The sequence below is a fragment of the Gymnodraco acuticeps genome, unplaced genomic scaffold (assembly GCF_902827175.1).
Source record: "Gymnodraco acuticeps unplaced genomic scaffold, fGymAcu1.1, whole genome shotgun sequence".
Taxonomy (NCBI): domain Eukaryota; kingdom Metazoa; phylum Chordata; class Actinopteri; order Perciformes; family Bathydraconidae; genus Gymnodraco; species Gymnodraco acuticeps.
In genome coordinates this window covers 1,358,250-1,430,338 of record NW_022990499.1, presented here as the reverse complement: position 1 = coordinate 1,430,338, position 72,089 = coordinate 1,358,250, and the positions used below count along the sequence as shown (strand labels likewise).

At 42.0% G+C, this 72,089-nt stretch overlaps 1 protein-coding gene across 1 annotated transcript; it reads right to left on the bottom strand.

The window, feature by feature from the left end:
• Positions 1-49,245: 49,245 nt before the first annotated feature.
• On the bottom strand, positions 49,246-51,498 carry LOC117552865. Its single transcript, XM_034226541.1, has 6 exons — positions 51,340-51,498; positions 51,147-51,255; positions 50,542-50,620; positions 50,287-50,428; positions 50,053-50,180; positions 49,246-49,688 (listed from the first exon to the last, which is right to left on the bottom strand). Exons 1-6 carry the CDS (start codon positions 51,422-51,424, stop codon positions 49,374-49,376), a joined length of 858 nt encoding a protein of 285 aa, XP_034082432.1. The 5' UTR covers positions 51,425-51,498; the 3' UTR covers positions 49,246-49,373.
• Positions 51,499-72,089: the final 20,591 nt, after the last annotated feature.

Genomic DNA, 72,089 nt, shown 5'->3' with positions numbered 1-72,089 from the left:
GAAACATGGCTGTAAGGTCCGGTTCTGGAGCCGGAAACATGGCTGTAAGGTCCGGTTCTGAAGCCGGAAACATGGCTGCATGGGCCGGTTCTGGAGCCGAATCCATGGCTGCTGGGGCCAGAACATTGTCTGTAACCATGGCTGCTGGGGGCTGAACTGGTTCTGGAACCATGGCCCTTTGGGCTCGTGCTGCTAACCTGGCCTTGCGACTCCTTTCTTTAGGAGCCGTTTGGAGGCTCCGTGGACTTCCAAAGGCCAGACGAGTACCAGCGAATGGCTCCTGGACTGTAGCAAACACTGGGGCAGAAGCCAGGGTTGACTCCAAACAGACCACACCAATGCGTGTGGTGTCATAACGGGAGTTGGGAGGCCTGGGGCTGTCAGGCAGGGGATAACACACCATGAGGAAATCCAAAATCCCGCCCGGCAAGAATCTCACCAAGCCTGGTTTCTCCATAGTTATCTGGCGCGCCGCTGCCAGAGCAGCCTCTCGCTGCTGAACCCCGGACGCTCCCATCCATTGATCAGAGCAGGTAGCCAAAGAAAAAGTAAAATCCAACAATTCCTGCTCAAAATGATCTGCTGGGCCCATATTTGGTGAGTTCCTTCTGTCAGGGTTGAGTGAGGCAAGCAGGACCCAAATGCAGATGAACAGAAAAAAATACCTTTATTTCAAGGCTACTGGAACAAACTTCGACAAAACAGTACTCTCACCCCGTGAACAACGTCCAAATACGACAAGGAACTCACAAAGACTAACAGAAAACACAGAACCTAAATACACCCAGGACTAATCAAACAAACAAGAGACAGGTGAGGAGGGAGGAGAAAACACAGGGGCACCAGCAGGGTGCGAACTGGAGGGGAGCAGGGGGAGCTATAGCTCCCCTAGTGGTGACATGAGCTCTCCTGGGAACATGGTTTGTGAAATTTGGGGGGAGCTCTCTAAAATACTGATATGATGACCAAATAAATTCCATTTTGGGCATGTTTTTTTTTTTCAAAGGTGTCAAATAAGTGAAATAAAATTATATTTAGAGTTTATGATTCATGAAAAAAGTGTCGCCTGCTTGCACGCTGCCCGCAGCTCCACCCAGTGTTGCCAACTTGGCAATTTTCTCGTTAAATTTGGCGGCTTTCCAAACCCTCCGGCTACTTATTTGTGTCAAAAGCGACTAACGACTAATCTAACGATTTATAATGGTGTTATTAGGGACTTTTCTGGTGTTTGGAGACTCACATTGTTCTGCAGTTAACGAGCCGCGGGTGCTGCCGTGAGCCCCGCCTCCCTCCCATAGTACTCACAGGCGATCAGACTGACAGCGTCGAGACTGCAAATGAATTGCGCATGCGCCAACTGCCAAGCCGTCCTGGTTTTGAGCGGGATTTAAATGTAAAATGTAAATGTTTCTTCACTCACTTTCACACTATAATAAATAACTGCCTTTGCTTTGCTTTGACTCACACAGCCTCAGTCACTCAATCACCTCGTCCACTGTGTGTGTTTCTCTCTGTGACAAGCTGCACATCTCTGTGACAAGCTAAACATCATGATGCTTTCCTGGAGAAGTCCAGAATTTGATCCTTGAAGGGTTGGGAACGTTTTTTGTACTCCCCTCTACCATGCTCTCTCCTACAGCCGCCATTACATGATATGCAAAGTAGGCGATGACGTCATTTAGCGACTTCTGGCGACTTTCCGGACAGCCAATAGCTACTTTCCTTACTATGGAGTTGGCAACACTGGCTCCACCCACTACCCACTCACTCACAAGCTCGTTTAGTTAGCACTGCATGTTTACCAGGCATTGTTGCTGCTGCTGACATGTCGAAAAGAAAAAAACAACTTACCTTGGGCAATTTCTTTAAAAAGACGGCCAAACAACCTGATCAAGAAGACCAACCGAATGTAGCTGGTGGTAGCACATTGTACGTTGTAGGGATGCCAGCGATTATTCGATTAATCATTACAGTCTCCATATTCGAATATTATTTTTAAAAATCGATTTTATTTATATATTTTTTTATTATTATTATTTTTTTTTCTGGCTTAGTTTCAACCAAAATATAGACTAATGCTAATAATAGTAATAGTATTAACAATTGTAAATGGCCATTGGTCACACCACCAGTTTGTTTTACTGTAAACTTGGAGGAAGCCTGCGTGCAGAGCAGACTGCTGCTGCAGCACGCTACACACCGCCCCCGCCCCCACCCTCCCTCACACCGCCCCCGCCCCCACCCTCCCTCACACGTGCGACTAAAGATGAACAAAGCGGCAGGTAAAAAGAGTTCCTCCTCGTGGAACTACTTCGAACTTATAAGTACATGCTGTATGATGTCCTTTTGTTGTTCTGTTGTTTATGTCTTCTTGTGGAACCTACTGCTGCAGGTCTCCCTTGAAAAAGAGATCATTGATCTCAATGGGATTTTACCTGGATAAATAAAGGTTTTGTATTGAATTGACAAAGGAAGTGAAATGCAAGCTCTGCGAAAAGACGTTGGTCTATCATAGCTCAACCTCAGCAATGCGTTCGCATTTGACAGCCTACAGCCTGTATTAATAATAGCATTGCAATAAATAAATTGCTATAATAATATTTATTGCAATGCTGCTATTATTAGTAAGCTGTAGCCTGTATTTAATAATGGCAGCATTGCAATAAATACATTGTGCGCGCATAGCGCATCTCCAAATAAAGGCAATGGCAGGCACTTTAGAAAATAACAAAAAATAAACCAACATCATGTTGATGTTGGTTTATTTTTTTGTCCCGCGGGGGGGGTCGGTCGATTAATCGATTATTATTCGCCAGGGCTGCCGAATAATCGATTTTGATCATGGTCAGTTTCTGGCAACCCTAGTATGTTGTGACTGCTGCTACAACAGAACCGAGAGAGGACGGAGATAACGTCAGTGCTAGTGCTAACTTGACAGCTAACATTAACTTGGGGGCTGAAGAGCTATGTGCATCGTTGTGTTGTGTGTGTGACGTCGCGTCTCTCCAGGCAGTGAGAGGGTTGTGTTGTGCTATAGCTGTATTATTAATATTAATATTGTTCATGGTCGGTGCCGCTGGCTGCTCTTATCGCGTGTGTTCGGCTCTGTGTAGGAAAAACACAGTGAAAAGGACCAGACAATATACCAAGAGGAAAACATGACAGGGAGAACAGCAAAACACCCCAAACAAGATATACAAAACGTGACATAACACAATAATCGTAACACCAGGAGTGGGAGGATGGGCTCCACACTTATGATGACCACGTAATCCTTTCTCTGCACTTGTGCCTGACAATAAGGAATATATTACAGGTGAGGAGATTTAGAACGTAATGTGAAAAATTCAAAGATAGACCTTTGGTTAATTTTAGTTAGCCTCATCTGCCTTCTGTCTCCCAAATTCTTTTTTTCTTTGTAGTCCCAGTGTGTTCTGTCCCAGAGTGAGTTTTGTGTTTGTCCCTCTGTTAAATCAACCATGGGTTTATGAAAGGCGCTATATACATGTTAGTAATTTGTTATTATTAGTTAATCCCCATTTTCTGCCAAAAAGCCATAGTAACTCAAACATCAGTGAAGAAATTGTTGTTATGGCAATAGTGGTCGATCTCAGGTTACAATAATCTAATTAAAATATAGTACTTTAGTAAAGATGATTTATAACATAGAACAAGTAAATTGGCAGAAACAGAAAAATAACTGGAATGGTATGGTATTGATTAGTTAATTTAGCATTAATGTGGGTCACAAACTGATATTTTAAATGTGTATTGACATTTTTACTTTTCTCTCAACAATTTTCCAGACACATACAGAGTTATTGAAATGATTGAGAAAACAGAGAAAGTGTCTTTCCCGAACAAGGAAAGGGTTCTCCATGCCTACAGTGGGGGAAAAAAGTATTTAGTCAGCCACCAATTGTGCAAGTTCTCCCACTTAAAAAGATGAGAGGCCTGTAATTTTCATCCTAGTATACCTCAACTATGAGAGACAGAATGAGAAAAAAAAAATCCAGAAAATCACATTGTCTGATTTTTAAAGAATTTATTTGCAAATTATGGTGGAAAATAAGTATTTGGTCAATAACAAAAGTTGATCTCAATACTTTGTTATATACCCTTTGTTGGCAATGACAGAGGTCAAACGTTTTCTGTAAGTCTTCACTAGGTGTTCACACACTGTTGCTGGTATTTTGGCCCATTCCTCCATGCAGATCTCCTCTAGAGCAGTGATGTTTTGGGGCTGTCGCTGGGCAACACGGACTGTCAACTCCCTCCAAAGATTTTCTATGGGGTTGAGAGCTGGAGACTGGCTAGGCCACTCCAGGACCTTGAAATGCTTCTTACGAAGCCACTCCTTCGTTGCCCGGGCGGTGTGTTTGGGATCATTGTCATGCTGAAAGACCCAGCCACGTTTCATCTTCAATGCCCTTGCTGATGGAAGGAGGTTGTCACTCAAAATCTCACGAAACATGGCCCCATTCATTCTTTCCTTTACACGGATCAGTCGTCCTGGTCCCTTTGCAGAAAAACAGCCCCAAAGCATGATGTTTCCACCCCCATGTTTCACAGTAGGTATGGTGTTCTTTGGATGCAACAAAGCATTCTTTCTCCTCCAAACACGTCTAGTTGAGTTTTTACCAAAAAGTTCTATTTTGGTTTCATCTGACCATATGACATTCTGCCAATCCTCTTCTGGATCATCTAAATGCTCTCTAGCAAACTTCAGACGGGCCTGGACATGTACTGGCTTAAGCAGGGGGACACGTCTGGCACTGCAGGATTTGAGTCCCTGGCGGCGTAGTGTGTGACTGATGGTAGCCTTTGTTACTTTGGTCCCAGCTCTCTGCAGGTCATTGACTAGGTCCCCCCGTGTGGTTCTGGGATTTTTGCTCACCGTTCTTGTGATCATTTTGACCCCACGGGGTGAGATCTTGCGTGGAGCCCCAGATCGAGGGAGATTATCAGTGGTCTTGTATGTCTTCTATTTTCTAATAATTGCTCCCACAGTTGATTTCTTCACACCAAGCTGCTTACCTATTGCAGATTCAGTCTTCCCAGCCTGGTGCAGGTCTACAATTGTGTTTCTGGTGTCCTTTGACAGCTCTTTGGTCTTGGCCTTAGTGGAGTTTGGAGTGTGACTGTTTGAGGTTGTGGACAGGTGTCTTTTATACTGATAACGAGTTCAAACAGGTGCCATTAATACAGTTAACAAGTGGAGGACAGAGGAGGCTCTTAAAGAAGAAGTTACAGGTCTGTGAGAGCCAGACATCTTGTTTGTTTGTAGGTGACCAAATACTTATTTTACCGAGGAATTTACCAATTAATTCATTACAAATCCTACAATGTGATTTCCTGGATTCTTTCCCCCCATTCTGTCTCTCTCTCTAAGATCAATATTATGCAAGTTGTGCCTTGCAATACTATGCTGGGCATATACTGTTATTGTCGGTTAATTTGTTTATGCATGTAACATCATATGATAGCAGGGCATACATGGTTGTCCTAATGTAGTTATCTGAGATAATCACAAATGTTTCATATAACAGTCAGTGAAATTCAGAGACCATCCCAAGACTATGATGGACATGTGGACCTCAAGAAATTCTGGGATGCTGTGGCTGTGGAAATGCTCAGTCAGGGTTTCATTCCATGTAGGTCATGCATAATGAAAAGCCAGCTATTAAGATCCAAATGTTTGTCTGACTTATATGAATGTTTGAAAATTAGAATGGTTTCTGAAACAATGCATTTTACAATTGTTCCTAAAGATGGTAAGAAGAACCCCTTTGTTGTGCCTCTGAGTTACAACAACTGGGCACCATGGATCGGGCCACAAACCAGGCAGTCTGACCTCATCCTGAACACTGAATTTCAAAATATCCCTACAACTACAATGTCAGATGACAGTGAGCACCTGGAGGTCACTGAGGAGCGGCTTTCTGATGAGATCATCAACTTGAAGGTGATTATAATGTGAAATAATTTGGAAAATGCACCATGCATGTAATTAAAGTGTACTTTATTTGCAGAATTGGCTTAATTTCTACAACAGGTGGAGGAAGTAAGGGCACTCTGCAAAAAATGTGGTCTGGACACCAAAGGCTCCAAGACAGACCTTGTCCTCAGACTTAGTAGTCCAGCAGCAAGTCCTCAAAAAAGGCTTTAGTTTTCGAGATACCCCTACCCAAGGTAGAACAAATGACAACAATGATTTTTCTTATCTTTAGGGTCTGCCATTAATGAAATTGATTGTTGTCAAATTTTATTTTGGGGGAAAAAATGTTTTTGTGGTTCTTTAGAACTACCCCAATCCCTGAAAAAGAGCCAAATTAGATCAGGCCGAATGTGGAAATGGTGCCCAAGCGCAGCTTACTTCCGGGTTTTAGGATGCGTCACTGCACCACTATAACACATACACCGCATAAACTTCACAGAAGGCGGAACTTGTCATAAAGTCCGCGAAAATAAAGCCCACCCATTTAGAGGGAAGATATGATTGGTCAATTGTACTGTCATTTGACATTACTCTCTCGTTGAGTTACTATAGCGGGCCCTCTGTGAATCGCAGAGAGGGCCAGACAAGCTTCTTTCATTTAACCGTTCACATTCCAACATAAACTGAACAGGCAGATTCAAAGGATTTATTTCTTTGGTAATGTTATTTTAAATACAATTAAATCAAATTAATTTTGGTAAAACTAATGAAAAATATAACTAAAATATATCTTAGGCCCTCAGAGAGGGCATTCAGGTAGGCTCACCCTGATTGGCCGGTTACGTTTATACAACTTCAGTGTGTGAACGCTCGCATATCATTGATGAGAGTACTACCCATAGAGTCCAGTAGAGGGCTCCGCCTTTGCTTATAGAACTAGGGTTACAATACGTAACCCCCCGCTTTGGGCACCAAACAAGAGGCTGAATAGCATATGTACAGTATGTGTGCTGTCAATCTAAATCAACATGACTGGCAATTGAATAATTTTATCAATTCAGATTGTTGGATCTAATTATCAAACTATCAAAAAATTAAGCAAAGTGAAAAAATCGATACATGTCATCATCTAAAGATTTGGTCAAACAAAATAAAATATGCAAAAAGAACCCAACTGCAGTTAAAAATCTTGGAGCAACCACTGTTTATGTGAGGAAGAGGAGGACATGACATCTTTACTCTGCTCTCTTTCTTTTCACAGAGACGTTTCCTCTCCTGGAGAGAGGTAAAACAGCAGGGAAACATGACGTTCACATTTCACTTATTTATTATTAGCAAGCTTCTCATGCGTGAAACACTCATAAAGTTTTCATTTTTCTACATTTAACAAAAGTTGAAAAAGACGGGCTTGTTCATTATTCATAAGGGCAGAGTTCCCTATTTCAATTGATTCAAAGCAGCAGCACTTCCACATTAGAACACACAGACAAAAGCACTTATACACAGATGCATGCACACGTTCACAATAAATACTTAAATACTTATTACTCACAAATGCACATGCACAGCCCAATGCACACACATAATCACACACTCCTTTTTTACATGTCCATGCTGCCCTAGCAAGGTATTCCTTTTTCCTGGACCTCATCCATTATCACACACCTACAGGAACACAGCAGCTCTTATCCTCTGTCTGCTTCAAGCTATCGCTACAGGACGGCCGGACCCCCTATTGTTTGTCAAAACACACACACACACACACAGTAAACCCTTAAGCTGGTGTGTGGCGCAGTGGATTAGTGCGTTGGTGTTTGGAACAGGGGCTCACAGGTTGAAACCCCACTGAAGTCAGCATGTCGTTGTGTCCCTGAGACACTTCACCCCAAAGTGCTCCTGTGGGGATTGCCCACAGTATTGAGTATGTAAGTCGCTTTGGATAAAAGTGTCTAACATGTCAGGTAAATAACAGTGTCACTGCTGGCGCCACTGCAGAGTAAAACCTTTGCATTTTTTAAATTATTTTAATTGATTTGAAATTTGGGTCTGTCCAGTTTCTTAATGGTTTCAGCATTCTTTCAAGGAATTAGCCCATTCGGACAATTCTGCAGGATGCTTTATGTCCACTCACCAATCAGCCAGTTCAGGAAGTAGTATTTATGGTATTTGGAAATTAAAGATGTAGAGGTTACAGCAGTGAATACAGTGCCAGAGTAGGGCTCCATGAGATACTGACAAGCTATCAGGAGAGGAAAAGAGAGCGCTTCCGCTAATTTCTCCCGTGTTATTAGCCAAAGTTAATGTAAACTTGAATAATTACTTAATTTGAATGTAATAATTATGTTGTTTGTTGTTTGTTTGGAAGCGCATCATTTATTGAAACATTAATCTGAACTTTTCGATCCGTTACGATTATAAACTGAAGCAATATAAAAATGTGCCCCATTAACTGAGTTTAAAGCAACGTTTAAACATCACTTTAAATGGAAGATCCCCATAGCCCCCACCCACCCTATGATCATATTGGTGAATTATGATTCTGGCGATCGCCCCAACAACCCTGATAGGAGCATCCCTAACTTAAACCCATTTAACGTTGCCCTAAAATGACTAGCACGTCCACGGCTTTTCTGAGCGATTTGGTATCCCACATATAAGAAATTAAAATCAATATTGAATGACGTAATTTAGCTTAAACACAAAGTAAGCTTAAAACTGTTTTATTCTGAAAACATTTCCGGTTAAGTTTACTTTGAAAAGCTGTATTGAAAGGCGTTGCCGTTGTCAACAGTGACCACTTCCGGTTTTACGTTAACAACTATTACAGCCGTTAAAATGCATTAAAGGAGACCTATCATGCTATATTTAAATGATATAGTGTATGACCATACCTATATAAGGTATATTTATACATTTTATTTGTCAAAATACCAAACAGATCATTTTTTAGCCATGCCTCGTTTCGCTCATTTTCGCTCTATTCCAAGCCTGTCTTTGAAAATTCTGAGCAGCAGCAGACCACGCCCCCCTGCAGAAGAGCGGGGCATGAGCCGGTGAGAGTCACGTTACCATGCTTGCTGTGATTACGAGTGTGGAATAAACATGTCATCTCAGAGCAATGCATGTGTTCAAGCATATTATCAATTTGATCCAGAGACTGACCCTGAAGCAGCGGAGGTTTTGGTGGAGGTGCAAAGATCTCGGTTGCAGCAGGACGTTTCTGAATGGTTAGTTGACAAGCTGTTGTCCCTATTTATTTTACTCTGTTACGATGCGTGCTACTTATTCCGTTCATATTTTGGCTAATTAGCAGGAATGCAATGTGTACAGTTTATAACTTAGAGTTTGTAACGCAAAAACAGCAATACATATATATATATTTATAAAGGGAGACATTCATATTTTCAGCATATATACACAATGGCCTCATTGCGTTTAGTAGTTTACAGTCCTTTTCTTCCAACATTGTGCAACAACCGTTGGAAAGTTCAATAACTTAGGGTGATAAAAAGTATAACTCCAACAACACCTCAGTTGTCAGCAATGTGTGTAGTTTCATGTGTTTTTAAAAGCTCAGTTATTGACTATTTTCTACAGGTGTACATGTGCAAATTGCGCCACGATGCCTTCTGAACGGAGAATGTGTGCTGCATGGAGATACCACAGGTAACATTTTTGATAGCTTCACTAAGTTGTCTGTTTAGAGAATACATTTTTCACATGTCATTCAATATATGTTTATCCAACACATCCTCACTCCCAGGTCGGCCTATGTTGACGTTATGTCAAGTCCCCTGTCGGCTTTTTCCAACGCAAGGGGGGGGGGCCTTAGCGTCCATTTTCAACGCAAGGGGGGGGCCCCCCCTTAGCGTCCATTTTCAGCTTTACGGGATGTCCATATGCTTCTATGGACGCTCATGGAAGCACAGCATTCGTTTGTGTCGGCTGCCCTTAAAGGCAATGTGAGCGTCCATTCTCATTGGATAACGGAGAATTGTACACCCGGAAGTAAGTATTCCCCTTACTGTCGATTGATTTTACAGTGATATCTGCACTACTCATCGACTAAAAAACACCAGATTATCCTTGTTAATTACACAACATTGATTGGTTTAAATTGTGTGCAATGCTTTTGTATTTTTCCCCTTCGATTCGGAGAAACAAATGTTTTTTCGGAGTAAAGGATGGCAGAAGACACTACACTACCCAGAATCCTCAGCTATCGTTTGGACTACACCATGTGCTCTGTTTGACGTCATGTGATCTTCAAATTTCTCCCTGCAGAAAAAAAAACATGGCCGAACTTCGTTTTATTCTCGATGGAAAATGCCTATTTTAAAGTTAGTTTGGCCATTAAAATGCGTTTTGATGTCATTTGATGCGAGAAATATGAGTTGTTATTTCAGATTATGTGTGCAGTGGATGTACATGATCTTTAGTTTGCTAGTTATTACGAAGATTACTTCAGGAAATTGCGTCCATAACGTTTTCATTGTTACCAAGGTGGTTGCTAGGGACGCTGCTATCGATATTATTTATGTTATGTTGTGTAACTGTTTAATGGTGTTATCTTTATTGCTACCACCCCTTCCCCGTCAATGTATAGTGTTTGGTCCACAGCGCAAACATATTAGTTTAACAAAATCCGCATCTAAAGATAGCCTACGTTATTTTCCCCTGTGCAATTCCAGTCTCACATCTCACAGCACATCGTCATTAACAAATACCGGAAACAGACCGAAAACATTTAAAAAAAAATACAATAATACTTTATTCCGAGTGTGCTTGCTTTTCTCTTTGGAATTCATCACATAACGGCATTGTAATACACGGTTCGGCTGCATTAAATATTACATATCTGCCGTAGTTCTGTATTTATAGAGCCCTGATGAGAAGACTTCTAGACAAACATGAGGAACTGAAAACGTGACGTGGATCATAAATATATCAGCCATTAAACAACATCTTACATTTCTTTTCACACAATACGTCTCCTTGCAGTATCAACACTAATTCGGCTGACTTTTATATTTTATCCAATTGGTAGATAGGCTGTATTTACACCATAAAGGTGCACAGCTGATATAAAGGGACACCTAGTGGTTAAAGCATGTTATTGAATTTCATTATTTGTATTATTAGATATTAATAGGATCCCTATAAAGTATATTAATTACTCGTTATTCTCTACTAATAGTTAATTGACAAACCCCGTGATAGTCCTCAAGCTCTGTGATTGGAGAGTGTGCTCCGAGGGTTACGCCGAGCCTCGAACAGCACTTGAAATGGGATGGAATCACGGCAGACTGTCCAAAACTGGATTTGAACGGGTCCACCGCGTCCCCCCTCCCCCACCCTGTCCCCAGAACTACAAATGCTGGCTATTCTGTTTCGCAACATGTTCTGTATCTATGGCACATCTCTACTGGGAGTTGTAGTTTTAAAAGACGTTTTCATATTTCCCATAATAAGAAGTTGCCAGTATTAAACTGTGTACATCCCTGGAGGTTTAGGGGATAGGAAACACTCACATTTAAAACATATAATTAATAAATGGGTGAAAATTGCTTGTGCCCATAATGGGCAGCATTAATATATATATACACACATGCCAGCTAAAGTCAGAAGAGCTTTATTTAACAGCTGGTCTTATGTTTGTGACCCCTGTTGTTAATTGATAAGCCTGAAACATGCACTTGTCAAGATTCAGAGGCACATTTTGCAAATATGGCAGTAGCCATCGATCAGCTTAAGATAAGATATACTTTATTGATCTCAAGTTGGAACATTTGCGTTACATCAGCATGTGTAACAGTTAAATATGCAGTGGTGTTTATTTGTAAATCATTTAGTATAATCACACAAATTCTGTGTTTTATATTTAACAATTCTGTGTTCTTTATTTATTGATTGTTCAATACCTGACAAGGTCGGAGATGAAATATCGACATACATCTTATAAGAGTATAATACATTATGTATAATATCAGTTAAAATAAGTGCTTCAACATAGTTAACATTGCTGGAGGTACGCACAAATATTGATAGATGTCTTGTAATGCACTATTGAGGAACCTGCGACCCAAGTTTTTCATTCAATGCATAACTACACCATAGTTGTGTAGGCCTATATGATATGTCAATTAACCTTAGAAAATCTTGAAATCTTGAAAGGGATGTGCAAAATAGTCATTATATACAGTCTTTAATTAACTATTAGTAGAGAATAACGAGTAATTAATATACTTTATAGGGATCCTATTAATATCTAATAATAAAAATAATGAAATTCAATAACATGCTTTAACCACTAGGTGTCCCTTTATATCAGCTGTGCACCTTTATGGTGTAAATACAGCCTATCTACCAATTGGATAAAATATAAAAGTCAGCCGAATTAGTGTTGATACTGCAAGGAGACGTATTGTGTGAAAAGAAATGTAAGATGTTGTTTAATGGCTGATATATTTATGATCCACGTCACGTTTTCAGTTCCTCATGTTTGTCTAGAAGTCTTCTCATCAGGGCTCTATAAATACAGAACTACGGCAGATATGTAATATTTAATGCAGCCGAACCGTGTATTACAATGCCGTTATGTGATGAATTCCAAAGAGAAAAGCAAGCACACTCGGAATAAAGTATTATTGTATTTTTTTTTAAATGTTTTCGGTCTGTTTCCGGTATTTGTTAATGACGATGTGCTGTGAGATGTGAGACTGGAATTGCACAGGGGAAAATAACGTAGGCTATCTTTAGATGCGGATTTTGTTAAACTAATATGTTTGCGCTGTGGACCAACACTATACATTGACGGGGAAGGGGGTAGCAATAAAGATAACACCATTAAACAGTTACACAACATAACATAAATAATATCGATAGCAGCGTCCCTAGCAACCACCTTGGTAACAATGAAAACGTTATGGATGCAATTTCCTGAAGTAATCTTCGTAATAACTAGCAAACTAAAGATCATGTACATCCACTGCACACATAATCTGAAATAACAACTCATATTTCTCGCATCAAATGACATCAAAATGCATTTTAATGGCCAAACTAACTTTAAAATAGGCATTTTCCATCGAGAATAAAACGAAGTTCGGCCATGTTTTTTTTTTCTGCAGGGAGAAATTTGAAGATCACATGACGTCAAACAGAGCACATGGTGTAGTCCAAACGATAGCTGGGGATTCTGGGTAGTGTAGTGTCTTCTGCCATCCTTTACTCCGAAAACATATTTGTTTCTCCGAATCGAAGGGGGAAAATACAAAAGCATTGCACACAATTTAAACCAATCAATGTTGTGTAATTAACAAGGATAATCTGGTGTTTTTTAGTCGATGAGTAGTGCAGATATCACTGTAAAATCAATCGACAGTAAGGGGAATACTTACTTCCGGGTGTACAATTCTCCGTTATCCAATGAGAATGGACGCTCACATTGCCTTTAAGGGCAGCCGACACAAACGAATGCCGTGCTTCCATCAGCATCCATAGAAGCATATGGACATCCCGGAAAGCTGAAAATGGACGCTAAGGGCCCCCCCCCTTGCGTTGAAAATGGACGCTAAGGCCCCCCCCTTTGCGTTGGAAAAAGCCGACAGGGGACTTGACATAACGTCAACATAGGCCGACCTGGGAGTGAGGATGTGTTGGTTTATCACACTAGGTGTCAAGACGGATGCAGGAACTTGAGGACTCTGTAACCTGTATGGTGGACCATCCTGGATTGGAGCCTGTGTGCCTGAATGTGTTCTCCCTGCAGAATGCATTGAATATTTACAGAGCTGAACATGGTGGACTACAGTTAAGGCAAATAGAGCAGTGAGTGGTTTGTTTGTTTTGACTGAAATTGTAAAACGAATGCCAATATTGTTCATGGAAATAAATACTGGTGTATATGGCTTTATGCAATCTTTCATTCTGTCATTGTACATGTACTATTATATACTACACAGCAATGGCATAACACACCCATGTGTACGACAACAAAAGTCCACACACAACCTTATGCTTTTGAAATCAGAATATTCTTTACCCATCCAAACATGAATAATCACGACACATTTGATATCAACTCGGAAATTTATTGTCAAAATCAACGGTTCTTTGAACCCATAAAAAAATAACTAAATGTACTTGTATTTTGTATAAATTACACTAAATATTTTTTTTAATGATTTCAGGCGTCACAGGTATCTAGCCTACAGAAGCTTTGTGAGCTGGTGCTGGGGCTTCCTTGGACACAGGATCAGAGTGGTGATTCCGGCCTGTGTTGTCCTCAAGGAGGCAGGAGTTTCCTGATCCGCAAAATGTCGATGTTGGGTTCAGACAGCAGCCAAATTGAACCGTGTAGCATACCCGGCGATGACCTCGTCTCTGTCTGGTCGCTCATAATGGTGCAGGGTCCACAAAGACTTGGTCGAAGATGAGGTCCATCAAGTTGGCCATGTAGCCTGTGCAATGTTAAAAAAAAGCACAACAAAAAATGTGGTTTAGATTAGTATATGCATGTAAAAAACTGAAAGTTCTTTCTAATTTTATATTTGTAAATAGTTGTATAATAAATATTTTAAACACTTACGGAATGTGGGGTCAGTCTTTACTGGTTTTGCTCTGCATTCTCCCTTCCTGGCCTTTGGGAACTGCAGTTTATATAGAGGGTTTCCAGTGGATGTAGTGGCTTGTGCACGCTCAGCGTTTTCATTGTAGTGCAGGGCTGCCAGGTACAGTCTTTCATTTCCGCCATGAGGAAAATAATTCAAAAACCAGATTGGACCTTTAGAAAATACAATAATCCTTCCCTACAAACTCCAACTGATTTAGCAAAATGAACTATTTTCTAGTTCCAACTGTGACAAGAAGTATGCTTTGTTCTTCACAAGATGGAGATCAGAAAAATGACTTAGCCTCAAATTTATTAGAACAAAGAAAGGCGTACTTTGAATTTGCATTTCACAAAATGGCAACTGCCATGTGTTTGTTGGTCAACATGAGGTCAAAACAAGATTGCAACTGAGTATTTCAAACTCTGACCTGCAGACAAAGAGTTTTGAAAGTACACCATGTGGCTCTCACAGAGGAGTTTAAATAATGGCGGGGTGATCTTTAAACGAACCGTAACATAGGGAACCACAGGTGTGGTGAAGTTATAGTATAGAAAGTACAAGACAAAACAACACTTTAGTTTATCTAGTTTACTATGAAAAATGGGCTTTATCCTAAAGATATCCTCTCTCTCAAAATTAGGAACCCTTACGTATAAGCTATAAACCTACCTACGTAATATTTGACTATAAAAGTCACTATGATTATCTGTTGCTATTTAAACACGGCATGTTGGCACCAATATAGAAACTAGCAAGCCACCATTAAGGACCGTCGCTATGCCTCGTTGATCTTCAATTACTCAGCCCTAAGCTGACTCGCTATGCCTCATAGATCTTAACAGCTTTAAACCGTTAAATGGGCATCTATAGGCCTACCCTTACGTTATAGGCAAAACTAAAAACGTAACAAGAGACACCTACATGAAAACGCAACAAGACACCTACATGAAGTAAAATTACTACACACATTAACATTTAAAATATAAAACACAAATTAATAGCATGCCGGGTCGGTGTAAGAACAAAAAAAAAAAATGTGAACTCACCCTGCCTGCGACAAAACAACGCCACGAGTTATAGGATGCCTATGTTTATAAATGTAGGTTGTTTTAACATTAAATACACAGCTATTTTCAGGATCCGATGGCCGCCATCAAACACACAAATTGAATATGTCCTACATAAACTATAGAAGAATTTGATATAACAGGCTTCTGGATCCACGTGGATTTGAGCTCTTTTGTGTGTCAAACAGTTGCCCTCGTCTCCGGTGAATAGCTAGCGTTGTCTCTCCCGGTCCAGCAAAATCATGTCGGCGAAAACACCAATTATTAGGGTATTCGTTATTCTCGCGCCCAGGAGAGAAGCTTTAAAAGTAAGAGACCAATGGAGTCTCTGGCATAAGGTTAAAATGGGTACTTTAATTAAAATGGCGCGGTAATGTTACAGGCAGTGTAGGAGCCGCATTTAAGTTTATTTTGTTTTGATTTATTTGGAACCTTTATTAATGCATTTTTCTGTTTCAGTGAGAGGTGTGCTTTGCTCAGGTGAAGGGGGCGGGGCTAAGGCTTTAAATTGCAGGTGCGGTGTGTGACGGGGGAGCAGCAGGCAGCAGCAATACCGTCATTGACACGCAGACGCAACCTTATGCTTAGTAGAAGACAGATTATTAGGATCTGCTGTTTAAGTTTATGTTAAATATTGTTTTCCTATTTTGTTTTATGTTTTGCTGGAAATAAACGTTGAAAAGCAACTGAAACGTCCAGTTGATTGTGTACTGTGAGTCTGACACTGCTTCCGAGGCCCAAGCTCTACATGTGGCCAAGAACAATAACTTCTGAGGTGAAGGTTACAAGACAAACTTTTGGGGATTTTAGCCACTACAATTAGTCAATGACGAGCTGTGATTGGAAACACGAGGACTATTGGAGGATCAAAGGGAGCGTAGGAATCTAAGACAAGGGAAACGCCGGCCCGACTCGTGGCGGAGCCGACGCGTGGCGGACCAAAAAAGAAACACTTCGGAGGAGGTATGCGCTTTCAGATCAAACATCACTGAAGGATTATTCGTTTGGAAGAAATACCTGAAGTGTATAGAAACAGATTTCACCGCTGATATTTGTGTTTATGGACAGTGAATCTTTTATTTGTCAACATTACATTACATTACATTACATTGCATTTAGCTGACGCTTTTATCCAAAGCGACTTACAATAAGTGCGTTCGACCAACAAAATACAAACTTGAAGAAAACAGAATCATATAAGTACATCAGGTTTCATAGAGCAAACACATTTCAAGTGCTACTCAACTGGCTTTAGGTAAGCCAGTCCTTTAGTAGTATATAAGTGCTTTGTTAATAGTTCTATTGCTCGAAGTGGAGTCGAAAGAGATGAGTTTTCAGTCTGCGCCGGAAGGTGTGTAAGCTTTCTGCTGTCCTGATTTCAATGGGGAGCTTATTCCACCATTTTGGAGCCAGGATAGCAAACCCACGTGTTTTTGCTGATGGGAACTTGGGTCCCCTTCGCAGCGAGGGTGCAGCGAGCCGTTTGGTTGATGCAGAGCGGAGTGCACGTGCTGGGGTGTATGGTTTAACCATGGCCTGGATGTAGGAAGGGCCAGATCCATTCGCAGCATGGTACGCAAGTACCATTGTCTTGAAGTGGATTCTAGCAGTTACCGGAAGCCAGTGGAGGGAGGGGAGGAGCGGCGTGGTGTGGGAGAATTTAGGAAGATTGAAGACCAGACGAGCCGCTGCATTCTGGATGAGCTGCAGAGGTCGGATGGCACATGCAGGTAGACCAGCCAGGTGGGAGTTGCAGTAGTCTAGGCGTGAGATGACGAGAGCCTGGACCAGAACCTGCGTCGCTTTCTGGGTCAGCTGGGGACGTATCCTCCTGATGTTGTAAAGTGTGTATCTGCAGCAGCGGGTTGTAGCAGCTATGTTTGCAGTGAAGGACGGGTTCTTATCTAGGATCACACCCAGATTCCTTGCAGTCTGAGTCGGGGAAACAACAGAGGTGCCGATGTTGATTGTTAGGTCAAGAGTGGGACAATCTTTTCCCGGAAGGAAAAGCAGTTCAGTCTTGTCAAGGTTGAGCTTGAGGTGATGAGCAGACATCCACTGAGAGATGTCAGCTAGACAAGCATGAGATGCGTGCGACGACCTGGGTCTCTGAGCGGGGAAAGGACAGAATTAGTTGGGTGTCGTCAGCGTAGCAGTGGTATGAAAAACCATGCGGGCTAATGACAGATCCGAGCGAGTTTGTGTACAAGGAGAAGAGGAGGGGACCAAGAACAGAGCCCTGAGGGACCCCTGTAGTTAATTGACAAGGGTCGGACTCCGACCCTCTCCAAGTAACCCTGTAGGTGCGGTCTTTGAGGTATGAGGTGATGAGGGAAAGTGCAGAGCCTGAAACTCCAAGTTCTTGGAGAGTGTGAAGGAGGATCTGATGGTGACCAGACTGGTGCGGATCCAGAAGGTTGTTCTGATGGAGATAACAGGAGAGTTGTTTAAAGACAGCGCGTTCAAGTGTTTTAGACAGGAACGGGAGGAGAGAGACAGGCCTGTAGTTTATAACATCTGACGGGTTGAGAGTGGGTTTCTTTAGGAGAGGGTTTACTCTTGCCTCCTTGAGACTGTTTGGAAAGTGACCAGAAGTTAGAGAAGTGTTGATGAAATGGGAGAGAAATGGTAGAATATCAGGAGCGATAGTCTGAAGGAGGTTTGAAGGGATAGGGTCCAGAGGACAGGTGGTAGGACGGGCAGAGGTAATGAGGGTAAAAACCTCACTTGGAGAGAGAGGGGAAAAGGAGGTCAGTGTGTGGGTGAAAGGAGGGTCTGGTGACCCAGCGGTGAGTAAAGGTGAGTCAGAAAAAGAAGAGCGAATATCATCAACCTTTTTTTCAAAGTGGGTAACAAAGTCGCTTGACAGAAGTGAGGAGGGGGGAGGGGCTTTTGGAGGGTCCAAGAGGGTGGAGAAGATGGAAAATAGTTGTTTGGGATTGGAATAGGAAGAATGGATCTTATCTTGAAAGAAAGTGCTTTTTGCCTGAGAGATCGAAGCAGAGAAAGAGGAGAGGAGAGCCTGATAGGTTAGGAGGTCGTCACGGTGTTTGGATTTCCACCGTTTCCGCTCTGCTGCCCGAAGGACGGTTCTATTAGCACGCAGTGCGTCATTTAGCCAGGGAGCAGGAGGGGACTGACGAGCCTACCGAGATGTGAGAGGACAGAGAGAGTCCAGAGAGGATGAGAGAGTAGAGAGGAGAGTTTCTGCAGCAGAGTTTGGAGGTAGGAGTTGGAACGAGTCAGAGGAAGGTAGGGCTGAGAGCACCGATGAGGCAAAGGTAGAGGGGGAGAGGGAACGAAGGTTACGGCGGACAGGTGCAGGATGAGAAGAGATTAGTTTGTTATGTTTAGAAAGGGGTAGAGAGAATGAAATGAAGAAGTGATCGGATGTGTGGAGCGGGTTTACAGAGAGGTTAGAAGTAGTGCAGGTCCTTGAGAATATGAGATCAAGGACATTGCCAGCTTTATGAGTTGGTGGGGATGGAGACAGTGGGAAAGCAAAGGCGGTTAACAGAGATGTTAGTTTGTCTATCTTCCCTGTCTGGAGGTTGAAGTCTCAGAGAAGTACAGCGGGAGGGCCAGTTTCAGGGATGTGTGAGAGGAGATGATCTAATTCCTCCAAGAAGTCCCCCAAGGCGCCTGGTGGACGGTAGAGAACAACAATGGTTAATTGTATAGGATGGGTTACTGTGACAGCATGGAATTCAAAGGTGGAAGGAGTGAAGTTAGGTAGCTTGAAGAGGGAAAAGCTCCATTTGGGAGAGAGCAGGAGACCAGTGCCACCTCCTCTGCCAGTGGGTCCGGGTGTATGGGAGAAGGAATATGCTGTGGAGAGAGCTGCTGGGGTGGATGTGTTGGATGGAGTAATCCACGTCTCAGTGAGAGCAAGGAAATCCAGAGACTGCAGGGAGGCGTAGCCAGAGATGAAGTCAGCCTTAGGAACAGCTTACTGGCAGTTCCACAGGCCACCTGAAACTAGATGTTGGATATCAGTGGAGCATGTGGGATAGACGAGAGCAGGCCGGTTATATCGATTACGAGATACACGGGGCCAGTGATAATTGCGAGAAGACACATGAACAGGAATGGAGAAAATACACATGATTATAGCATGAGGGGCTAAACAACCAAATAAAATAAAACACCAGCGATACTTAGTTCAATCAAAGTAGGATTTGTCTCCTCTTTGCCACCCTCGTGACTCCAGCAGGACTCTATTGTCTTTGTCAGTCTTACTCCAGCAGGACTCCTTTGTCTTTGTCAGTCTTAGCCTGTCTGAAGCTGACGCTCCAGGAAAGTGCTACCTAAAAATGGACACCTGATTGCTGAGTTCTCACAGCTGTGGGGCCATGTCCCTTTAATTAGTTAACTCTCTGCAGCTGGTGGCCCTCAAAAGGAAATCTAGACTGGCTCCCTCCTGAGTTGCTATAGTATCTTTTCAGTGGCCCAATGGTTTTACAATTACATTAAACCCTAAGTTATAAAGTTATGAGTTTAACCCTTAATACAGTTACACCTACTCAATAAAGCTCTTAGTATTCTACAAATGTTTAAATCAAAGTTAACCCTAGCAGTCAGTTAGTTCAGTTTTAAGGTTTCAGTCAAATTACTTGTCCCAAGTTTCTGCCTGACAGATACTGTAGCGGTTTTTGAGATTTAAAATCACAATTTCAGTCAGATCAACTACAGAGCATTTATACAGAGTACACACACTGAAACAAAGAAGTCTAAAGACAGAATGTTACTCACACAATTCTAGAAGTCACCAGGTGTTATCCTGTCAAAATCGAGTTGCACACCTTTCTGTGACGAAGAAAAAGAGAGCAGCGGTGAAATACAGCCTCTTATGAATGAACTTATGAAGTAACCTGAGTTAAGTTTTGAAAATACAAGGATAGCGGAGCCACAAGAACTGTTTCTAAACATTTTGAAGACTTTTTGGAAGTTTATATTGGATTAAAATGGCGAGTTCTGATGAGGCGGACTTGCCACCTGTTAAAGACATAGATGAGGCTGCGGCGCAGCTGCGCTCATCAAGATCAGGAAAAGCTTCGCATTTAACACGGAGAATGAACATTGTGAACAACCTAATGACCGATAAGGAATATCTGGATGAAGTCAAAGGGAACATGTTGAAGTTTAACGAACTTTCGGTTGATTTTAAAGCCTTGCATGTATCATATGCGCAAATGTTGGATGAGAGCGCAAGAAAAGAGGACAATGAGAAATGGTATCAGCCGAGATGTACGCACATAAACTCATTCCTTGCCAAAGTTACGAAATGGATAACTGACATAGAAAATGCTGATTCACTCAACTTGACTCAAGTGGAAGGTATGCCAGCTGAAGAAGGTGCATACAGTATGCAAATGAAGGCAGCCGTCTGAGCGAGGTGGATACACACTCAACGAGGTCTATAACATCCAGCCACTCTTCCTCCTCCTCATTACGCATCACTGCTGAGGCAGAGAGAGCAGCCTTATTGGCCAAAGCTTCTATGTTACAAGAAAAACATGCCATTGAAGAACAGGAACACATGTTACAGAAAAGAAGAGTAACACTAGAATTACACACAGAAATAGCAGCCAACACAGCCAAAATTAATTATCTTAAAGACAATGAATTAGCTAGGCTTAGCCCTGTACAGGCTGAAGCAGCAGCTACCACACTGATGGATACAACGCCAGATATTTCAGTTCATCCTTGTGACAGAGGTGCTCCAGTTGTTAGGAGCAAGGCAGGCGCCCCACTTCACTTTCCCTTTTTGAATGTCCGTGAAGATAACACACACAGTTGGCCTGATATTCATCATGAAGACAGCATTAATGATCAGCATCAGCCACAACCAACCTCAGTGCACAATAGTCCACCTGTCTTACCCCAAAACACACAGCCAACTCTGCCACAAGGGCAAAGCCCCCCTATGCCCAGCACAGCAAAGGATGACCACATGATTCAAATACTGGAGAATCAAAGCAGCTTGACGAGGATACTTGTGAAACAACAACTTCTCTCGACGCTGCCGCAAGGAAATATTCCACCCTTTCATGGACACATCATGGAGTACAAGTCCTTTATCCACTCCTTTGAACATTGTATTGAAAACAAAACAGACAACAACAGAGACAGGTTGCAGTTCCTTATACAGTTCACCAGAGGCCAAGCTCAGCGGCTAGTCAAAAGCTGTGAATGCATGTCTCCAGACAGAGGCTATCAGAAAGCAAAACGTTTACTGAAGGAGAACTTTGGGAATGAATACAAACTCTCTTGTGCTTACCTGGAAAAAGCTCTATCCTGGCCCCTAGTTAAATCTGAAGATTCAAGGTCGCTGCAGGATTACGCCATGTTTCTAAGGAGTTGCTGCAACGCTATGGAGGAAATGGAGTACTTGGAGGAACTAGACACAGTGTCCAACATGAGAAGCATTGTGCTTAAGCTTCCATACAAGCTCAGGGAGAGATGGCGCAGCAAAGCTTACGCACTGCAAGAGGAGCGCAGTCGTAGAGTAAGGATTTTAGACCTTGTCTATTTCATTGAAATGCAAGCTCGCATAGCAGCAGACCCAGTTTTTGGTGACCTTCAAGACCACTCAGCTGCCAAAGGAAAGGTGGCTGTAAAGACTAGATGTCCTGTTAAGTCGCAGATCTCAAAGGCGTATGACAGCAGTTTTGCCACAGGTGTCACTATTTCCCCAAAAGAAACAGAGCCTGGACCCTCCTGTCCCTTCTGTAGGTGCAAGCACACATTGGAACTGTGCAAACGGTTCTTTGAAGAAACACATAGGAACAAGCTGAACTTTGTAAAGATCAAGGGCATATGCTTTGGCTGTCTCTCTATAGGCTACATTAGTAGAGACTGTAAACAACGCCTCACCTGTAGAGTTTACAAGCAAGCCCACCCAAGTGCCCTGCACATCTATGTTAAAGATGGTCCGACTAAACAGACTGAAAGGCCCTCTGGTGTAGCAGGCAGAACATCAGCAGAGTTATGTGGCATCTGTAAAGGAATATTTTAGTCTTGTTAAAGTATATAGAGTTTAGTGACTTGTCCTCGGGAATCTGTTTAATGGTTAAAGTGTATTCCTGCCTGTAATGTGATCCATAGCTTCTCAGGAAGACACAGGTCAAGAGGTCATCTGATGTCTTGTGGGGGGAGAAGCTTGGCTCATGTGGGTTTGCAATACAACGAGTCTTTGTCTCGACATCTGGCATGCATTAAAGGAAAACCCGCGTGTTTTAGGGCCCTCCTCTTCTTACATATAGATGGGTTCTTGGCGCTTTTGTCTTCAGAGTTGGCTGGTATCTTACATGAGAACTGTAGTATACTGTGATCTCTCCGGCCGTACGAATTCTTAATAAATATCAGTGTATTGACAGGCGAATCCAGTTTCCCTCATTTGATGATTGGCTCAACATTGCTGCAAAGAAGTTTTTACTTCACAGCCACATAGGGGCCGGAGAACAAAATAATGTGTTGTTCATTGTCCCAGTGCAAGTTAAGGCAGCAAAAGGCAGTCAAGTCTTTCAAGTCTATGCCCTCCTGGACCCTGGTTCCACCGCTACCTTCTGCTCCGAAGCACTGATGTCTAAACTCAATCTGAAAGGCAGAAAAACACATATTCTGTTAAGCACAATGAATCAGAAAAAACTGGTGCCATCTCATGTCATACCTGGAATTGAAGTTTCAGCACTGAACAGCGACAACTTCTTCCTGACGTTTTCACCCAGAGAGAAATGCCAGTCACCTCCAGTAGCATTCCCAACCAGAATGACTTAACGCAGTGGGCGTACCTGAATAAAGTCCAACTTCCTAGTATCAGTGCTAAAGTGGAATTATTAGTTGGCACGAATGCCCCAAAGCTGTTAGAGCCATGGGAGGTTATTAATAGCCAAGGTGAGGGCCCCTACGCAGTAAAAACTATATTGGGGTGGGTTGTAAATGGGCCACTCAGAAATGGCAGTGAGGGCAGTACGGCGAGAGTGACTGTGAATAGGATATCTGCCACAAATTTGGAAGAGCTTCTCATGTCACAGTACAACCAGGACTTCAACGAAGTGTCATCTGAGGAAAAGCCAGAGATGTCAGTTGAGGACAAAATGTTTTTGAAAGTAGCCAGTGAGGCTACCCTGCAAAACGGACACTACAGTCTAAAGTTGCCTTTCAGGAAAGCCAATGTCAGCATGCCTAACAACCGCCAAATTGCAGAACAGCGCCTGCAGGGCTTAAAAAGGAAGATGAAGAGGGACCAGCACTACAAGCAGGAATACGTTGCATTCCTCAACGACATCTTGGAGAACAACTATGCAGAGGAGGTCCCACAGGAAGATCTGACACAGTCACCCGGACACAAATGGTACATACCACACCATGGGGTGTACCACCCCAAAAATAAAAAGCTTAGAGTGGTTTTTGACTGTGCAGCCTCTTACCAAGGCATGTCCCTGAACACAGAGCTACTGCAGGGACCTGATCTGAATAATTCTCTTGTGGGAGTCATTTTGAGATTTCGCAAAGAGCCAATTGGATTTATGGCCGACATAAAATCAATGTTCCATCAGGTCAGAATGGATAAATCTCATGTGGACTACTTGCGGTTTCTGTGGTGGCCACAAGGTGATACCAGTAAGCCCCCAAAAGAATACCGCATGCTGGTGCACATTTTTGGTGCTGTGTCCTCCCCAAGCTGTGCAATGTTTGCGCTACAAAAAACGGCTGAAGACAATGAACATGGGTTCCCACCTCAAGTAGCTGAAACTGTCCGAAGCAACTTTTATGTTGACGACTGTGTAAAGTCAGTCTCAAAAGAAACTGAAGCCATCCAGCTAGTAAAGGACCTCACTGCATTATGCAGAAGAGGCGGGTTTCAACTGACCCAGTGGGTTAGCAACAGCAGAGCAGTTCTGGCCTCCATCCCCACAGAGCAAAGGGCAAAGGATGTTAGGACTTTGGATCTCGACAAAGACAGTCTCCCCATTGAAAGAACATTGGGTTTGCAATGGGGTGTGGACTCTGACAATTTCCAGTTTAAAATCCATCTCAACCAGAAGCCACATACACGAAGAGGAATACTTTCAGTTGTAAGTTCAATCTTTGATCCATTTCTGGCTCCTCTGATTCTCCCAGCCAAGCAGTTGCTACAGGAGCTCTGCCAGAGAGGCTTCGGGTGGGACGAACCTGTGCCCCAGACTATATCAGATAAATGGATCGAATGGATAGCAAGTCTGGAGAGGATAAAACACTTCCAAGTGCCTCGCTGTCTGAAGCCAAAGAGCTATGGAACACAAAAGTTTGCACAGCTGCATTACTTCTCAGACGCCAGTGAGAATGGCTATAAGCTACATTAGGCAGGTTAACATTCAGGATGTTGTTCATGTTGCCTTTGTCCTAGGAAAATCCAGAGTCCTTCCTTTAAAGCACATCACAGTACCGCGGCTGGAGTTGGCAGCTGCAACACTGTTGGTGAAGGTGGACAAAATGCTGAGGAAAGAACTACACATGGACTTAAACCCCTCAGTCTTCTGGACGGATAGCCAAACAGTACTCAAGTACATTGGTAATGACTACACTAGGTTTAAGACCTATGTTGCCAACAAAGTGTCACTGATTCGTGACAATAGTGAACGGTCTCAATGGAGATATGTAAGCAGCAAGGAAAATCCTGCTGATGACGCCTCGAGAGGAATGAGTGCAGTCAAATTCATGCAGCAAAAAAGAGCTTTCCTCAGGTCCCATCACCACCCGCTCGAGCAGCCAAAAGGTGAGCACTGAGCTAAGTGCGTTCAGGTCCACACTTGGTGGACAGCTCCTCACAGTGGAAGACCTCTCACAGGCAGAGAGGTCAGTCATCACCTATGTTCAAAAGCAATCCTTCCCAGTGGAAATGGCAGCGCTGGAAACCGCTCCATTTAGAGTGCAGAATAGTAAGATCTGTAGGCTCGATCCTATACTGGATGAAGGCATCATGAGAGTAGGCGGCCGCCTACATAGATCTGCAATGCCTGATGAGACCAAGCACCCTTATATTCTGCCCAAAGATGCTCACACTTCAGTTATCCTACTACGACACATCCACGAACGCTCTGGACACAGCGGGAGAAACTACATGCTTTCAGAGCTCCGTAAAAAGTACTGGGTTTTAAAGGGAAACTCAGCAGCAAGGAAAATAGTCTCAAAGTGTGTTGTGTGTCGGCGTGTGAGAGGCAAGACAGGTGAGCAGAAAAGGGCCGATTTGCCACAAGAAATAATCCTACCTGACCTCCCTCCTTTCACCAACGTCGGATTGGACTATTTTGGACCGCTTAAAGTGAAGCGAGGAAGGAGTATGGTTAAACGGTATGGAGCCCTGTTTACCTGCAAGAGTAGCAGAGCTGTACATCTGGAGGTGGCTTACTCGTTAGACACAGACTCATGTATTCATGCTCTGAGAAGATTTGTTTGCAGGAGAGGTCAAGTTAAGCATATCAGATCGGACAACGGTACAAACCTGGTCGGGGCCCAAACTGAGCTCAGAAAGGCCATGAGTTCACTAAACGAAGGGAAAATCCAAGGCACTTTGCACCCTGAAGGAATCCAGTGGAGTTTCAATCCACCGGCGGCCTCACATTATGGTGGAGTCTGGGAAAGACTCATAAGATCTGTCCGTCAGGTGCTGACCTCCAGCAAACCCTCGACGATGAAGGCCTACAAACCATCTTCTGCGAGGTAGAGTCCATCCTCAATAACCGTCCTCTCTCTCCACCGTGTCCTCCGATCCACACGACCTGGAACCACTGACTCCCAATCACATCCTCCTGCTAAAAACGCAACCTATCCTACCTCCGGGAACGTTTCAGAGATCTGACCTCTATGCCAGGCGCCGCTGGAAGCAGGTCCAGTACATGGCGGATCTGTTCTGGCAGAGATGGACACAGGAATACCTTCTGCTGCTCCAAGAGAGACAGAAATGGAACACAGTGAGGAAAAACGTTAGCGTTGGAGATGTCGTCCTGGTAGTTGACCCAACTGCTCCACGGGGGTCGTGGCCATTAGGCAGAGTACTGGAGACCAAGCCTGATGCAAGAGGTCTGACCCGTACAGTGAAGCTCCAGACGAAAACCTCCATTATCGATAGGCCCATAGCTAAGCTGTGCCGCCTCCTGGAGACGGAAGAATAATAGGTCTTCTTAAACATCAATAAGGGATGTAATGTATATACTTTATTTTTCTAAATTCATTATTTGTTGGTCGTTTTACGGCTCCCTTTTGTTTAATTTGAGTAATTGATTCTGAGAGAACAATTAGGGGCTGGTGTGTAGGAGCCGCATTTAAGTTTATTTTGTTTTGATTTATTTGGAACCTTTATTAATGCATTTTTCTGTTTCAGTGAGAGGTGTGCTTTGCTCAGGTGAAGGGGGCGGGGCTAAGGCTTTAAATTGGAGTGACGGGGGAGCAGCAGGCAGCAGCAATACCGTCATTGACACGCAGACGCAACCTTATGCTTAGTAGAAGACAAATTATTAGGATCTGCTGTTTAAGTTTATGTTTAATATTGTTTTCGTATTTTGTTTTATGTTTTGCTGGAAATAAACGTTGAAAAGCAACTGAAACGTCCAGTTGATTGTGTACTGTGAGTCTGACACTGCTTCCGAGGCCCAAGCTCTACATGTGGCCAAGAACAATAACTTTTGAGGTGAAGGTTACAAGACAAACTTTTGGGGATTTTGGCCACTCCAGGCAGAAGATGGTTCAAAGAGAAAACAGCTGTGTTCTCAGGGTCTCGAGAGCGAAGGGGCGAGCCAAACATGCACGTCAGCTCCTTAAGTATCCTCCGTTGGCCCCTCCTCGTGTGCCGGTTGGCGTAGTAGGAGTCCGCCCGCCTCTGATCTTCAATGTCCGTTGTTGCGCATAACAGAGGATTCAGACATTTAGTTGGGTCTAGAACCTCAATTCCGTGACCATTCTTCTGCTAAGATGTTTTGACACTTGATTTGACATCATTGGACCTTTTATAAAAAATATAGACCCAAGGTCCCTCCCAAAAATCCCGGCAATTTTTGCTAGAGGGCCAAATCCAAGATGGCTGCTCGCGCCATCTTAAAAAAATAACTTTTGAACCAGAGCGCCTAGAGTCATGTGTAAATGCACTTTTTGGGGTAAGTCGACCACAAGTATTCCATTTCTGACATCAGTTTGGCGCTATGACATCGTTCGGACCCACAAATCCAAGATGGCCGCCACCCGGTCGAGAAATTACACACGTTTTGAGTACTGATCGATTTATAAGCAAATAATCTGCATATTAATATTTTACCATGAAAAAGAATGTATGACAAGATATACAACTACTTAACCTTCAAATAAAATACTTTTATTAGCTGTAACTTGACTAGTTAGCAAATGAGAACACTTCAAACAACATGTAATAACGCAAAAATGCTGCCTCGAGAAATGGCAAGTTTTGAACAATAACACAAATGAAACACAATTCTGCTTTTTTTTAAATGTATCAATATGACACTGAGAGTCCGTATCAGTCTGAATCAGAGCACCCTGCCTCGCTACATTCTGAATCCTCCGATTCCGATGAATCGCCTCTCTGGACAGCAGCAACTCGATTTTCGTCATCATCATCGCTCTCATCTTCCTCATCTTCCTGTCCCTCTTCAGTTGGCCTTGGTGCAGGTAGATGCATCGGGAGTGCGGGTCGCGTGTGACGTACAGGGCGACAGCAACCACCAACCAGCTCCCAACCATGTCCGATTGGTGAGGGATGGTGCTTTAGCGATGGATGGCGCACCAGATACGCCAGGTAGTTGGCACGGAGGCAATGTTGACGCAAGCTGTCGGCATCCGGAGGGAGACGGATGAAGGATTTCTTTTTGATGGTCCTCCATTTAGCAGCACGGGCCTCAGCCATGGTTTTGCTCTTGTTGTCACCGTAGATGATGCTACGTGTGAAGGCAAAGAGCTGCTCCAGCACCTCCTCTGTCAGGGCAAGGTTATCTCCACATCGCGAGAGCTGTTGTCGGGCAACAGGGCTCTTCGCCACCTGGTCATACACAGACTTCTTACCTTTGCCGTAAAAGCCTGAGTTTGCATCACAGCCTGTCATACAATGCAGCTGCACAATACAGTCGGCCATCATGTCAGTTGCCATGTCACAGCAGCGTATCGTTTCCTGCTTCCTCTTGATACAGAGCATACCTGGCAGCTGCTGTGAGATAAGTGCTGCCGCAACATATACATCAGTATCAGTGGCATCGATGACAACTGGACCACTGTAGCCTGACTCGCGCAAAACTACATAGGTGGAGAACAGGACAGTGTCAGCCTCAGACTGGTCAAAGCTGTAGTTCTGCATCGGTTGTTGGGTTGATAAGTTGGTACAGTGGGAGCCGACAGAGTAGACAATCTCCACATCAACACTCTGTGCAAGATCGGTCAGGTAGCTGCATATCATTTTCTGCAGCCGCCCCTTGTTGCTGGAGCTACACAGCAGCGTCTTGAACATTCTGGCAGTGGGGAATGCGTCACCCAATTTCATGTAGGTGTTGGGCACATGTGTGTTTCCCTGTACCCTCAGGTCTCGCTCGTCATCCTTCGTCGAGTATGCTGTGTCGTACGGGTCGTTCACACATATGATACGGTGAGCATTATGATGGCGTGCAAGGATAATAGATGATAGCTTGTGGACATAGTCCGACCACTTGTATGGGTTGCCATCTTGCGTCCGCCGATCCTCTGCTGATGGAGTTGCCATCCTCCAGATCATGCCCATGTCCACAAGAGCGATGTATGATTCCTGCAGATCTACAGATTCCAGAGAGAGCTTCTGCACGAGCATGCTCTTCTGTGTCTTTCTGAAGGTGCCGTTGGAGTTAAATAAAGATAACTGTTCTGATGTTATCAAAGAAAATTGTCTGAGCTTCACGGAGAGTGACATTGTGCATGTGGGGAAGTTTGTCATCTTCACTCATTCTCTGGTAGTTACGAACATATTTAAACCAGCATTTGTGATGATATCTGATCTCAAGTGCATACGGCTGATCAGCTGCATAATTGATCAGACAGTTGATTCTGTCGCGCATTAGTTCATCTTCCAGAGCCACCGTATGGCTCTTGAACGCTGCCCATGCATGATCGTACGAAATCAGGACCAACTTTGATTCTGGATGTTTTGCCGACTCCGTCTTACAACACCACACACATTTATTTTTATCGTGTATCAGCCCTAGACTAGATCGCAGCCGCTTGAAAGATGGAGTTGCAGCTGTGGAACTAATGTCAGACGTAGACGAAGACTGAGCTTGGAATTCATCGACAACTCGTTTTTTCTGTCTGTTGTTGGCCTGTTCCAGTTTTGTGGCATTGCATAAGGTCAACCTACATGTATCATGGACACAGTGTCCGACGGGACCTGTATCCCAGTCGATGGATGTATGGACGTCTCCGAACTTGTCAAGACCGCTCCATAACTCTGTATTGTTCTTTAGAGTGTCCCATTTTTCAATTGAGGTAATGGCATCGGTGGCTTTGCTGCAAACCCTTCCACACTGCAGGATACACGGAATGTTGGACATTGTCACAAGCTATGATCCATATCGTGCGGCATACTCATGAATCCCTATAAGAAACACAAGTAGGCCTACGTATTAGATATTGATATGGGGGCAGATAAGAAATTAAGAATAATTTCCATTTGTTAAATGTAGCTATTATTTAGTTAGTAAGCATTTGGACAGCCTGACAGGTCTGATTCAACTAAAGAGCTATGACTATCTTATTAGAACAGTTGAATCAGGTGTGTTAGTTCTGGGTTGGAACGAAAACATTCAACAGGACTGGAGTTGAGAACCACTGAGCTAGTTAGCTAACGTTAGCGCACATTATGACAGGGTTGAATTTGGCAAATTTTTGACTCGGATAGTCAATCTGCTTTCTGAGGTAAACTTAACGTGTAGCTCGCTACACCAAAACTAACATTGTTATTATTACTAATATTTCTATTTCATGACACAACAAAAATAGCCTTATGACAGTTTCTACTGAATGGTAATAACAAACGCTGGCTAGCTAACGTTGGCTTGGCTAACTAGCAAGATTACATGATCCATTCGCTAATGTTGACAATACAATCAAAATGGCATAGCCTACCTTTCAACTTGGCACGTTTCTCTTCTTCTTCTTTTCTTCTGTTTTTATACTGCGCCCCGATGGCTTTTGCCTCTTCACAGTTCTCTAACGTTAGTCTTTCTTTCCTCAACGCTCAATTTTAAAAACACTTGACAGATACCCATCAATGCACAGCGCTCTAGCATGTTCTGACTGTGAACACTTAAAGCTGAGGCTCTTAGACCGACCGACCATTTTAGATTTTTGGCTCATTTTCCCTTATGTTAGATTATTTTTATTTTTTTTTAAATAATGGTTGCAGATATAGAGCCAAAACTGCGCCCAGCAAACGTTTTTATTTATTTATTTTTTTATTTGTGGCGCCCCCCTCTGGGTGGCGCTCTAGGCAAACGCCTATATCGCCTGTAGGAAGCTCCGCCCCCATATATAGTACATATACATACTTCAGTTTATAACAGTGAGTGCTTGTTCTACTGCCGTGACCGGTACCTCGTGATCCTGCATGTTCCCGTTCAAAACGTGTATATTTTCTCGACCGGATGGTGGCCATCTTGGATTTGTGGGTCCGAACGATGTCATCGCACCAAACTGATGTCAGAAATTGAATCCTTGTGGCCGACTTACCTCAAAAAGTGCATTTACACATGACTCTAGGCGCTCTGGTTCAAAAGTTAATTTTTTAAGATGGCGCGAGCAGCCATCTTGGATTTGGCCCTCTAGCAAAAATTGCCGGGATTTTTGGGAGGGACCTTGGGTCTATATTTTTTATAAAAGGTCCAATGATGTCAAATCAAGTGTCAAAACATCTTAGCAGAAGAATGGTCACGGAATTGAGGTTCTAGACCCAACTAATTGTACATTCATTACAAACTAAACACATATTTTCTCCTCATATTCTCTTTCATGACTTTTCATTTATTGCATTTTAACGGCTGTAATCGATACTTTAATAATACTGGAAATACTTTACGGCAGTTAACATTTACGGTAGCCCCGGAATTCGTCATATCCTACCCACATCTGTAAACAAAATATATTAAAATAAACTGTACCTTCATTTAATATTCAGCAATAATAATATCCCAACGTCTGTAGATGTAGTGTTAAAATCAGTAGGTTTCGGTGTGCAACACTCCGTGTCATTTCACTTCTATATTCACATCTCTAGGAAAAGGAATATTAGCCATTATGCTAACCGGAGATGAAGGATTTTCAGAATAAAAGCTTGGCATTAAGATTGTGCGAGAACTTCTGGTTCTTTCAGAATAAAACAGCTTTTAAGCTGACGGTATGTTTTAAACTAAATTATGCCATAAAACATTGATTTTAATTTCTAACAGCTTCCATTCCCCATAAAACTGTGTTAGGGGACATGCAAGCAGCTGTGGAGCCGCAGCTAAGAAGATGTGGTACTCTCTGGTGGCCCACTCCGCCGCCAAACCTTCCATAAAAGGAAGTTTGGCCCATGGGCACAGAAAGGGCAGATTTTCTACTGAGGCCCTTGAAAGCACTGCGGCACGCTCTCGCGGGGCTGCGCATATGGAGTCAGATTTGGGTCAATATTCTAGCGCGTAAAACAAGCTAATCACGAGCGGAAAATGTGCTTTTACACGTGCATAAAATGACCCTCGCGCGCAGATTAAACCCCCGCGAGCGGCTCTGCGTCCGCGAGCGAGCGCAGAGCCGCTCGCGGGCGCAGAGAGACAGCCCTCTTGCTTGCTCGCGGGAGTGTCTACACGCGCGTGAAACGTTTCTGGCACTTTGGGGCGGAGCCACTGGACTTTGATTGACAGCTGCCAGGAAATCCGGGGTTGCCAGGTTTGATAAATGCCTGAACTACCAAGAGCCGAGCAGTGACGGCAGCAAAATCTAGGTGCGTACAGCAGACAGTAGCTAGCAGTTTTCGACGGACACAGCCCACTGAAAAATATATTGTTTTATATCAAATTAATGTATATTACATTACATTACATTGCATTTAGCTGACGCTTGTATCCAAAGCGACTTACAATAAGTACATTCGACCAGGAAGACACAACCTTGAAGAAAACAGAATCATATATATATATATATATATATTAGCTGTACACGAATATAATGGTTTTTTATGGACAACTTTACCATTCAATCTCGTCCAACTGATTTTGCTGCCGTCACTGCTCGGCTCTTGGCAGTTCAGGCATTTATCAAACCTGGCAACCCCGGGTTTCCTGCCAACTTTCAATCAAAGTCCAGTGGCTCCGCCCCAAAGTGCCAGAAACTTTTCACGCGCGCGTAGACAGACTCCGCGAGGCTGACACTCCCGCGAGCAAGCAAGAGGGCTGTCTCTGGGTTTAATCTGCGCGCGAGGGTCATTTTATGCGCGTGTAAAAGCACATTTTCCGCTCGTGAGTAGCTTGTTTTACGCGCGAGAATATTGACCCAAATCTGACTCCATATGCGCACCTTCGTATTAACGCTGTTTCACATTAACGGTGAAATGCATTAATCGGAGCTATTATAACAGGCGAGGTGTGTTTTCTGACAACAACATGACTCCACACTCTGCCAGATATCTGGCAACGGGGGCGAAATGAAGGCTGGCTTGCGCCGGGCGGGACCGGGCCGTAGAACCCCTGGTGGAGGCGGCTCACCGGTTTCGGCGGCAGTGGTGGGGGTGGTGGTTTAGGCTAGGTTGCAACTCCACCCTGTGGACGTATTGTGCCTGTGTTATATATATATATCTGCCTCATGTGAATATACCTCAATTGTATGATTACCTGCTCAATGTGAATACACGGCGTTGAGACACAGCCTGACTTGCCTTGTTTATGAATGCACATACATCTACAAACAGTAGCCCTACACACTCTGCCGCCATGGTCATCACCAGGGGGAAGTCCTGGCGGACAGACCTGGTCGGTGGACTTCCATGGACGCCGGACCCGGAAGTGCCCGCCAACGAGAAGTCCTCGTCATCCTCCTCCCCGGCAAACGGAGCCATCCGCCCCGCTGGAATGGCGAACTTGAATGGCACCGCCTCGGCTGTAACATGAAAGCATAGGTAAATCTCCATGTTCCAATTTTAAGTATGCACTGCACCTGCACAAACATTGTATTCACCACGATCTCAATGAAGCCGCTCACTTTCTCCACCTGGTCCAGGAAAATGACTACAGCACACATTCAATGCATCTGTGTCAGGCGTTTTCTCTCAGAGCCATATCCATATCCAAACACTCCACGGGAAAGCTGGCTGATATTGTTTTACCATGCTTTCTAGTAAGTTTGGTAAAATGCCCATTTACCAATGCATTGGCAAGAGGAACCACACTAAAAACCCAACTCGCCCACCAAAAAACACCAAAAGTAAACTATCACCACATACACTTACCTTAATTAACCCTCACACATCACAATCGCTCAGCATGCAGAAGAAAGACACACACACTTGACTTTAATTAATTGTGTTATGTCCACAGATTTCACATAACTTTATTAGGTAAGTTGTACGTAATATACATGTTAAAGAAACAAATTCTTAGTAAGAACTTTATATTATTGTATTCAACTAGGTAAACACAGTATGTAATAAGAGAGAATACGTTCAGGATGGTTAACAATTTACGCATGGCTGTAACTCACCAGTAAACACAAAATATGTAAATATTTCCAAGCAGTAAAAGTTGCATTAACTCTCAAACCCAGGAGTTTTTTTGGCTCTCATTTTCAGATTTACAGCCTGTGGTAGTCGGGAAGGGGGGGGGTCATGTGTAGATTAATTTATAGGACCTGCGTTCCCCTGATTGTAAAGTTTTCTTCTCCAGTTATGCAGTTATCTATACTGTGTGGGAGTGTGTGCTGATCTGAGGCCAGTATTGAGCGCCACCTCAGCTCCTCTATAGCCTTGATGAAATATAAAGCAGCAGTGTTTTCCCCGAATCAGCACGCTGGTAATTGCATGCGACATAAATTGATTTCCCGTCACTCCTGGGCTGAAGAGAGCTGAGACACTCTGTTTTTTCTCACAACATGTGTCTTGATTTTAGTATTGCAAAAGGTGATAAATTAGCAGACACTTTTATTGGCCATCAAATCAGACATGACAGAATCGATGCGAGTGGGAACTCTGTTGTCTGATGGGTCTTTTGTTTGGGGTTGTATCACATGGTTATCCAGCTACAATGAGCCCAGACACTGTATGTACTGCAACTATTTATGCAAATAAAGTAATCAAAGGGCAATACATGTTTGGGGATTTGATGAGTGCTCATCTAGAATTAGATTGATAGTAGCAGTAGAGAAAGAAGTTAAAATGTTTCACCAGAACAATTTATAATGTTCTATGCTGAAAAAATATGTAATTTTCAAGCGGTGTTATGTTTGTTAAGACAGGGGAGGGGGAAATTAATAGAAGACTTTGAGGAATGAGAACATGTAAGTGATCTCCGCTTGCTTATTTTACGCTGTTCCTCCCCCCCCCCAGCCTTGCGTGAAGGGCTGTTGAGGGTCAGTTAGTGCAGGGGTTTTCAAAGTGGCCGCCAGAGGGGTCGCGAACATTTTGAGGGAAAGGGAAAAAAAGGGGGGTAAATGTAAAAACAAATGTAATATGTTTTTTTAGATGTTATTAATAATTGCATATCTATCAATCTATGTGTCCTTTGATGCCCAATCGTTTAATATATAATTTGTTTTTTAAACAACACGACCGCTCTTCAAGCCAATCAGAATCGAGCTGTCGCTACTGAGAGTGTAACTGAGTTGCTGTGTGAACACGCTAGCTACCTCCTGCTAAAGCAGTGGTTCCCACTAAACGCCCCCCCCACGCCAAAGATCGCGTGGGGGGGGGGGCCAAATATCATCTTTAGACTTTTATTTATTTTTTTTTTTTTTACATTTATTTTTTTTTACATATAATTGTAAGGCAATACATGATTGTCACTAAAAGCCTTGTCTCTACATTACAATAACATACACAAAATAATTGACTAATTAATTGTAATAAAAATGCAAGTTAGTAGCTAATAAAGGCAGAAATAGACAGAAATGTATAATTCTTTCTTTAATAGAAATGTTTCTTCTGCCCGTAAAGTGTCCAAACCAGGCTTGTCTGGATAAGCGCATTTTTAAAACAATAGTCATTGTCCATGCCGGTTTCAGTTGGATTATTTGTCACAGTTGCTCCGATCAGATCGGTCTCCTCCATTTTGTAGATTATTTACGACTTTTGAATCCACATAAACACATCGGCAAAATCCGGCTTACTTTGAGCATGTGTTTAAACAGTTTAATCCCTTTGTGAATTGTTTCCACTTGCGCCGTCCTTTAATTTCTTCATACAGCGGGAATCCAAATGAATGAATCCTGAGTCCAATAACCATCAAAGTCACTCCAATAGTGCTCCTTAATTACGCTTTCATCCTCCTTTAACAAAATACATCATTCATCCAGTTTGTGACAGTAGTTGTAGCATTTTGAGACTTTTAAACTTTAATTACCGCTGTTAATCACCCCACCCCCCCGTGTGTGTGTGTGTGTGGGGGGGGGGGGGGGCGCAACTTCCAACAGGAGTCATTTGGGGGGGCTCTTGGGAAAAAAGGTTGGGAACCCCTGTGCTAAAGGATCAAATGGACAAATATCTTAAAAGAAAAACACCATCTGCAAAAGATTCACAGCCACGGAATACCTGGCTGTCTAAAACTCGGAGGTATGAGCCATCATACATAAAGTTTGGCTTTACCACGGCAAGTAAGAACGGCCGTGATGTACCTAAATGTGTTCTCTGCCTCAAAATCCTCGCCAACGAGTGTCTAAAGCCATCTAAACTTGATCGACATCTCAAACAAAAGCACCCAGCTGAAGCTAATAAATCAATATACTTTTAAAAAAAAAAAGAAGAGCACCTAGTGATGCAATCGGCTACTTTTAAGAAGCAAGCCGGTGTCCCTGAACGGGCCTTGAAGGCATAATTTTTAGCATCATACCACATCGCCCGTGCAAAGAAACCACACACAATAGGAGAGGATTTAATTCTGCCAGCTACCATCGATATTGTTCGGGAAGTGCTAGGTGAGGATGCTGCCAGCAAAATCAATGCAGTACCACTCTCGGATCATTCTGTGAGCCGACGGATTGGTGACATGGCTCAAGACGTATCTGCTCAGCTTTTGGAGCAAGTGAGAGCTAGTGAATGTTTCGCTCTGCAGCTGGATGAGAGCACGGATGTAGCAAATGTCGCAGAATTGCTTGCATACATCAGATTTATTTCAGAAGACAACTTTGTTGAGGAAATATTATTTTGCAAAGCACTGGAAGGTAGGACCACAGGAAGAGACATTTCCAAGTTTTAGATGAGTAGCCTACATCATCTCAAACGGACTTGACTGGTCTCGTTGTGTGGGTGTGTGTTCAGATGGGGCAGCGGCTATGACAGGCAAAAAAAGCGGAGTGACAGCTTTGATAAAGCAGAAGGCCCCAAATGTAGTGGCAATGCACTGCATGCTCCATCGGGAGGCACTTGTTGCTAAACGAATGGATGATCAACTACATCAGATAGGCTACTACAGGAAGTTATACAAGTAGTGAATTTCATAAAAGCTCGGCCCTTAAAACACCGACTGTTCGCTATTTTTTGTAACGAGATGGGCGCAAAGTTTGAGGGGTTACTGCCCCACTCCAACGTGCGCTGGCTTTCCCGTGGGGCGGTGCTGAATCGTGTTTTTGAACTGCGAAGGGATCAGTGAATTCCTCTCTTCTGAAAATCATGAACTGGCTGGCCGTTTTTCAGATGCCTCATGGCTCCGGAAACTTGCATACATGTCGGACATATTCCAACATCTAAATGTCCTGAATAAGAGCATGCAGGGGCGCGAGACGTACATATTACATGTGCAGGACAAAGTACAGGCTTTTACAAAGAAAATCGCCCTGTGGTCGACCAAAGTCAAGGAGGGAGTGACAGAGATGTTCCCACAGCTTCACCAAGCGCTTCTGTCATCCGGTGCTGATCCAGGCACCATTTCACCACTGATCCAGTCGCACCTAGCGCACCTGCAGGGATATTTCAAAGAATATGTCCCTGACCTGGAAGACAACTCAAATCAAAACTGGATAAGAAACCCATTTGCCCCAGGAGTAGGTGAGAGTCTGGATCTTATGTCCCAAGAGAGACTCATAGACATGGCGAATGAATGGGAGTTGAAGGTGAAATTTCAAGCTGTTTCACTCCCACAGTACTGGCTTTATGTCAAAAAAGATTATCCTGCACTGGCTGAGAGAGCTCTTAAATCCCTGCTTCCATTTGCCACCACATACCTCTGCGAGTCTGGCTTTTCTACATTGAAGGTATTGAAAACAAAGCACAGAGCACGTTTGCAAGTGGACAATGACATTCGTCTGGCACTGACAAACCTAAAACCTAGGATTGATAAACTGTGTAGGAGGCACCAGGCCCACCCCTCCCACTAGTGAGGGAACAGGTATACACAGAGGGTGTCGTTTTTTTCTCATACTGATATTCTGAACAATCTGTGCTGTTGTATTTGCTGTAAAGTGTCTCTACTGTAGGCTATTTTTATTATATGTACAGAACTTTGGCTCGAACAAAAATCGTTTATAAATGTGCTATATAAATAAAACTTGATTTGATTTGATAAAGAGACACACATAGTGAAATGACACGGACTGTTTATAACTGAAGACACACTGAATGTAATGAATAAATGGCAAAACTCAAAAAAAATACTGTACATGTTAATATTACTGTTGAATAGTATGTATAATGTTATATATATTATTAAGACCAAAATCACTTTAAAAAAAGCTCTAAATATATGTTTATTGTTCATATTACTGTTGAATATTATATTATTAAGACAGAAATCACTTAAAAAATATGTACTGTTGATATTACTGTTTAATATTTTGTTAAGAATATTTATAGCAGAAGACACAATGAATGTAATGAATGAAAACCAAAAGATAAAAACCAAAAAATGTTTACTGTTAATAGAAGAATATCTGATTATTAATTATGAATACAAATATATATTAAGAATATTTATTAAGAAGCTGTATGTTTAATTTCTTACATTTACCATCATAATGTACACATCATTAAAAAAAAATTGCAAAAGAGGGGTCCCTGCCAGAGGATAATGCTATATGGGGGTCCTTGGCATGGCAACGTTTGGGAACTGTGACTTATTGGTTCTTCCAGAGCAGCTGGGTTGGCATGGATTGGATTGGAATGGTTTCAGGGTTGAGTAAGCCATCAGGATCTCTAATGATCCTCGAGCTGTTAGTTTTCATTTTTCATTTAATTTCAACTGATATCAATTTAAAATATTACTGCAATAATGACGATTGCTGATAATTTAATGTGGCACACATTGTAATATTGCACCAGCAGTATACCCTATACTGTGCATGCAAATGGTGTGATATGAGTGACACAACCACTTCAAAACCACATAGTATTATCCAAATGTATACATTCAGGGCTGTCCCTCCCTACAGGCCGATCATGCAGACTGCGTGGGGCCTCACCTTGCGGAGGGGGCCTCATCTTGCGGAGGGGGCCTCATCTTGCGGAGGGGGCCTCAACTGAGCCGAATGCGGCGCAATTAGTGTGGCGCGGCACGGTGTTGCCGCTACAAGGCTCCACTAGCAAAACAGAGGGCCTCATCATATAACTTTGCGTGGGGCAGATTTGATGTATTTGTGATCATACTGTGTGACCTGCTTGTATGTACTTACACAATAGGTGTACTGTTCTCTCTGTGTTTTACTGTCTCAGTGTGAACACAGATTAACCAGTTAACCTGTTAAGCCCCAAGCCTGTTTTCCAGGTCTCAGGCTCGAAAATGACATTCCCAGAACAAATGACTATAACTTCACTTCTAAAAGGGTTACATTAATAATCTTGTTCCTCAAAGCAATGATAAACCTGTCAGTTGGATGTAGAAAAGTCAGAATCAATATAGATTTTTTTTATTTTAAAGTAAATTCAGATTGAACATGTACATGATAGTGTCCGTCCAAAAATAAACCATTACTTATATTGAAAACCACCCTTGAATGATGGGATAGTAGACTAAAAGCTTTAGAAATACGAGTACCTTGTATCAAGATTGATGCAAAACAAGTGACATTTGACCTTTTTTAGAGAGGTTTTGCAAATATAAAAACACCTCTGGGGTCATTTGGGTGGAAATGGGTGTATTTCCCGTTTCTCTGGAACCCATTGGTCGATTTTGATGATTGACATCTCTTTTGAACCGTTAGAGCCAATAGAATCGAAGACAAACCAAAGACAGATCAAGACAAGACAAAACACAACACAGACAGATCGTGACATGTTGTTGACATATTAGAGTCAAAGGTTTGCACAGAGCGAAATATCTTTGTGTTGCGCCATACATCAGAAAATACTGCATTAAAAAAGTCATTTCCTGCATTTTTCTACTGATAAAGTGTGATATAAATAATGTACAGGCTTTCAGATTGCTGTAGTTCACTAAACAGAGACATTAACGACATGTTGGGTGTTGAAAATGTCAGAAAAAGTGAAAGAATGGGAGATAAATATCCGCATCCATTTATGTCGGCAGCTCTTAAAGGCAATGTGAGCGTCCATTCCCATTGGATAACGGAGAATTGTATACCCGGAAGTAAGTATTCTCCTTACTGTTGATTGATTTGACAGTGATATCTGCACTACTCATCGACTAAAAAACACCAGATTACCTTTGTTAATTAAACGACATTGATAGGTTTAAATTGTGTACAATGCTTTTGTGTTTGTCCCCTTCAATTCTGAGAAACAACTTGTTTTCTCTGAAATGTGGAGCGCCAAAGAGACTACACTACCCACAATCCCTAGCTATTGTTGTGACGACGCCTGTCCGCTTTGACAAACCTTGTGATAAGTCAACAAGCTCTGTGATTGGATGAAACATAAATTCATACATATTTTTTTTGATTTTAGTAATCTATTATTCAAAACCATTCTATTTATTCTAACGTAAATTACATGCCAGTGTTTTATCTTTTTATTACTTATATTTTTATACTTTATTTGCTATTAGTTATATCTGAAGCAAATTATGTTTCTGAAGATGTGTAGTCAATTCCACCCTTCAATGTAGCACAAATGTGAACTCTCATTACAGGAACAATACCGGAAACAGACGTAGGAAAGATCCTCAGCTCGCTGATTGGATGTTTTAGCCGCAATGCACGTTTTTAAAGATATTACTGATTTTCTTTTAATATAAGAATGTAAATACTGAGTTGAGAGAATAGTCAGGGGTTTTGGGTGATGGGAGACACATCTATGGAATCACAATTTCAATAGCTTACCATTAAATGACGGCTATGCCTTTCTGTCTGTGATGTTTTACAAATCAGATATTAATGTGTAGAAGTAAAACAGGAGAAATAGTATAGCAATATCCTGTACAATTATGTGAAAACATGAATAAAACTACATATCTTCAGATGTTATACATACATAAGTGTCCTACACTAATAATACAAAGTTATTATTAGTATGCTGTGTGTACCTTGTGTGCACCGCCTAGTGGTTAAAGCACGTTATTGAATTATTTTTGTTGAATAATATTATTTGATGAAAAAAATATTAAGAGTACATACTTTCATAGGGGGAAAGTAGAAGGTCAATGATAGAAATATAGAATATAAAAAATCAAGAAGATACTGTAAGTGATCTCTACAATAAAACAGTTTAGTGCTGGATGTACAAAGATATTAATATGAGGATGTGCAAAACAGACAAATTAATTAACCTTTATTAACACATTAAAGAATACTTTAGGTTAAGGTCTTCTTTCAAATAAGAAAAATACTTTGGGGGTATCTATCTACAGATAAATATTAAGCCTGACAAAGTACTTAATGTCTAATACATTGCTTTCCTGCAATGTTAACTATGTTCTTTATTACTGCTCCGAAATATGGGGAAACACGTACTCAACAAATCTACAAAAAATAATAACATCTAAAAAAAAAGTATTACGAATAGTCTGTGTTGTTGGTAAATATGAACACACAACTCCCATATTTAAAAAACTCAATCTATTCAAATTTGTTGATATCGTTAAGCTTAAAACAGTACTGATTATGCACAACATTTACCATAACAAAATGCCTACTAACATTCAAAAGCAGTTCCAAACCACAGTCAGGAAATACCCAACCAGGCATCCTAACTGGTTGTGTAGCAAGCCCTGTAGAACAACCATCAAATCACACAGCTTATCCATTATCATAGTTAAAACGTGGAATGGACTTCACCCAGACGTTTCAAGTATTACTAGTCATCAACAATTCAAAACTAAAGTAAAAACAATTCTATTTGCAGATTACTCCAGCTAACACATATTGGATATTCCCAGTATTATTTATATATGCATTTACTTTTTTCTTGCCCTAACTTTTATTTTTATTTCTTTTTCCAGTTTTCATTAGTTTTCTTTATTTCTTTGTTTTTGACTAAATAAATGCCATTATTATATTGATGCTAATGATGATGCACGGGAGGGCTACTCCCCATAAGCTATGCTTCAGCCCTCCCGCTTCTACTAATTTTGTTAATTTGTGTGTATCAATTATACGTTTTTGTTTTGTATGATTTTAGTAGAATAAATAAAAAATAAAAAAATAAATGGCACTTATTTTAAATGATATTATACACATTAATTATACTCTTATGTATGTAGATAGTATAAGAAATGCGCAGAATTTGACAGTTTAATGGTGGAGGTATACACACATATTGATAGATGTCTTGTAATGCACTGTTGAGGAACCTGTGAAGTTTTTCATTCATTGCATAACTACACTGTAGTTGTGTATATGATATGTCAATAAACCTTAGAAAATCTTGAAATCTTGAAAGGGATGTTCAAAATAGCAATTATATACAGTTTTTAATTAACTATTAGTAGAGAATAACGAGTAATGAATATACTTCATAGAGATCTGCAGATAAATGTTTAGTCTTCTCAAGCAGCAACTATCAAATATATTTCCTGATTGTTGGCACTTGACAATCACCTTACCTACATTTTACTCAGGTGTAACTAAAGTCTGCTTTAAGGGTTGTTTATATTTATATCATTAATCAGAATATTCAAAGTAACTCAAATAAATGTAGTGGAGTAAAAATACCAGGTTAACCTCTGAATTGTAGTGGAGTAGAATTACAAAGTAACAATGAGCTGTCATGTGGGTATATATTAATGCTGCCCATTATGGATACAAGCGATTTTCACCCATTTAGTAATTACATGTTTTACATTTGGAAATTTGTTTCCTATCGTCTAAACCTCCAGGGGCCTCATTTATAACGCTGTGCGTAGGATTCATGTGGGAAGGTTGCTTACTTAGTAGAAATCCAAAAAATAGTTACAGAAATGTTCCGACATTTTCCGATTCTCAAAACATTGCGTACCGGCGAGGAAAGTGCGTACGGCACTTCCTACGCCGGTTTCCCTTTATAAATCACGATCAACTCGAAAAGCGGTGCAGCTTTTGCGGGCTTCACGTAACGCCCATATTTGCCTATAAATAGTCAAAGAAACGCCCATTCATTCATTCTGACTGACTTTATGAAGAAGATCGCAGGAAATGACGACAGAACAGCTAAAAAAGACACACCGTGTCAGATTTTGGTTATTTTGGGGAGGTGGAGATAAATCATATTGTTTGGTGGATGCAGTTTGAACCAGAGTAGCAGCATGGAGATCGGATCGTCACCAAAATAAATAAATAAATGGTCCGAAAAAGGTTAATGACAAAAACAATACACATAGCCTTCCTCAGGCAGTGTGTTTGTACCGGGGACAGGAGACCCCCCCTTGATGAGAAACTAAGAAGTGAACGGGGAATCCCTCCGGAGTGGAGTCATGACGACTGGATCTGAATTATTTTTTTGTATTTGGTGGTTTGCGTCCCAGCTGTCGATCAGCTGTGCGCAGTGTCTCCACTGCATCCTGTGCATCTCAACCCCCCCCCCCCCCCCCCCGCAGCAACTCTATATCCACCAGTTAAAGGGAATACAACTAATGTGTTGTGTTATATTAGCTGTACAATTTACCACATGGTGTTCTTAGCTTCCATACCTCCTGTGTTTTACGAGCGACTTATCAAGTCTTGGCAAACGGCATAAAACACGATTAAACATGATAGTATATAAAACCATGCTCGTATCTACAACCTATAGAAATGCAAAACGGCGTCAGTTTAGATGTAATTCTGTCCTACTGCTTACCGCATAATTTATGAGAAAACATGTCATAACATTAACACAACATATTCGAGGTGGTTTTAAATAACATATCCGTATTTATTTATTTCTCCAAGTTATGTTTTTGTGTGCACTGAGGAGTCTCAAACGGGCGTTTGTTTAATCATTTTAAGATTGGCTTTAATCAATGTTTGAAAATGAATTCTTCATATATGATAAATGAGAGGTAACATTTTATTTATGTTATTATTTCCACATATTTCTCTCCATTCTTCCTTCTGCCAACGGTGTCGCAGTTTCTCGTCTCTCCCATTTTTGTGCTTAGTGCGTACGCATGGGTTAGAGTTTGCGTGGAGGACCGCACATTTTCCCGTCAAGTTAGTATTTTATAAATCGCAAACATTGCGTAGAAACTGCTGTACGCTATTTTTTGTGCGTATATCCCTTTTATAAATGAGGCCCCAGGGCTGTACACAGTTTAATACTGTCAACTTCTAATTTTGGGAATAACTACAATTCCCAGTAGAGACGTGCCATAGAGAACATGTTGCGAAACACAATAGCCAGCATGTGTAGTTCTGGGGGGGCGTTGGAGTCCAGTTTTGAATAGTCTGCCGTGGTTTCGTTCCATTTCAAAGAGCTTGACGCTCGGCGTAACCTTGGCGCACTGCCACTCAAACATCCAATCCCAGAGCTTGAAGATTAATCACAGGGTTTGTCGCAAAGCGGACAGGCGTCGTCACAACAATAGCTAGGGATTGTGGGTAGTGTAGTCTCTTTGGCGCTCCACATTTCAGAGAAAACAAGTTGTTTCTCAGAATTGAAGGGGACAAACACAAAAGCATTGTACACAATTTAAACCTATCAATGTCGTTTAATTAACAAAGGTAATCTGGTGTTTTTTAGTCGATGAGTAGTGCAGATATCACTGTCAAATCAATCAACAGTAAGGAGAATACTTACTTCCGGGTGTACAATTCTCCGTTATCCAATGGGAATGGACGCTCACATTGCCTTTAAGAGCTGCCGACATAAATGGATGCGGTGCTTCCATGAGCGTCAAATACCGCCGCCGATGGGAATACATTGCAATCAGTTGAAAGCTCTTTGCGTCCATTTATGAAGCTGAAGGAGCCTCGACGCGTCCCAACTGGACGCCACGGGACCCTGACCAAGCGTCGCTCCTGGACGCTTAGGGAGTGAGAGTGTGTTGATGTAGCAGCCACGTGTTTGTAAACTGCCCCGCCCCCTCGCACACAGACAGGGGGAGAGAGAGATCTCGTCTGGATTGGAAAGATCGAAAATACACCATAGACGCATTTTTTTTCTTCTTTTTGCATATTAGAAACGAGTTGGCGACAATAAGACTGCGATATAATGTTTATGTAGCAATAATACATACAGATGTAGCACTCTAGAAAAGACTCCAGCCAACAGGTTCCTGCCAAACACCCAACTGATCCCAGCGGCTGGGAATGTTAAGCCCTCCCACTATTTTCCAAGAGGGCGTTGCCAGATTTTCAATTTCAGGATTTAACCATTAGATGGCGCTTCATTCACAAATACAGAAAGACAAGTTTCATGGACTTTCAGTACTTCAGTTGTGTTTTGGTGAAGAGCATTTGAACAAATATGTATTATGGTTTTCACAGGCTACTACAGTATAACGAAAAAACATCAATATTTTAGATCAAATAAAGTATATCTAATCTTGTAATTCAATAATATATAGTCTTTATATATTACATAATAATAATAATGTAAATGTTTAAACTTCTTTATTTGTTATGCTCATACTTTTACCTTTACAATAGTTTGCTTTAATATGCAGTATAATTTTTGTAATGTTTTTTTTGGTGTTTGCTTCCTCCTGCTCCCTTTCGGACACATACTGTATGATTTATTATTAATATGAAGATATTATTAAGATAAGATGTTACTTTATTGATTGAACATTTTTGTTTAGAGTTCTCTGCTGTCCCACGGTAATTGAGAAGGCTCACATTCCGACCATTATTTAAAACAATAGGCGCTTTCACACCGTCTACAGCAGGGGTGCCCAACCTTTTTTGAACCGAGAGCTACTTTTAAAGTTGCCGGTCTGCCGAGATCTACCAGTCCAAATAGAGAGGCGTAGCCATTACTGACAGCCTACTACCAGGGAAATACATACTTCTACTTGTATAAAACTGACCTTTGTACGATGAATACTTCATAAAATACTGCAGATCCTTTATCTTACCTCTTTCTAATTTACACAAATATAAGTATTTAACTGAAGTTGCACAACAGTGTTGTTGATACAGAGTTGGAGTTTATTCACAAAAGTATAAATTAGGCTTACTAATAAGAAAACTCAGATCTGAACCTACACAGGAATCTGCTGCCAAAGTGAAATAAAAAATAGATTAATAGAATCAAACCCTTTTTTTGTTGCATTTTAGTAGAGTATAAAAATAAATACCTTTAAAATAGGATGCAAGCAACACTAGTTTCTTAACCTGAATTGATAATAGACTATAATCAATTTAAGTTTGCATTCTTATACCATTTTGTACAATAATTATAATGAATAAGTTCAAACAAACAAAAAATTACAGCTGATTAATAACGGTATCTAACTTGAGTTTTTATTATATCAAAAACCTGTTGAAATGCTACTGTTATTTTTACTGTTTGATTGAATTGATTGAAAAGTGTATTAACAGCTTGTATATTGGGTACAGTACAGCTCAAAACATACAATTGTTAAGGGGATGCAGACCAGAGAAATACTTTCGTCTTGTTTACATCAGGGTCCCCCATTTCCAATTCATCATATCATTTAAGACATATAAGACATATTTGACATACAGATGCTTATTTACAATTTACATACAGGTGGTTTTTTACATACAGATTGCTTATTTACAATTTTCATTTTAGATTTCGTTCTAATACATCCTAACCGGACATTTAAGACATACCAAGTCTACAGATATACAGTTAGTAACAGAGTCTAAAATGCGAGTATATACATAGATGGGGGGGGGGAAGCTGTCCATTGTACGACAGGTTGAGATTTGTACCATTACCGGGGCCAGTTTTGCAATGCTCTCCCCCGAAGGTGCTCTTTAAGAGAGGTTTTGAAGGTAAGTATAGTTTTACTTTCCTTTACAGTTGTGGGAAGAGCGTTCCACCTTGATGTGGCATAATTGCGAAACGTGTATTCCCCCTTTTTTGTGCCAAATCTGGGTTTCACATGATTTGTGGAGCTCCCTCTGGTGTTATGATCATGGTATTCCTTGACCTTTGGGAAGAATTTTGACATGTACATGGGTACCATAGAGGTGTAGTGGATCTTGTAGACCAAGCCCATTGCAAGTAGCTGTACTCTGTCGTCTACTCTAAGCCATCCTAGGTTGTCAAAGTGGGCAGAGGTTAGGTGGGTTCTAGATGAAAGGTCTGACCAGTTTATTTTGCGATGTTTGAAGTTTTATTTTTAGCGCCTTGGAGGTGCTATGGTACCATGACGTGCAAGCATAGTCATAGTACCCTTGAATGAGTGCTCCTGCCAGAGTTTTCAGGGTGTTTTTGTTTACCAGAGAGGAGATCCGGTATAGGAATCTAGTTCTTTGATTGACTTTTTGTATTACATTGGATGCCATTTTGTCACAGGAGAGGTTTGCCTCAAGAATAGATCCTAGGTATGTAATTTCCATCTTACTTGTGACAATAATGTCGCCCACTGCAACTGAGAAGTCGTCGGATTTGCTGAGATTATGTTTCGAACCGAAACTCTGTTTTACCCAGGTGTAATGATAATTTATTATCGGCGAGCCAGGTGCAGATTCTGCCGAGCTCGGAGCTGAGGGTTTTTTCAACCTGCAACCTGTTCCTGCCAGAGACCAGCAGGGCTGAGTCGTCCGCGAACAGGAACAAGTTGCAGTCACATGCTGATGACATGTCATTTACATAAATTAGGAACAGTAACGGACCTAATATGCTTCCTTGTGGAACACCACAGCTCACTGGGAGGGGGGGGGGACAGAGTACCATTTACCTCCACCATCTGTTCTCTCCCTTCCAGGTAGGATTGCATCCAGCTCACCGATAGTTTATCAAAACCAATTGCTTTTAGCTTGTCAATCAGAATGGGGTGATTGACAGTGTCGAAAGCCTTTTGTAGGTCCAGCATCACCATGCCACAGTACTTGCCCTCGTCCACCTCTTGTTTGATGTGGTCGCTCAAATAAAGAGGGCATGTGTCAGTGGAGTGTGATGTTCTAAAGCCAGATTGAAATTCATAGATTAGTTTCTTTTCCGCGAGGTACTTTTCGACCTGTTCATATACTATTTTTTCCATGACTTTCGAGATGGAGGTAAGTACACACTAAAAAATGCTGGGTTAAAAACAACCCAATTTGGGTCGTTTTTTAACCCAACGCCAGGATCAATATTGGACCAACCCAGCAGTAGTTAATTTGACCCAACGAAATGGGTTGCGTATTTTAACCCAGCAGATGGGTTATACATTTAATCCAAATGCTGGGTCAAATTAATTACAGCCCTGGGTTAATTCTACCATGAATTGGGTTAAATATTACACCCAAATGCTGGGTCAAATTAATTACAGCCCTGGGTTAATTCTACCATGAATTGGGTTAAATATTACACCCAAATGCTGGGTCATAATAGCTGCGATGGGTTAATTCTACAAGTTATTATCGTCATGTTTTTAATGCAATACCCATGTCTCTTAAACATTTAAATTACAAACCCTTTTAAAATGCATCCTATATTTGGTCATGCAAATAATATAATATGCAATAAACGTTTTTAAACAATGTTGGAATCTTAGAAAAATATTCATTTTATTGTTATAACAATTGACAGTTCAATAAAGTGCAAACATATTCAGTTCACAATAAAGTGCAAAACTTTCTTTAAACAAAACTTAACATTTATGCATGTACAGTACAGCCTGTAAACAACACACATTAGCAGATCTACAAGCTCTGGTTTGAGAACCACTAATAGCAACATACGTTTTTTCAGAAATGACTGGTTCATATACTGGCTATGTAAACGTTACAAAGAAAATCCTCCAACATGATCACAACAATGTACTGCTCCTTTAGGTGATCCGAACTACAGGAAACTAAGATGTGCAAATAAACATTTTAACAATTTATGCTTCCACCATTTAGCTCTTTTTTTAGCACACAACTTGCTCATAAAATACTTTGAGCATTAGGTAGTATTTTGAACATAACACACACACACACACTTCACAAATCCAGCAATATTTAATTTAACCAGATAGAACCCTACTCTGAGCCAAGCAGCAGAAGAGAGAGAATAGAACAGGAGGACCAGCAGAAGAAAATAAAAGGATCAAGACCACAAGTCTACTTGCAAGCAAGTATTGCTGCACGCAAGGACGTAGCAGGTTTTGACTCCTCTCCTCCCTTGATTTCGTACACTGCATTTTGGAGGAATTTCCATACAGCTTCACACTGCTTTGTGTAGTCGATGTCAAAGATATAGAATACCTTGAAACAGACATCTACTGCCTGAAGCAATGTGTTTTGTTCCAACGCCTCCCCATCAAGAATAACGAACGCCTGAGAGGTGTGCCAAATATCGTTTCCCAGGGACAGGACATATGGGTAAGGTCTTGACACCTTCGCCTCATGGAGGTACTCCACCAAGTTTGTTCCAACCTGAGAAAGAAATAAAGAACAAAAGACAAGATAAATTAAACAAAGTAAAAGATTGTGCAAAAGCAAAGAGTAAGCAAGATTTGGCAGTGGCTGATACAATGCATATTCAGAAACAATGTTTTGAATTATTCTTGAGCCCAGGAATAACAGGCAGTCAGGCACATTCTTAACCACTTAAACTGGACCTGGGTTGGCTCTGTACTTTAGACCACTGTTTTCCATCTTCACCAAATCTCTTCGCCAAAATAGCCGATCTAGCTGCCATGTTTGGCTAATGTCCCCGCCACCCCCCCCAAGAATATGGATGCTGGGTTCAAGTGATTAAAAGAATAACATTTCCCTTTAGATATGCAGAGGGACTTACAGGCTTATGATCGATGAAGGCCAACTTAGACTCCTCGATAGTGTACCGGAACACTTTTCGGCCAACCCTGTAGACAGTTGGTGGAAGCAGTGTTGGTAACTGGCTCAGAGCAAGTTCCCCCAAACAATCTGTAGGAAGACAATTTTATAGGTATCAATATGTGGCATGGCATATCTGTGAATTGGTCATTTAGTAGCAAAATAAAGTCTGCTGTACAATATAACAATGTATTACCGGGTGTTAATCCATCAAGCGACGAGATAAGTTTCCCTTCCCGTCTCGCCAGGTGCAGGATCTTGTCTTTAAACAAAGGTAGCCAGGTTTCGAAGAGCTTAGGCGCAGCCTCTCCATGTAGGATCTGAAAGTCCTGTGCAATCTAAATGAAAAATTGAAAAAGAAAATTCAATGTGGCAGCTGACATACTGATAAAAGATTGTTATAAACAATGCATCCACATCATATGTAAACATATACTCCTTCCTAACTTACCATGCCTGGAGTGAATAGATGTGGGAACTCTTGGCGGATCCCTTGAATGTCCCACCCGTTTTCCCTTAAAGACTTGGCCCTGTTTGATAGTTTGCAGAAAGTACAGCAGTACAAGAATGTTAAAAGGATATCACAAAAAGCCCTGAGGGCAGTTGCAGACAGGTGCTCTTGTATGGCAGTTTTGGAGGGTAAGGAGTTGCACTTTCTTGATGGCTGGTGGTAGGGTGTTCCACATTTTGGTAGCATAATAGTAAAATGCATTCATCCCCATGTTTGTGCCGATTATGGGGGGGGGGGGGGAGAGAGTAATGGCGCTCCCACTGGTGTTGTGCCCTTTATTTTGACAGGTACATGGCACTGGTCCCTTGAAAACCAGGCCCATTGCAAGTTGCTGTACTCTGTCCTCCCCTGAGCCATCCCACTATAGCATCATAATGAGCAGGGGTTAGGTCATAGGTGTGAGAGGTCTAGTAGTAGTTTGTTTTGAGAAGTCTGTAGTTCAGATTTGAATGACTTGAGGTGCTACAGTACCATGAGGTGCATGCATAGGCAAAATGACATTGAATGAGTGCTGCAGCTAGTGTCCTCAGTGCATTCCTACTGACCTGTACACTGCTGTATCCTGCATGTATTGCTCCACCTGGTTGAGGGGCTGCGAATTGTGTTTCAGCCATTCTTTACACTGTATGGCTCTTTCTTCCGATATGGTACATTCTATAAAAGTACACATAAGGATATTAACAATCTCAAATTATATGTCTGTATTGCTTAAACAAATTATTCAGTTCCAACGATTACCTGGTATGAATGTCCTACGAGTGCTAGCTTCACTACTTTGTGGTGGTGTCTGCTGCGTGCTCTGTGACCTGGCCGGTTTTCTCATCCTCTTTCTGACGTTCCGAAGCCTCTCTTCGAGGAATCCAGTGGCTGGGCGGCGGTTCCGTCCTGGGGTGAACCAGTATCACTGTCAAGAAATGAAAGTCTTTGGTGAATAGAGATGAGGCACATTTTGATAGCGTGGCGACAACATGTGGCTGAGCCATCTAGAACAGGGTTTGTCTGTATGTCTGTCTGACAACACCGGGCATCAAACAGCACAGAAGTCCAGTACTCTGGTGCTGGGAGATGAGTTATATTGTGTTCAACTGACTGTTTTAGCATCAATTCCTCAATAAAATGTTAATTACTTACGAAGCCACTGCTTGAGTCCGACTCGTCCTTCAAGGAGGGAAACCCATGAATCAAAGCTGCAGCCAAGGCCTTTTTTGTCTCACTGGTAGGACTGCAAACACAGAAAAACTAAATTACCAGCAGAGTCAAATTAGATCTTAAGTATTTCTAAAACATGTGTTGCACCCCAGTATAATGGCTGTAGCATATTCTGCAGCTAATAGGCATCCTAATAAATTAAAAACACTACTGAACGTGTGTTTTGGTACATGTGTTGTGCATGTTTATGTTGGTGGTCTAGGTAAATGTCAGACTTGAAAGTAGTGTCCCGTCTTATTCTTTTCCCCTGAAAGAAGATTCATATACCTTTTTCAAACTAACATAACATTCACTAAAAACAAGAAAAAAAACCCACTATTTTTAATTACCTCTCTCCAAACTTCTCCATGAGGTGAGACACCAAAATACGGACAAGGCACTTTCTTTGCGAAGGGATGATCACATCCTCATCAAGGCTCCCCAGGATCAGCTTGCCTTCAGTTGAGCCTGTGAGAATCTGGCGGATATCCTGAGAAAATTGCAAGAAGGGACAACATCACAGATATCGTTTATTACTCTTTAGTGTTGATTAAAGAAAAAAGTGAAACCCAAGTCTTAAAAAGTGGAGCTTACAAATTGTGGAATTATATGTAGTGTTTGAGGTATCATCGCTGGTACGACAGGTGCCGTTTGGTCCTCCATGGAGGGTGGAGTTGTGGCAGTTGGTTGGACATCAGGACTTGTAGGTGGCACAGCAGGTTCAATCTAAACAGAATCCAGGTTAATGTAACAAACAGTGACAGCCACCTAGAATTGCCGGATGAGCATCAGTAATGTAAATCAGTGTACCACACCAGCGGACTCAGAAGACTGCACACAGTATGCATGGTGTGAGAGATATGCACCACGCCAAAGTTTTCACCCGAGTGAATGAAAAATGCGACAAGTTTGGACCATGCAGATCTGCGGCAAATTGAAAAAGATATAAAACAAACATGTAACTTCTTAACTGACAGTGACTACTACTGTACATCGTCACCGTCGGGTGGAAACCGTGTATGTCCAAAATTGTTCCTTTTATAATTTTTAACATTTAAAAATTGTGAAATAGCCAATCGACAAGCTCTTGACATTGGGAGCTTGTAGATCTATTTGAACTACTTTTGTACAACACTATGACGAATTAGTACATTTACAAATATAAAAAACATAGTTTAAATATGGAGACACAAGGTTTCTGCCCAACAGCAACGATATGTAGACAGATTAAACAAAAAATACTTACTGTACAATTTATCACATCCATCCCAGTATTTACAGAAACATCCCAGTACTCCATCGCATGATCATCCCTGTAGTCCAAAGGCACCTTTTAAGCAGCATTTATAGCTAACCACTAAACAAATATGGCAGGAAAAAATGGACTTGACGAGTCAAAATGCTATTTACAAAGTGTCATACCTACTGTACACACACTTGGTGGCAGTAAGCTGATTTTCTAAAAAAGTCTATAGCGCAGTGAAATGTATAAACTGTCATCAGTCTCGCTGAATGACTTCACTGCATGTAGGGGATGGTGATCAAGCAGCTCTCTCACATCAACAGCTGCCAAAACTTGAGTGGGAATCACACTGTATGCAAAGAAATGCCTATCAAACCATTGTGTTTCCCACTTCTGTACAACAAGTTTTATTGTTGGTGTGTGTGATGTTTGGTCTAGTACTAAAATGGACTTTATGAGACCAAATTGGGGCTCCCCATCTGGGTCATAAGACAGGAATACAGTCATGCCTGCTCGATATGCAGTTCCCTTAAAGGTAACCAAGGCTGGTTCATACAATTCACTGAAAAGGGGAATGCCTGTTAGACCACTTTCGATGTCTTTAACTCCCTCAATGTTGGCCAGAAAGGTAGTGTGCCCTGGACCAACTTCTGTATTGTGGCTCAACACAGTTCCACACAGCAAATTATAGCACTGCGCTATCTGATGGCGAAAGGCCATGGTTTTGCAAATGTTTCGGAAGTTGCATGTTACATGGCTAACCCGTTTAAAAAAGTTGTGTTTTGCTTCGAATCTCATAGCCCAAAACTGAGTCAAGGGTCCGAGCTTTTGAATGGCTCTTGGGTAATGGAGCATGAAGTGGTGTTTTGGCAGCAAATGGTGAAGAGGATAGAGCTGCAGGAAGAGAGAGTGATGCTCTTCAAGGATTTTAGCTAAGTACAGTGTTGCTTCAACAGTAAGAGAAGGAGAGAAGATGAACTCCATACATAACAGTAACAGTAGGAGAAGTTTCCATTCCTTGCTATGCATGGGGACCAGGTCACCTATCATTGTCGGCAGCAACCTAAGTAGGCACCACATTTGAGCTGCTGATTGATGCATGGCGCCTTTAACCTTTTTTAGATCATCCTTACTAATTACAGAAGGTTTAGACCTCAGATGAGCTAAAAAAAGGGCTACCCGGTTGGTCATGTCATCTTGCCCTAGTTCATCCCATTCATCCTCAACTTCCTCATCTCCCTGTACAGGCTCATTTTCAGCAAGCTGTATGTCAACAGGCTGGGCTGGACCTTCAAGGGGATCATCGAGAGTATCACTTTGGTTTTCATGCTCCTTTAATAGGTGTCTTCTATAAGACCTTATAAAAGAAAATGTTCTACCACAACCAGTTTCACTACATTGGAAATATGTTGATGAATGGTTTACATGATGTACTGCACGTAAATGTTGAAAGAGAGTCTTGGCATCCCCTGGAATTTGCCTTTTGCATTTAAAGCAAATATATGCCATCTGCTCACAAATTTGAACAAATCCTCAGAATGAATATGCGTGTGTGGGGGAGGGGTGTAGCCTCTCACATCTGCAGTGATCTAACTATACTTACAAGTCCTCTACATTTTTTGAGGAACTTAAGCCTGGGGCCAGCTTTTGGAATCAATTGGCTGATGGTCCCCTCGTCTAAAAGAAGAAAACTCTCCTCGTCAATTCCCTCGTCTGAAAAAACAAAAAACAAGGACATCTATTTAAACCATGGAGAACAGCAAAAAATAAGAGGCTAATTACATGGAAGCTATTGGAATAAAAATGCATTTTCAGTAACATAAAATACAATGCAGTCAATGCCATTTCAAATAATTCCTTTACCTAGCTATACAGACCATCTGCTTGCTGTGAACGTAAAAAAAAACATGTTCTTACCTTTAAATCTATCAATAACGTCTGTCAACTGCCACTGTGTCAACGTGTCACACACAAAATCGTCCATTGATCTGAGACAAAAAACACATAAAGAGCTTAATTAAAACAAACATAAAATGTACATTTGCATGACTTCAACCTCACTTCTGGGGCTAATTTATTCAGTTGATGAGGCTACTAAAACTGATAAATGTCTGCTTCTCCTATTTATTTATTTGTATTACCTGTTGTATTTAGCACACATGAGCCCCACTTACTATGGTTATTAGCATTGTATTTTATCTGCAGACTTATGGTTATATCAAAGCCTTTATTTTTATATAGAGTGATACACTTTTGTGACTGCTAGAAACAGGTCAACCCACAATAGAGCAAGATTAGTTAACCAACTACGGACAGCAGCCACAGGAACTTTTGCAGTCACAAATTGCTGTGAAAAATTGAGAGACCAATGAAAGTTAAGTTACAGAGAACCTGCTTTTTTTTACACCAAACCTTATCAGTCCCCTTATCAGACAGAGAGTGCGACTACCGACACTGGCAGAGCGGCATCCGTCACGTAACATTAACTGCAGAGCGAAAACCACAGTGGCAGTCAGCTCCGCATGGCAGCTAGCTCCGCATGGCAGCTAGCTTGGCAGCTAATGTACGTGACGCAGCCGAATAACGGCACAACATTCCTTTGTAAAAGGGGCTGATATTACTGACATATATAAGCGCCTGGGGTAGCACACTTTCCGTTTAACTTTCCCAGGGTAATGCTACCGTCCTTTAGTTTTCAATCCTGATATCCTATATTTGAACCATCTCCCTAACTGGCAGTTACACAGACTAGCTAGTTAACGACGTTAGCTTTAGCATGTTTGTCGGCTCATTCGGCTTTTTAAGTGAGATAAAAAATAACACTAAATAACAAATTAACTATCAACGTTACCACAATATCGCTCATGGACTAGCAGTTGATGACATTTATTAACAGCTTCACAGTTAGATGACAATGTGTTCTGCTTACCTCCTCCAACTTTCGCCAACGGTCTTTCTTGTCTCAATGATCCTCTCTCGCGATGATGATGGTTAAGTTTACGGTTATGCCCAAATATCGCGAGTGCACACAGGATGCAGGGGAAACCCTTTCCCGCCAGATCGCGGTCAAAATCAAACCATGGCAGAGTTCTCTTAATACATCCATGGAAGTGTCCAAGAGCAGTCAATAATGTAGCATGCCTTATTGTTCAAGCCATGTTTGTTGTTTCACATCTTTACAACCGTGAACATTTAAAAGTAGATTGATTTTTGTCTCTGTTTACATTAGTTGGTATCATAGACTGTGGTTGGTATCCAGTTTATTGGTGGTTATACCGCCACCTTCTGCTCTGGAGTGGGAATCAGATATACCCTAATCCCTTTGTCTCAGTTTATCTCAACATGAATGAATCTAATACATGTGAAATGGTTGCGATTCATGCAAACCAATACCCAATACCATAGGCGGCGCCGGCGCGTGAGGCTCAGGTTTGGAAAGGCTTAATCACTTTTTTTACCTGACGCTGCCCGCCTCCGGCATCTATAGAAAAGAGATCAACTCAGTGTGCAGAGTTTAAATCTCTCAAGTCATATTACAGGATAAAGGAAATACAGTTTAAACTGCCGTATGCAGAGAAGACGCCGACGTGTCGCACTTATCATTCATATTACATCATCAATCAGATCATCGATCATATAATATTATAATATATCATATATTTCCTTATCTGAGTCAGCTTCTCCAGCCATATCTGGCCGTGCAACACTTACAGTGTCACATACTGTATGCAGAAGTATTATTTTAAGCAATACATTATGTTCACGAAACACTCGAGTCAAATGTAATTAAAGTCAGATCTGGTGAGAGAAACCCTGGCTTGATTTACCGAGTTGATAACCAGCGTCGTAGGACCGCTTAGCGAGATCTCGTTTGTTTGTTTGTTACTCAAACATATCCAGGGTATGTTGAACTGGCTTCGTAGTACAGGGCTAGCGGGTGGCTAGCAGCGCTAATGTCAAAGACACAGACATTATACATTAGCCTATATTTGTATTTTACCAGGATGCAGTGACACAAATATTTGGGAAGGCTTAGCCTTCCCTAGCCGCTACAGCACCCGCCGCCCCTGCCCAATACCATATAAATAACCCAGAATGAGTTAAACATTTCATAACCAAATGGTTGGGTAGACAAAAATATTTTGACCCAGTACTTGGGTTGCACAAAAATAACCCAATACCATATTAATAACCCAGAATGGGTTAAACATTTCATAACCCCATGGTTGGGTAGATGAAATAACCCACTGTTTTTTAGAGTGTATAGAAACAGGGCGGTAGTTGCCTGGGTACAATTTGCTGCCCTTTTTGTGCAGGGGGGTTACTCTTGCAATTTTGAAGTCTTTGGGTACTTTTCCCTGTTTTATGGAGAGGTTAATTATGTGAGCTATGACTGGTGAGATGGCGGTTGCTGTGTCTCTGAGGAATTTGGAGGGGATATTGTCGTGGCCAGTGGCCTTGTTAGGTTGGAGGGCGCTCAGTTTAATGAGTACCTCTGCTGTTGTTACCCTTGCTAGACTGAAATCATCTTTGCGTACCCCTAGGTTTTTGTAGTAGGTCATGATGTGATCTACCCCAAAAAGCCCTGAGTGGGAGGGTAATTTATTTACAAGAGTTGTGGCTATGTTTGTGAACAAAATGTTCAAGTACTTGGCCACATCCAGTTTGTCTGTGATGAGCCTGTTATCTGTCTTTATGTTTAAGTTAGAAAATCTCGTTTTGAGTTTTTTACTGCAGCCAAGCTGGTTATTGAGTAATTTCCAAAGTTCACGGGGTTTATTTTTGTTTTCCTCAGTTTTGACATTGATGAAATTCTTTTTGGCAGTTTTGATCATGGAGCTTACGTCATTTCTTAGTCTGTTTCTTTCAATTTTTAGTTCAGTCACGTGGGCCTGGAGTTCACTGCTCGTGCTTTTGGAAAGCATTGACTGACTTTTATGAAACTCAGAGCATTTTTTTGTCAAATCATTGAGTATTGCAGAGAATTTGTTTTTGAAACCAAGCCATGTTTCTTCAACTTGTGTACCACTGGGCTCATCTGACCAGTCCAGGCTCTCCAGTTCTAGGTTAAAGGCCTCGCTAGAGTCGTTTTTGAGGTCTCTAGATATGACTGTTTTGTGACAGCCGGCCCTTTGTTTTAGCTTTTTGTGGGTACAGAATATCATATAATGATCACTTAAACCGCATGCTATAACCCCTTTACTGGAGATCCTGGACTTGTCAGAGGTCAGAATGAGATCAATGGTAGTTTGTGTTGTTTCACATACCCGGGTGGGTTGGGTGATTAGCTGGCTGAAGCCGTGCAGATCACAAATCCTACTGAAGGACTTGAAGACGGACGTGTCTTTACGTTGCATATCCGTGTTCCAGTCTCCAATAATAATTGTCTCTACATCCCCCACATCAGCCAAACACCCATCTAATGTATCATAAAAGTCACTCTGTTCCGGTGGTCTATAGATTGTCCCGACTATTACAGATTTAGCATTGTCAAAAAGAATTTCAACCCACACAGATTCAATATTTTCATGATGCAGGTCAGTACGGTTTTTGAAATTGGTGTCTTTATGTATGTACATGCAGACACCACCTCCATTCACGTTCCTGTCCCTTCTCACTACAAGATAATCTTCAATTTCAATCTCTGAATCTGTGATGGAATTGTCCAATTTGGTCTCAGAAAAGCATAATATGCTTGCCTTACCATTCATGAATAGCTGCCTGAGTTCAGCCAGTTTGTGTCTCAGGCTGTTAGTGTTCAGATGAAAAATATGTAGTCCATTTTTGTTGCTTAAATGCACAATGTCGTCAGCTTGCAGATATTTGTCTTTGTCCGTTACAGCAACCGGCTTGCGGCCTGCCGTGGTGTTTGGAGAGGTGGGGTGGTGGTGGGGGGAGGGAGGCTCCGTTGTAGCTTTAGCCGTTGATATGCTAGCAGGGTGGCTAACAACATGGCGGATATTTGTTCCCTCGGGTCTCGGTTCTCTTCCTCTCGTCACTGCCTCATGCGTGTCTGTCTGCCGAGGCGTCCCCGGGGGAATCTCGAAGTCTCCGTTAATTCCTCGGTCCCCCAAAAGCGCGTCGGTAGCCTCCAGGAATGCTTCTTTCTTCGCCGTCTTTGAAAGACTTCATGTGTTTCGCAAGAACGTGACTGACACGATAAGATGCTATGGTAGCAGCCTTGCTCTTGTTGTTGGGCCTGGTGCTGTGCATTTAGCTGTCCTTTCAGGTCCCTCCCCTTTTGGGAGCGTAGGGCAGAATTAGGAGAGAATTCCGTCTCGTAGCGTTTGTGCACTGTTTTGAAATGCCGCTCCTAAATTACGCTTATTCGATAAAGCCACGCTCGCATTGCAGATGAGAGACAGATGGACTTTGAATTGGAATAGATACACAAATAATCATCCTCCCACTCGGAGTGAAAATTATATATTTTGGGCTTTTTTGCTACTGCCATAATTAAGTCTTCTGTGTGTGCGGACTGTTGCTACGGACAATGTCAGCGAACTAGTGCACTGCCCACCAGCCACGCCCCGACACATGGGGTCACGCTGGCCAATCACAAAGCTTTGATGCGTTTAAGTGCATTATTCTGGCACAGGAAGATTGTGTTATAGGACATTAACGATAAAAACAGAATATTGTTGTTCTATTTTTAGACACATCTCACGATCGACTGGTTGGGCACCCCTGGTCTACAGTTTGATTTGTATAAAGGGAGCTGTGGCTGAATGGCCGGCGATTAGGTGTGGCGCCTTTATCATTAGGTGATCAGAGCTGCCTGCCTGCCGTCAGATTTCATTTAAAAAACAGGTCTGATTTTAAGATCCTAAAATAAATACAAATATATATTGTTTCTAATATTGTTGTGGTCACGTGACTTTGTTTAAAATCCAAGGATGTAACTTTGGTTTGAGAAGTGGGACACACACACGAAACAGGGGGTCCTCCACAATTAAAAAAATGTCTGAATTAATTCAATTTCCTGCCTTTCTACAAATATATTAGGGACTATGGTGATAAAAAAATCCAATAAACATGTGTGTTATTTAAGGTAATTATGTAGAGGCCCCTTTTTATCAGTAACGAATTTAGCAGTTGAACATAAAAGTCAACTGAGTGTCACTTGCAATGACAGTGTTGTGTTTTTATTTTATGAACCTTTTACATTAAAAATAGTTTTATAAATATTTGTTATGACATTAGGGTCATGCAGAGTGAGATCGCTACCCCTTTAAGAGAGGGGTGTGGCGCGTGCATGTGATGTGGGTATGGTTGAGCGAGCGGTATACATGTTTTCTGGAAATGAAACGAGGGAGCAGGAAAAAGCATAGGTCTGTGATGTATCTTGTGAAACGGAAGAACTAAATAAATACAACGACCTCCCAAGACGAGCTCGCCTCTCTCCAGTGAATTCATAAAGTGGGTTATTGAATCCGAAGCGTGTTGCTTCTGCCCTGGGAGACGACAGAGAGTCATTATGAAGGTAGATATGGTGCAAAATGCGAGAGCGTGTAAAACCTGATATGAGCACTTGCAGAAAAAAAATGTGAGCTTGTGTGCATACATTTACACTTGTATAACATATCCACGTAACTGTGAACCAAATGTACACTTGTATAACATATCCACGTAACTGTGAACCAAATGTACACTTACGCCAACAGAAGACCACCCTTTGAAGACCACCGTTTTATATCATGCAGTTTAGCGGCAAAATAACGTCAGTTAGCCAGCTAACGCTAGCTTTGTTGAGTTTATGCTAGCTAAACAAGTAGTGGTTGTAGTCTACAGCAGTAATTAATATATTATAGCCTACTGCTTTGGCACTAACGGTTGATAACCGTTTATGAAAAATAAAACCAATTGAACTGTACTGAAATAATGACAAGTTTTATAATTGTCTTGGGCTTCTGCTGTGTTTTTAAAGCCTTTGTAAATTATCCATGCTATTTTCTATTTAGAACGAAGACTTCAGAATCTTAAAATCCCTTCACGTTTGTATGCAATTGTGCTAAATTCAACTCTGAAATCAAGCAAATATTAATATGTTTGCATGACATTAGTTATTTATATTTTGATATCACTTAATTATACGTTTAATACATGTAAGTCAAGCTAAGGTACATGTGATGGTAGCTAGGTAGTACTCTTACCTGTGATGCCTCCTCCAAACAGCATAATAACCAGACTGTATCATTAAAACTACAAGTACCAGTTCTAGATCCTTGACTTTAGACAAACAATTCAAAAGACAAAATGTATTTAAAGACCAATCTTTATTTGAATGTGCCTCTTAACCTGAGATATTAGTTATACAGTAATAGTATTGATAATCTAAAAAAACTGAGTAACTCAACAGTTAACTTTATATTTCTTATTGTCTAAAGCATTTATTATTTTCATTTTTCCCCTCTCATATTCAGTGTGGACGGATTGAGACAGCATGGTGTCCAGAGAGCTGCTGAGACTTCAGGGAGAAACCTCCGTTTGATGGACGTCCTGTCTGTTGGTTTGGAGAGGACTGAGGGTCTTTCATCAGCGAGGAGGACCAGGCCTGATGGAGGAGCTGATACCATAGCTGATACCAACTGCACAGGCCTAGTCTGTCACGTTATTTGACTAAATGTGTTTACTTATACATTTAATAGGTTTACACCTTCTGTCCATATGTGCTTTTTATTTAAAACACGTTTGATTAACTTTTGGTTCACATTTCAATAAATTGTATTTGTATTTGCACTCCTTTTGTCCATTATTCTTACTGAAAGTGTTAGATTACACATTCACATCTGACTGAAGATTGGCCCCATTTATTTGTGATGTTGCAAACTCTGCGGTACAAGGCACAAGTGATGTGAAGCTCATAAAGTGAGGCAAATAGAAATAATCAGCTGATGGAGTGTAGATGTGGAAATAGATTCATCCCATCAGCTGACTGTGTTTTTAGCCACACTTTATAAGCCTGACTATAACCACCCCTTCTCTGAGGTGCAGGCAGCATCACAAACAAATTATGGTCCTGATAGACTACACAAATATTCGGTGTGCAGATCTTTGTTTTCACAATATAACTAGTTTCTTAGTGAATGTCCTGTACTGGTCTTAAAATCTCATAACATCAGCCTTTAATGTTCCTCTTGGATGTTCTTCTTGACCCTCAGAGAAAGAGGAGATGCTGAGTCGTGTCTTTCAGGCATGTCCTTTCCTAACAAAAATGACAGGAAACAAAAAACATTATTGCAGAACAAGTGTGTTATTTATGAAAGAGGTGTGTTTAGGGGCTGTTGATATAATTATTTTTTAATTGTAATCAGATTATGAATGAACAGTATGAAATTCATCAACATTGAAATATATGTTATTATCAAAATAATATTTAACTGTTATCAAAACGTCGTGGAACTGTAGAAGCTTGCTCTGTTGTCTCACTGAAAGAATAACTTTTACCACATTTTTTTACAGACAATATTGAGAGATAAATAGTAGTAGTTCTCACTATGTGTTAAATAGCTTTGCCTTCAATACATTAAATTAGAAAGCTGACAAAGTAATATTGCTTGTTAACATCTAAATGTAACCTTTTGCTTGGAAAAAACCCTCAACTTCACTGATGTGTAGGTGATCTAGTATTTAGTATTGTTTAATGGAATGTATATCAGTGTATTAAAGTTAATACTTCATTTATTTAAACCAATATATTTCTTGATTCTTTGCACAGTATGAAAAAAAGAGTCTTTGTATCTGTGCTGAAGTTCACTGCTGTGAGGAGTCCAGTTCTGTCTCTCACTCTCTGGTCCAGCCTGTCTGCATTACCTGGACACCTTAAAGATCAAATGCAAAGCTTTTTGTATAATTGCCAGTACAATCGAAATCATATAGCTACAACACTATCTAAGATATTGCAGTATTAAAATCGGAGATAATATGAGTCTGGCAATGCGCAATATTAATTTTGTTCAACCCCCAACACCAAGTCCGACGATTTATTTTCTCCGCCGCTCCTCCGCAAGATGGCGGCACGTGACATCAGATGTGCCAAACTTATTTCCACCTGGCTTATCAATCACAGCGGCTTCCGCCGATAGTACAACTAGTTTCGTCTATCATGTCTGATTCTGAGTAGACTATAGACTAAAAGCTTTAGGAATCCAAACTATAACATATAATAAGTACCCTGTATCAAGATTGATGCAAAACAAGTGAAATTTGACCTTTTTAGAGAGGTTTAGAAAAATAAAGTCCAGGCGCTCTGAGTGAGCCTCTGAATTAGCCCCGAGCGAAAAATGCTCGCAGCGGCTCACAGCGGCTTCCGCCGATAGTACAACTTAGTTTCGTCTATCATGTCTGATTCTGAGTCGGAGGCCACCCAATATCTGGAGTATGTTGTCGACATCCAACCATATCTATACGAGCCTCTGATGTCGAAGAGGAAATACAAGGAAACGTCACCTGATATCACCGATGAAAGTGCTGATGGCGATGATTCAAGTTCGCCATCTGAGGAAGAGGCCGAGGGTGCTGAGAATTGGTGTAGATGTGGAAACTGCCAGACCATGCCTACAAGCTGAGAAAACAAGTGCTGCCACAACTATGGGAAAGTGAAGGAAGAGATGGGAGAAGAAGTCTGCATCACCGACTGTAGGACGTTCGACATTTTCCGTTATGAGTGGAGGAGCGATGAATGAGCTGCAGATAAACTACAATGCTAACAGTGAATTAGCCCCGAGCGAAAAATGCTAACCTATCACTCCTAGCGCCCTTATTACTTATCCTAGCTCCACATCCAACACATTGTTTATGATCGTAAAGACACAGAATCTAACGGTGCCCACCTCTATAAGCAATACAACTGCAATTCCGTTATCTGCGTTATCTGCTGTGCTCCGTGCATTTTGAAATCTAATCAAAAGTTGTTTACCTCAATTCTTTGGCGTTTCTGCATCGCCCGGCTCTTTCGTTCTTTCAGTGGTTTCTTGTGCTGAAATATGGAGGGGACGGCTCCGGGTTTCAGCCTCCGACGTGCTATTAATGCTTCTCCACCAACAGACTTCATGATAGCAGGATCAACGTCGTATGCATCACACGCGAAGTGGTCAGAACACAACTTGCTCCATTTTGTCGGTTGCCATCCAACACGATTCACTAAAAAAATCCATTTTTTGCGGATAATTTGGTCTTTGGGAAATGCATGTAAAACTCTCCCAGATCCCGCACCGTTCGTACAACAAAAAGTTCAACAATAACCCATGTTAATTCAGTTTTCTTTTCGAAAAACATGTGACCGAGACTGCCGAGTCGGGATATTTGGTCCAGAGACTGTTTGGCCACTATTACGTCACGCGCGCGGAGGCTGCTGGGAATTACATGTCAGAAATTCAGACGGCTTTGGGTCGAGTTTTGGATCAATAAAAAGCTTTTTTTTGGGTGTATTATCTCGATTTAAATAAAATAAAAAAATACAGGCAGTCTTAAAAACAACATTTCTATAAAAATGTAGCATATTTGGAAGCTTTGCATTTGATCTTTAAACAAACAGATATGTAAAGAACCATGTGTACAAACAATATAACTGATTCTCTTCTGTTGAACATGTTGGATTGTGTATTGTCCGAGTCAGGGTCCTTTTTATTTTACTGTAACTTTGGAAGTTGTGTTACCAATGCTTACTGTTTATTTGATACCCATTTGGTAATACAATTAATAAAAACAACAAGGTTTGGGTTCGTTCTTCAGATGACTGTGACGTTAACATGTAAGCTCAATAATGAACTCCAGCTCAACGAACCATATTGTAATATCTAAGTAATCATCTTGAAATATAACATTAATAATTGTAATATACACACATCTTATTATGAGGTTGATTTCACATACACTACTTCGACGATAGCTAAATACCATGGATAATTTACAAAGGATTTAAAAACACAACAGGAGCCCAAGACAATTATAAAACTTGTCATTATTTCAGTACAGTTCAATTGGTTTTATTTTCATAAACGGTTATCAACCGTTAGTGCCAAAGCAGTAGGCTATAATATATTAATTACTGCTGTAGACTACAACCACTACTTGTTTAGCTAGCATAAACTCAACAAAGCTAGCGTTAGCTGGCTAACTGACGTTATTTTGCCGCTAAACTGCACGATATAAAACGGTGGTCTTCAAAGCGGATTTAATCCTCAATCACAATAATAATATTCAAAGTAATACTGGGCAAGTAATGGGCAAAACTTACCGTTGATTGACAAGCCATGTCAGCGGTAGCAACACGAACCGTTAGCGAACCGTTAGCCCCGCAGTCATCCGGTTCGACCTGACTGTGGTTGTGACTGTGTGACTGACCCAAGCCTCGTCGTTCTGATAGCTCCGCCCCTTCGCTCCAACCCCCCTCCCTCCCCCCACATCTACAGGTGAACATTACTTTTGTGACACATTTATCGCAAGAAGTGTAGCAAAAGTCAAGACCGCAGATTCGTCGATTTATACTGCCACAGAGCAGATTCGTCAAGTTGTAATGACTGATTGATTTGAGAGGTTGTAACCAAGTTGCAGTTGTAATGGAAAATATATTTAAAAAATATGTATTTTTCTGCAAGTGAACATTTCATCACTAAGTTAATTTTTTTCTACAAGCTACAACACTTTTTTTTTTCTTCTGTGACTTCAAATTTGTCCAGATAAACCGACGCCAAGTTAGCATACACTTCCTGGTTGCTGACATAGCTTCAGATGAAGCCCTGCTAGGCCATCCATTCCTGGTCCAATCCAAAGCACGTCTTGACTATGGTACCAATCGTATGGTTCTGTTTGGTGAAGAGGTCCCATTATTCGAGCCACGAAGCAAGCCACCATCACGTGCAGTGAGAGTATCCCGGACTGTTGTAGTGGAGCCTGGGCGGGAGTACATGGTGCCAGGCTACACACGTTATAAAGGACAAGCTAAAGGGGAAGTAATGCTTAGCCCCACCAAGGGTTTCGTTGAAAAACACAGACTGCTGGTAGCCCGAGCCCTTGTAGAAACTCAGCACTCTGGAACTGTGCCCCTCCGCATCTTCAATCCAGGAAACGCTTCCGTAACCATCAAGGAGGGGGCCATCGCCGCTGTTCTTCAACCTGTCGAAGCTGTACAGCCTGCAACCACTACAGATCAGCCGGGGCAGACTGTCATTGGTCCCACGGTCCCAAAGCACCTGCAACAGCTCTGCGCCCAGAGCTCTACTGAGCTGAAAGCTGAAGAGCAGCCCCAGCTTGCAAAGTTACTGCACACATATGGCAGTGTGTTCTCTACTGGCCCTGATGACCTCGGCCGCACTAGCCTGGTGCAGCATGACATCCTAACCAGGCCAGGTGCCCCAGTCAAGCAAATGCCACGCCGTATGGCCTCAGAGAAGCAAGAAAGTGCCAACCAGCAGATACAACAGAGCCTGGAGGTACAGATATAGCGCTTCATTTCAGACACCTACCCGTGCGGGTCCGTGATCTGCACGGGGTGGGCCCCTGCTGAAAAGGAAAACCCCCCCGCAGGACTTGATACGCCCCCTTGATAAATAAATGTAATTTTAATGAAACCAGCTGCAATGGATCATGGATCCACCAGGGGGAGCCGTGAAAAGCTGCCACACTGGAACTCATGTGAAATAAACAGCTGATAGATCTACAGGTATCTGATCGGATATTTGTTAAGATCCATATGTCACGGATAGGATCATATTCTGTGCTAAATAAGAGACATGTAATCATTTACAAAACATCACCATGTTTTTATTTAACAAAATAATGTTGTTTAATTCACGTAGGTGTACTGTAAGTACAAAACCATCGCTATGTTTTTTCATCAGGAAATGCAGCCCGGCTCAAACAAACGATTTTCAATCATCATCGTCACGATCATTTAATGTATCATATGTTCGCGAATTGAAATGAATGCAATAATACATGTAATTTAATCCACGTGAGTTTACAACAACAAAAATAATCGCTTTGTTTTTATATCACATCCGACCGGAGGAAAATGCAGCACGGCTCTCACTACCGATCATCCTAATCCCACGGGCAAACAATAATATGTACAGTGTTAATAGTTTACTGTATTATTAGTGTCTAATATTACTGCTATAACAATCACACATTGAGTTGTTAAAATCAGACCGTTTTTTTTTTTTAAAACAGTCTGAATGAAACGGCAGCTCTCAGGTGATCAGGTGTGTGTTTACCAGTGTTGGGACTAACGTGTTACAAACTAACGCATTACTGTAACGCAACTACCTTTTGCGGTAACTAATAACGTTACTAGTTACCTATTCCCATTCAGTAACGCCGTTATAGTTACTGTGATTTAAATGGGTGCGTTACTGCGTTACATTATGTGATGGAACTGAACCGAATCTCCCTGTGGATGTAGTTTACAAGCGAATACAGCGATGTCCTCTCACAGTACCATGGAAAAGTGAAAGTGACCAGAGAGGAGTGATGATTGGTTAACACGGGGTAACATTTCAGGGTAAGCCAATCAGAGACAGAGTTGGGCGGGTCTTGCCTTATGGGGAAAACACACACACACAAACACTTGCTAACACACACACATACACGGCAACGCTCCCCACCAGCACACACACACACACACACACACACACACACACACACACACACACACACCACACACACACACACACACACACACACACACACACACACACACACAGACACACACACACACACACACACACACACACACTATGGCAGATGCAAGTATCAGCGAGAGCGGCAGCGCATTTACAACTTGGCGATATAACCACTATTTTCAATTTGTGGGGATAAAGGACGCACAAAATATTATGGTCAAATGTAAACTGTGTGCAGGACAGAAAGCATTGTCCCCATCGAATAACAGCAATGCCAATCTCCTGAAGCACCTAACTAATGTACATGAGGCTATAAAACTAGTCGCCAAAGACCCCACCGTCTCAACCACCGGCAGTGACCCAGATGTAGCAACACCATCTAAACAGCCAAAAAACGATTTTTTTTAAATCGCCACATGTCACCCAGAGTCAACTAAACAGATTGATTTCTGAAAATAGTTTGTTTGTCTTCAGTGTCAGTCTGAAAGTGTATCCATCCATCCATCCATCTTCTCCCGCTTATCCGTGGTCGGGTCGCGGGGGTAGCAGTTCCAGCAGAGAGCCCCAAACTTTCTTTTCCCTGGCGACATCAACCAGCTCTGACTGGGGGATCCCAAGGCGCTCCCAGGCCAGCGAAGAGATATAATCCCTCCACCTGGTCCTAGGTCTACCCCTTGGTCTCTTCCCAGCTGGACGTGCCTGGAACACCTCCCTAGGGAGGCGCCCAGGTGGCATCCTAACTAGGTGCCCGAACCACCTCAACTGGCTCCTTTCGACGCGAAGGAGGAGCGGCTCAACTCCGAGTCCCTCCCTGATGACCGAACTTCTCACCTTATCCCTAAGGGAGACACCAGCCACCCTGCGGAGAAAACCCATCTCGGCCGCTTGTATCCGCGATCTCGTTCTTTCGGTCATGACCCATCCTTCATGACCATAGGTGAGGGTAGGAACGAAAATGGAAGTGAAAGTGTATTATTTATCTAATTGTTACTGCCAAAAGAGTGTAGTTCTTGTTTAATTGTTACACTGCCAAAATAGTGTAGTTGTTGTTAATGTGTACACTGTGGTGATTGACATTATTCACCCACGGATCTATGGGTTGGGGTATTGTTCTGCACGGACATTTTAGTGAACCGGACTTCCTGTTTCTGCCGGTCTTCGCTTCCCGGGAATGAAGTTGTTTACAATGATTTTCAGATGCTAAATAAAAGTCTAGCTTGTACCTTTGATACCTCGCCTCCGACTCCCATCTCTCGGCACCACAACACTGCCAAAAGAGTGTAGTTGTTTTTATTTCATATTGCACTACTTAGAACTTGATTGTTGAGGCTACAATAAAGATGCCTGCTTTATTGTTATTGCACAGATTACAGGTAACGAAAATGAAATGCAACGAAATGCAGTTTAGCTTCTAACGGTGCAACAAGCAGTAAAGTGAAAAGTAATGCACACAATCTACAGAATAAAATATAGAATGAATTGAATGATAAATAAACAGTGAGGGGTATGAATACACTAGCAGCCTGTGAGCAGTATTAACAGTGTGTATGAATATGCTAAGATATATAAAGTATGAAAATGGTAAGCAGTGCAAGTATAGTATAAAATATATGGATATTAATTTCATGATAAACATTTTGGAACAATGATGAAAAATGTGAATGGAAGTGGCGACGTAAAACTGACACAAATCAACAACAAACAAAAATATTTTGAGAAGCCCCCACCCCCCATGTTGCCTATGCTGTATGCTGCAAACTCTTTGTTTAAAACTAATTGGCCATCGGAATGTGTGGAGTAAGTCTCCCAAGGGGGGTGGTCACATTCCACAGCTCTCCCCCCCCCACTCCTGTGATCTCCCAACCCCCAGTCTGTAGGTTTGTGTTCGCATATTTCAGTGTTAATTTTGGCATCTGTTTTTGATTTAGTCTTACGGCCCCTGCACACGGCGGCGTGCGTTGCCGCTTGGCGGTGGGCGTGTCTTGAGCTTGGGGAGTCAACGCGAGCAACGCGACCAACAACCAATCACATGAATGTCCCGCCCCGGACATACAAAGCAAAAAAGCCTGGTTCTTCTATCCACTATCCAAAATGGATGCCGGTTTGGTAGCAAGGGTGGCATTGGTATATGCATTGTATCTCGGGAGGCGACGTTGTGGGCGTCGCTGTTGGGTACATCCGATACTCCGAAAACGTCTGCAACGGGGAGAATACCACGTTCTGGTCCAAGAGCTCCGTCTGGATGACGAACTGTTTCACCAGTACTTCAGAATGAGCAAAGGCCATTTCGACGAGTTGCTCAGCAAAGTGGGTCCACTGATAACAAAGGCGGACACCAACATGCGTTTGTCAATCGGACCCACCGAGTGACTCGCCATCTGCCTACGGTATGTTTAGTGTATTTCTACTTCTTTAATCTGACTCTGTATATAAAGAGAGAGAGTGCATGCCTTTGACGAATGAAATCTGTGATTTATTTCAGATGGATAACATTAATTAAGATAGCTAGGTTAACACAGTATTGCTGTGTGTGTGTGGTGTGTGTGTGTGTGTGGTGTGTGTGTGTGGTCTGTGTGTGTATGTGGGGTCTGTGTGTGGTCTGTGTGTGTGGGGTCTGTGTGCGTGTGTGTGGGGTCTGTGTGTGTGTTTGTGGGGTCTGTGTGCGTGGTGTGTGTGTGTTTGTGGGGTCTGTGTGTGTGTGGGGTCTGTGTGTGCGTGTTTGTGGGGTGTGTGTGTGTGTGTGGGGTCTGAAATTGTTTTGCATATTACTTTTTTCTCAGGTACCTGGCAACCGGTGACTCGTACAGGACCATAGCATTCAGCTATAGGGTTGGTCATATAACAGTGACTGTCATCGTCAGGGAGGTTGCGGGTGCCATCTGGACAGCCCTGGTTGAGGAGACCATGCCGGTACCACAGACGGAGGACTGGAGAGCCATCGCTGCTGAGTTCCAGGAGCGCTGGAACTTTCCAAATTGCGTTGGTGCCATTGATGGGAAGCACGTGGTGATCCAGGCTCCGGCAAATTCTGGGTCCCTCTACTTCAATTATAAGTCCAGTCACTCCTTGGTACTGCTGGCTGTCGTGGATGCCCAATACCTCTTCAGGGTAGTGGATGTTGGAGGCTTTGGAAGGAGCAGCGACAGTGGGAGCCTGAGGAATTCCGCTTTTGGAGAGAGCCTCAGAGATGGCAGTCTGCAGCTACCACCCAACACCGTCATCCCAGGAGCAGAGCGGCTCGGCCTTCTCCCCCATGTCTTCGTTGGAGATGAAGCTTTTCCGCTGCTGGACAACCTGCTGCGTCCATTCCCTGGACGCCAGATCACACGCGAGAGGAGGATGTACAACTACCCGCCTCAGCCGGGCCAGGTTGGTGGTTGAATGTGCGTTTGGCATCCTCTCATCTCGGTGGAGAATGTTCAGGCGTGTCATTACCACCAGCCCGGAGGTAACAGAGTTGTGTGTGAAGGCCGCCTGTGTGTTGCACAACTTCCTCCGCAGGAAGACGATAGGAAGGAAATCACGCACACCTGTCGAGGAGTCCACGGATGAAGCTCCAGATACTCCAACCCTGCGTGATGTACCGAGGATGGGCTCCAACAATGCCACACGCAGATCGCTCCAACTGCGGGAAAACTTCTGCAGCTATTTCAATGAGGAGGGTGCAGTGCCATGGCAGCAGAATGTGGTGTAGGGTCACCATGGCTCTTTTAAGAGCCTCCAAACCAAAAGCTATTTTAAGAGCTACCCATATTTTCTTTAAAAAGCAAATATTCCAAATGAGCCATTTCAAAATAAAACATTCCTTATAAACATGTTTCTTGAATTTATATTATGATATTGCTAACAACCTTTTTCCTTCAGCCCTGTTTTTACTGATAAACCACTCATAATTTCAACAGGTTTTCAAATGGACAATTGTACATAAGACAGCATATTATATATCGACATACATGAAGCTTCTGGTATGTTGCAACTGACAAACCACATGAACAAGTGAAGACACAGTATAGTCATAACATACTTTTTAAATAACTTTTATTTATGTAAGTGTTTGATGATTGGATACGTGTAAAACATGTAGTGTAGTGTAGTATGTGTGTGAATTGCAAAAATCAGTTATCTTCCATCTCCTGCTCTGCCTCAAAAATTAATTTATATATTTCAAATCGGACTCTTGTCCTCTTTGCTATGGACAGCCTTCGCATGGCAGGCAAGAGGCTCCTGAAAAATAACTCATCCTCATCCTCCACCACTACTGGTGGGGGTGGTGGAGGATGAGGTTGAGGTGGTGGCACGAACAGAGGACTGATGGCTGACATCAAGCCTTTTTCGAAGCAGGACATCTCCCTTCCCCTTCTCCTCTTTCCCCGGTCCAGGTCCTCAACAATCGCCTCCTCCTCCTCCTGTCCTGTCTCCCTTGCCTCGGCTTG

What these genes read in the sequence shown, in the direction of transcription:
- LOC117552865 (XM_034226541.1), bottom strand. Translation starts at nt 51,424, where the DNA reads ATGAGAAAACCGGCCAGGTCACAGAGCACGCAGCAGACACCACCACAA. An exon ending in TCGTAGGACATTCATACCAG is followed by an intron (nt 51,256 to 51,339) that starts GTAATCGTTGGA and finishes GTACTTTTATAG; the next exon opens with AATGTACCATATCGGAAGAA. An exon ending in GCTTGATGGATTAACACCCG is followed by an intron (nt 50,181 to 50,286) that starts GTAATACATTGT and finishes GTCTTCCTACAG; the next exon opens with ATTGTTTGGGGGAACTTGCT.